This window comes from Alexandromys fortis, unplaced genomic scaffold, assembly GCF_014885135.2.
Source record: "Alexandromys fortis isolate MF-2015 unplaced genomic scaffold, M_Fortis_MF-2015_v1.1 scaffold_106, whole genome shotgun sequence".
Taxonomy (NCBI): Eukaryota; Metazoa; Chordata; class Mammalia; order Rodentia; family Cricetidae; genus Alexandromys; species Alexandromys fortis.
Genome location: NW_026067980.1, coordinates 753,607 through 825,695, shown reverse-complemented (window position 1 = coordinate 825,695; position 72,089 = coordinate 753,607). Strand labels below are relative to the sequence as shown.

General features: G+C 41.9%; 2 protein-coding genes across 2 annotated transcripts in view; one reads left to right on the top strand and one right to left on the bottom strand.

The window, feature by feature from the left end:
• Positions 1-17,694, bottom strand: part of Uhmk1 (U2AF homology motif kinase 1) — a 19,594-nt gene extending 1,900 nt beyond the window's left edge. The window contains exons 1-8 of the mRNA XM_050158198.1: positions 17,263-17,694; positions 15,450-15,742; positions 14,631-14,822; positions 12,166-12,260; positions 10,798-10,874; positions 10,566-10,664; positions 8,848-8,936; positions 1-4,786 (exon numbers count right to left, since the gene is read on the bottom strand). The exon at positions 1-4,786 is cut by the window's left edge and continues 1,900 nt beyond it. Coding sequence (XP_050014155.1) covers positions 4,640-4,786; positions 8,848-8,936; positions 10,566-10,664; positions 10,798-10,874; positions 12,166-12,260; positions 14,631-14,822; positions 15,450-15,742; positions 17,263-17,530 — 1,260 coding nt within the window. The 5' untranslated portion in view covers positions 17,531-17,694 and the 3' untranslated portion in view covers positions 1-4,639. The remainder of the gene's footprint in view (positions 4,787-8,847; positions 8,937-10,565; positions 10,665-10,797; positions 10,875-12,165; positions 12,261-14,630; positions 14,823-15,449; positions 15,743-17,262) is intronic.
• A 26,680-nt stretch (positions 17,695-44,374) lies between these two features.
• Sh2d1b (SH2 domain containing 1B) lies at positions 44,375-65,695 on the top strand. The gene is made up of 4 exons (XM_050158265.1): positions 44,375-44,646; positions 58,979-59,042; positions 61,596-61,758; positions 64,172-65,695. The coding sequence occupies exons 1-4, from the start codon at positions 44,513-44,515 to the stop codon at positions 64,207-64,209; spliced, it is 399 nt and encodes a 132-aa protein (XP_050014222.1). The 5' UTR covers positions 44,375-44,512; the 3' UTR covers positions 64,210-65,695.
• The last annotated feature ends 6,394 nt before the right edge of the window (positions 65,696-72,089 follow it).

Below are 72,089 nucleotides of genomic sequence, written 5' to 3'. Positions count from 1 at the left end.
ACCATCTTCAAAAGAGCCACCAATTTCTCTTCACACTGTTGTGACAGCTACCTAGTTTAATACTCAGGCAATTGTTTAATGAGGTTCCCAGGAATGCCAGCATTTAGAATGGTGTTAACAAACACAACTGCCTTGGTTATAACGCTCTGAAAGGCACAAATACAGCAAATTTAAAGCAATCATTCCTATAATAAGCAGCACAAGAACAGGGAAAGTGCTGAGCTACAGATAATCAATAGTTTATCAGGATAACAAAATTTGTGTAAACTTTTGTGTTTGTCTTATATCCTGAAAAATTCCCTTAATGATCATCTATAAAGTTTCCTACGAGAGTTGGGCATGATGGTGCACACTGTGACAAGCAGCACTTGGGAGGCTGAGACAGGAAGATCCTGAGCTGGAGGCCAGTCTAGGCTACACTGTGAAACCCTGTCTCCAAAAAGCTGTTTATTCTAAATGCTCCCTGGCATATATGTATTTCTTTGACAGCTCATTTCTTCTTAAAGTCATAGCAAAAATAGTCTAAATTGTTTACCTTCTTAAATATCTAGTACCTGCCAGCTGCTGGTCATGGTATGAAGCACTAGTCATCAGACAACTTTAGACATAGTGAACACCATCTTGGGGAGGACAAAAATCATGATCCATCCTGTGGTATCAGGTGAAGAAAGGATCAAAATTCATTACAAACGGGGGGGGGGGGGGCACTCTAAAAAACTAAAATATCCAAGCTTCTCCATGATTAAGAATCTAAAAATCCAAACACACCCAGATGAGCTCCACATGACAGAGACTCAAGATCAGGGTGTTCTTTGAGGAAGTTAGGACACCAGGTGGAAAGACCACAGACCCCTACTCAAAAGAAAGGCGAAAGCTGAGCACCTCAAGAAACAGGATTTCTTTTGAGCTAGCAGTGACCAAGGACTGGTCTGTATGTGACCACAATTTACAAGAAATAGAGAGAGCTGGAGCAATAAGGTTTGAGGAAAGAACCCTAACAAATGGAACGAGATCTCAGAATTCGATGTGCTGGATAACCGACCTTTCCATCCACATGCCATACTGAGATATATCAAGTAGGAATAGTTTTACACATGCATACTTTTTAAGTAAGCCAAGGAAGTTCTGGACTCACATGACTCAATCCAAGTTATTCCAAGAAAAAGTGACAGTGTAGTCATCACCTGGAGCTTTTGCTCAGATGAGGTTTAATATTCACTAGGAAACACAAGGCACTTGCTCATATGAGCCAGTTACACATCCAACAGATGGAAAGTCACGATGTGATCCTACCTGTACCCTAACCTGAAAAAAAAAAAAAAAAAAAAAAAAAAAAAGCTAGCCCGTACCCTTTGAGTGAGAGTCGGTAGACCACAGGGCTACAAGGGTCTCCCTGACTGATTGCCTCACCCACTATACTGTTCTAATTACCACCGGGTATGACGATGCTCATTTTCAAAAACTGCTGAAAAATACAATGCTATGTACAATAGGCCTAAGAAGTCAGAGTGAGAACTACCAAAAATAATAACAAACTGTCGGCCACCTGCCTTTAATCAACAAATTCAAAAGAGCCATGAAACAGCTTCTGATGAATAGTTTAATCTGCCTTTAAAGTTACTCCGCAGCTGAAGCCTGTACTTGAGGGCAAGTCCAGTGTAATAAGACACCTGCAATTCTTCTGCACTTCTCTGTGAGGCAGCATGGTTGGTGGCAGGTTAACATATCTCAACACTCTTTAGCAGCTATAGATGAAAGAGAAGGCTGTGCTTCTCTCAATGAAAACAGAGGCAGATGAGTAAAACTTTATTAGTCATATGATTCTAAAAGCAGCTGTAAACTTAGCTCAGGAGACAGCAGAAAGGGAGATTTCCCAAAGATAGCTGCTGTGCTAATGGCCACAAAGAAAGGAGGGTATCCAGTGCTAATAAACCTCTTACTGAGGTGCCCAACACTACTATTCTCTTCTAAATATAGTATTAGAGTTTTTATCATGGCTACTAGCCACCTCCTCCAAATACTTCTAAAGAATGCAAAATTCCCCAGGGGGCAATCACTTCCTATGCCTGATCTGGGCCAATGTGCCACAGTAGAGTAGTACCATGGAAGAATAAGGAAGGAAGTGGGAAGGCAAGAGGGATGGAAGCACAAATACTAAAATAGGGAAAGAAAAACTACCTGAGATAAAATTTGCCCCCAGAGAAAGGTGCTAATATGAATCCTTGCCTCTTTACCTTGCCTGGTCAAAGAATCCTAGGTTTTTAATAACTTCAAAGAATTAAGATTTCTGTGCATATATTTATTGTGAAAATTGCATCTTTTATAACATTTGGTCCTATTTAAGAAAGTCCTCATGGTATCAGAGGAGGGAGACTATGCAGCTGTCCTCTTTGGTAAATGGGTTAATAACTAGCAAACAATGGTTTAAATCATAGGAGGGTAGCCTTTGTTTTCAATTTTGTGGCTTCAATATAAAATATTTAATTCAATACATTTACTTGGGCCCACCATTTACTTCCTTAGTTTCCTCAAAATCAAGTTAGCATCGTCTGCAGTAAATCTACAGAGTCAAACACGACACACATTTATGAGTACATTTGCACTGATGAGGATTACAGAAGGCTGAGTGCAGAAATGTTAGCAGCATCCACCCGACAGAGCTTGGAAGCCTATCTGCAGTTTATTTGCAAGGATCTTTTTTGTGAGACAGGGGAACATAAGTCAACCATACTTGTTCTTCCAAAGAACTCACTTGTACCCTGTGACCACAGAAGCAGTCCCTGATGTAAATATTTATGCTCTAGGAAAGAGAAGGGCTTCACAGTACTGATTCTATGCTCTCTAATTCTGACTTGAAAACCACCCAATCAATTCTGAAAGATCTTTCTATCTAAGGAACATATCAGGGACCATGATGTAAGACTATGACGTAATCCCTTTAAAACAAATTTAACTTCATAAGAGGGAGCTCTGAATAATTTGATTTTACTAACAAATGTTGGACAATGTATTTTTCAACAGGGTAAAATAACTCATCCTTTAAAATGCAAATTGTAATGGAGCTTTCAGGAGCATACATGGCTCGGACATGAGAAGACTATATAAGCAGGCTGCTGTCAGGGAAAGAAACATGCTCTTTCCTAAGGGAAAATAAATAAATAAAACTTTCATTTAGGTAAGGAGACAGGGAAAATTCCAAACTGGTGTACAGTCTGTGGGTTATTCTGTACTTCCAGTGCTTTACTAAGTTACAGCTTTCAAAGCAACCCACTACAGAATAAGAAGAATCCATGCTCACAATCCTCAAGCCACAGTCCATCTGTGCCCACAAACTCGTGAGAACAGGCGCCCTCTAATCAAGGACACATCAGATCACTACAGAGCTTTTAGAAACTCAGTTTTGATTCCTTTCTACTTCCACCTCATAATACCCCAACCTTTCTTTACTCCGTTACAGTCAAAAGCCCTCCAGCTGCAGACAGAGGCAAAGGGGACGTGGGATGAAGGTGCAGGGCAGCAGGGAGGACACGGAGGAGGAAAGGATCCATGACTACCTTCTTTGCACTTTTCTCTTTTCCCTTCACTGTACAACAAACTTTTTTTCTGATCCACCTCAATTTCCCATTACAGCAGAAAAAAAAAGCTACATCTGAAGAAATTTTACAATTATCACAAGAGGCTCAGTACAAAACAGATGAGTTAATCTTGGGTCTAAAGTAGACCAAAGACTGGGATAATTTACATGTACAAAACCTTCTTTGTTCCAGTCACTCGGAAGAGTTTCAGTGTAACTCTGGTCTAGACTCCAGTTTGTTCTGCACTTTTTGTCATTTACATTCTATCAGCCAGACCAACTTTCGAGAAACCTGTTTGTCAAGTCTCACAAGTGTGAAACAGGCAGGAAGAAATGGTTATAGACTGTATTAGCTCACAAAACACACTATAAAGTACACTGACTCCAATTTCTCTATTCTTTCACACCTGCACACCCACCCAAGCACACATACTAGACATAAAAATTGTGCAAGATCAAGCATCAGCTTTCTATTGTAAAAGCCTTAATAGTAATTTTAAAAATGTTGATAGGCTCACTGCAGTTTCTTCAGAGGAATATTAAGTTCTACAGTACTCCCTTAAAAAATTCACAACTCATTGTTAAGAACACGGTAGGTAACTGCTGCTTGACAATGACTTAACATTATTAGAGCATCCAGTGCCAGCTAGAATAACAATGAGATACACGTGACAGTACAAACAAATAATCTGTGATGTCACCAACCCTAACAAATTTGTTAATAATATTCACTATGACAAATTACTCATCATTGCTTCATCATCACATGAAATGAATCTCTTTAGGTTACATACTAAAGAGCAGCACCTGCCCTACTGCACAAGTTAAGGGTGCCCACATGGGTGCTCTAACCCCCTCAATGTATAGCTGAGAGGTCTTGTCCTACTCAATGCCAATGTTTGCAATGCAGTCACTGTTTGGGCAATGGCTGCACATTAGTAGGATTAAATAAATGTACAAGGTACCCTTTAAAATGGGTAAAGGGGTGCTCCTGCATTCAGCTGTGGAATATAATAATCCAAGAAATGGAAGAGGAGAAACAGGAAATAGTCCTTAGGTTACTAATTAAAGCAAGGTTTGATACAGGTATCCCCTCTTGTAGGCACTCAGCGGGTAGAATGTAGCCACAACAAACTTTCCATCAAACATCCTCCCAGTCAGCAATTTCTGAGCAGCTTTGGAATCCCCAGCGTTTGCGTACTCAACAAAGACCTGCGGGAGGTTAGAGAAGACAGCATCATTTCACAGCAGTGAGTTCAGATTTCGTCAGTACTTTAATGTCTACCCAGTTACATGACATAGAAAAACATTAATTAAAGACATGTGGGACACTGGTCCTCTAAGATCATAACTGAGTTGGAAATTCATATTGCCTGGTATTTTACTGTACCTTTCTGGCATTTACACCAGTGTTTACCTGTGTATCACAGCTGCCTACAGTATTCAAGATAGTAATATCCCAGGTTTGTAGGTCAGCAACAACAGACTACAACATGCAGTCTAGGTGTTTTGTAGGCTCTATCATGCAAGCATAAGTGTGCTGTGTATCAGTTTGCACAACAAAATCACAGAAATACATTTCTCATACTCTTTCCTATTATTAAATGACACAACTGTGTATCACTTGGGGATTTTGTTAAAATACAGATTTTGCTTCTATTAGTTCAAAGTATAGCTTCAGTGTAATTTTTTTTTAGAAATTAATTCTCTCTCTGTGTGTGTAAGTCAGAGGATAACTTTCAGGAGACAGTTCTCTCCTGCCGCCTTATAGGATCCTGCAATTGAACTTAGGCCATCTAGCCTACCCACAAAAACCTCTACCCCAAGTCATCCTACCTGCCTGTGTCTGCTTCGTCACATTTCTTAACAAGCTCTGATGGCAATGCTGATAATCCACTGAGCACACTTTATAGTAGGTTAAAACACTTCCTTAGACTCAGCTCAATTCATCAAATTCTTAAGAGCTATCAAAGACAAGTTAGGTGAAAAAGCATACGAGTTTTAGTGAAACTCACAGGAGTAAGAAGTAGTAGATGACAGAGCCAGGTAAGGATGTAGAGCCCAGAGAGAAACTAACACCACAATAAAGAAATCTACACTCATAGAAGTACGTGATAGGAAAATATCTGAACAAAGCTACTAGCAACTATGCCTGTCAAAATATTTGTACAAGCTACAGACTGAAACTATAATAAAGAAGTTCAAATCTAGTGATTTCCTTTCCTGGAGCATCTGAATCCTTCCCAAAAGTAGAGATTGGAACAAGGAACCATGGACATTCTCTTTGCTGCCCTAAGCAAAAACGGCAGGGAATGGGAATGATTTGGGACGACTTGTTCTCAGTTATCTCACACATCAGAAAATGAATTGGATTCAAGAACTGCCTCTCTGCTCTCTCTGTCACTTACTCATTATGTCAAGAATTACCACCTGGTGATGGTGGAGCATGCCTTAAATTCCAGCACTCCGCTGGAATTAACTTTAACTCCAGAACTCACAGGCCTCTGTGAGTTCAAGGTCAGCTTGGTTTACAGAGTGAGTTCCAGGACAGGCTCCAAAGCTAAAGAGAAACCTTGTCTTGAAAAGAAAAAGAGAGAGAGAGAGAGAGAGAGAGAGAGAGAGAGAGAGAGAGAGAGAGAGAGAGAGAGAGAGAGAGAGAGAGAGAGAGGGGGGGAGAACCGGGGGGGGGGGGGAGGGGGGAAGGGAAGAAGGAAGGGAAGGAAAGAAAAAAGGAAGGAAAGAAGGAAAAAGAAAGAAAAGAAGGAAAGCAAGCAAGCAAGCAAACAAAAAGGAAATTCAGAGGCCTTTGAAAGCAATGTGAAAATGGATCCTCACCTTCCAGTTAGGTTCAGACAGGGTCCCAAGTCACCCAAGCTGGCCTATCATATTTTATGTAGCAAGAAACCTTTCAACTTGTTTTTCTGCTTCTGCCTCTGCTTCTAAAATGCTGGGATGATAGGCATGTGCCACCATGCCTAACTCTTCTATACACATTCTTCTGTGTTTTCAAACTAATTCACCTACAAATTCAGGCACATTCCCAGTTTTCACCTCTCCCTGCACAGGAACCCTTCTCTCATTAAAAAAAAAAAAAAAAGAAAGAAAGAAAAGAAAAAAAAGCCAAGTTCGCTTCCATGGAGTATAAAAAAAAATTTCTAATAGAGCTTCATATGCATGCATGTGTATATGTATGTGTGTCTGTCTGTCTCTGTGCATGTGCACAGGGGTGCAGGTGCAGGCCAGAGGCTGAGGACAGGTGTCTTCCTCAATTACTTTTCCATCTTTTTTTTTTTTTTTTTTGGTTTTTCGAGACAGGGTTTCTCTGTAGCTTTGGAGCCTGTCCTGGAACTAGCTCTTGTAGACCAAGCTGGCCTCGAACTCACAGAGATCCGCCTGCCTCTGCCTCCCGAGTGCTGGGGTTAAAAGCGTGGGCCACCACCACCCGGCCTTTTTTTTTTTTTTTTTTTTTATGACTTATTTCTCACTGTCTAGCTAGAATGGATGACCAAAAAACCCCAGGGATTCTCCTGTCTCTGGTTCATCAGTGCTGGAATTGTAGGTACATGACAACACACTTGGCTTTTTACATTGATATTAGTGATGTAAATGGGTCTTCATGTTTGGACGAGTCCTTTCCCCTCTGTGCCATACCCTCAGCCCCTAATACCCAATCTTTTATGGAATATTCCTAGGTGACCTATGATTAGTCATTCCATCTCATGTGAGTATTCTGTTAAGCATGATTTGTGTATGTGTGTATACATATTTGTTTTTTTGAGATAGGGTTTCTCTGTAGCTTTGGTGCCTGTCCTGGAACTAACTCTTGTAGATCAGGTTGTAGACTCAAACTCACAAAGATCCTCCTGCCTCTGCCTCCTGAGTGCTGGGATTAAAGGCGCGTGCCGCCACCACACGGCTGATGTATAAATTTATATCTAAAGAATTTGGACCTCTGATAGAATTTTCTAAGTTTATATATATTGGAAAGTGGAAAGGTGGTACTAATTTTGCCCCTTCAATATAACTATGTCTAAGATATGCACTGCTCTTGAAGACAAAGCAAAGATTAACCAATAATGAACCCATATAAAATGACAGGCAGCCATGCTGCTTTGTCTTAATTTCATCCTCAGAAGGTAGAGAGCCAGAAATCCCTGGAATAAGCCAGTCCAACAAGACTAGCCATATTCGCAAGCTCTGGGTTTAACGGAGAGACCCTGCCAAAATAAAGAGGAAAAGAAATGGGGAATGATTTCCAACATCAGACTTAGGTCTCCAAATGTACAAACACGCACGCACACAAACACACATGAAAATGAAAATAAAAAGTTAGATAAAATGATACTTGTCAGCTATTCAGAGACCTCATCTCTAAAATATGTCATTAATTGAAATAAAAGCATTTCCAAGTGGCCAATGATCAATAAGATATTATCTTCAATCAGCAGCATGGTGGTGGCATGTGCCTGTAATTCTAGCACTCAGGATGCTGGAACAGGAGGATTTAGTAGAGTACATAGTCAAGTGATGGCACCACTCCAGATGAACATGTCCAGTGGGAGACGGTCGGGAGAAGAGGGGCAACCGCTGTGCAAAGGCAAGGGCTGCTGCAGCACAGCCTACGCTCTACAGGGCAGTTCCCTCAAAGTGATATGCCTTGAATGTTAATAGCGAGTAGAAGAGAGACCTGAAATGTATTAATGTTCTGTTTCTCCAAAAGTAAAAATAACATAAACAAAGCACTTGCATGTTCTTATCCTTTTTTCCATGTTATTTATTAGAGAGAGACCTTCTAATAAAAATGATGTGATCATAGTTTTCACCCAGACATCTGACTGAGGACATATGGACCATCACAGGCTGGTCAAACTGAGACACCGCTCAGGCATGAGTGTCCACCCAGCAATGCTATTTTTCTTTAAATGATCACTAATCATTTTTATTGCAGTCAGAACCTAATCCAACTGGTTTTTCAAGTGTACTTAATATGAACAAAATTGAACCAATTAGCTCTCTCATTAAACCTAATTGAAACGAACACACAATTCAGCTTGTGTCATTGTCTACAATGGCTCAAAAATACATTTTTTAAAAACAGAGTTTAAGTGACTACAAAAGTCAAATATACTGTAAAATTTCTAGATGGGTAAAAAGCCTAAGAGAGTAATTATAATCTATACCGAAAAAAAATTCTGTACACCTTCCCACAGAACCCATCTAATACACAATTTAATAGTCTCCAAATAATTCTGCAATTATAAAAAATGGCTTACTTGTCCTCTGCCAGGATTTTCCTTTGGAACAAGCAGAGAAACCACTGGTCCATATTTCTGACACTCCTCTTTGACATCTTCTACAATATCTGGTGAGAGAACCGCATAACAGCAGGCCGGTTACCAAGTGAGAATGCAGGGACACATAGCTAAGTAGGGAAGCTATTTTCCTTACCTTAGGAAAAAAAGCTTAAAATATATAAAGTCAGAGCATTAACAATTTAATAGTCTATATTTAATGTTTTAAACTTCCCAACTGTCATTCTGTTTTTCCTGTTAAAGTCAACCAGCACCATGAAGTTACTACTGTATCTGTCAAAGTGTTATCAGCGTACACAAGCAAATATAATTTTATGTAGTTTAAGGAACAATTTCCACTTTAGTATTTCTTAAGTAGATCTTTGTAGTTTTCTAGATTTTATATTTATTTTAACTTATTACTTAATTTAATTAGTTTATTTAAGTGTTTTAACTGCAGATATACATGTGCAACATGTGACTGCAGAGCCCCTGAGGACAAAGAGGGCACTGGATCCTCTGGAACTGGAGTTATAAGACCACTGTGAGCTGCCATGTGACTGCTGATCCACCTCTCTGGACAGTTTTCCATATTATTAAATGAAATATTCTCATTTGGTTTTATGACTATGTACTTTTGGACAGTTTACTATATTCAAGAAATTACCCAATGTCTCCCAACTGATGACTACTCAAATATTTCAAAACTTCTTGATATTATAGGTAATACTATTTACAATTCATTTCACTTCATTATTTCTTGCAGCTGATATTCCAGAAATAGCATTGCTAGGTCAAAACTGACAAACTTGCAATGTTGTTACAATTATCAGGTTGTCTTTCCTAAGGGTCTAACATAAACTCTTTTAAACAGTGTAATCAAAAATTTGTTTTCCTATTCCCTATAGTTTTTGTTGTTTCGGTGCCCAGCAACAAAGACATAGCAATTTAGATTGAACTAACGTAAACTCACTCCTTTCTACCATAAATGTTTATTGGGTGCCTACTATGCATTCTTCCAAGCATGCTACAATCCAATTCTTAATCACAGTCATCAAGCCTGTTAGGTATGTGCACACTGGCTACTGTTACAATTTTAACTGTTTTCCACAAGTAAGTTAAGATACAATCATGCCAAGCTGCTGCTCCCTGAACATGGTACACTTTCTACTTGATGTTACTTCTTCCTACCACTCACCTTTTAGGTAACTAATCATTGAGCTCAGCTGTAACCACTGCTGTGAAAGCCCTCACTTATCACTCAAGCTAGGCTGAGCACCCTTTTTCTGTTGTCATTTGTATGTGTTTCTCTTGTATTACAAACAAGAAATAATCCCATGTGTCTGAATGAAAAGACTGTTAAAAGGCACAGAGAGAGAGAGAGAGAGAGAGAGAGAGAGAGAGAGAGAGAGAGAGAGAGAGAGAGAGAACAGAAATGACAGCACAGAGGAGGGACAGAAAACAGATCAGAAACAATCTTATGGGTAAATATTAATTTGGTAAAATAAAATGTCAGAGTCCAAATGACTTTATGAATCTAAAAATCACAAATATTTTAAACATCACAGAGTTCAATGGCCTGTTTAAATTTTGTGTTTAGAAAAAAACAGAAGAATCTTATGAATAAAATTCAGATTATACAGACACTGGTCATACTGTGTGTGTAAGAAACACTACTGTAAAATCTGGGAAGCACTAACCTTCATATTCATCTTCATTTTTAAGATAATCATCATCCAGCACATTGAGGAGTCTGAGCACTGGAGTTGGAAGCATCACCAGATCTTCAATATGAGGAGCTGTGAAGGTTCGTGACAGTGTGGTTAAATGTAATAAACTGAGGACCTGATCAAATAAGGAACCTGAGAATATATACAGATAATTGCCAAAAGACCAGGGAGGGGACATAATGACAGATACAACTTAACTTACCAAAAGGAATGCTAAAGAACGGGCTGCACAATGCCATCTCAGCAGGAACCCTTCTGCTTGGGTCATCATGAAGCATGCTGAAACATAACAAAGTCATTATGATTACTGCCAGATCTTCTGAAAGTAAAACTATCAGAAAAACAAAACAAACTCAGTGTTCATCTCAGCACCTCCTTTATTCTCGTGATTACTGAATCATTCCCCCATGGAGAACAGAGAGATCACCTGAGTAACAAAATCATGAGACATTTCTGACATAGTATCATGCTATGATTTAATGTTTCTGACTAAAAAATGAAACAGGAAAGCGATGCACACGCTATAGCACAGTGGGGCAGGGGCTAGACAAATGTTTAAGATAGCACAAAAAACAACAACAACAAACAAACAAACAAACAAAAAAAAACAAAAAACAAAAAACCAGGCAAACAAAAAACAAAAACAAAAACCAGAAGATAGTAGTGGGGTAATTGAATCTTGCCAAATTTTCCTAATCGTAAAACAATTTTATGTAAAAATTTATAGGCAATAATACCAGAAACAGACTATTGATAGTAGTAATATTCACACAGTATAGGCATTCATTTATAAGAAAGTAGAGAATAACAAAAGAAAATAAGACAGGAAAACAAAACAACAAGCCAAACAGATATCACTGGGAAGTGCAGGAAGCCAATTTTAAAAAAGCAGATTAAACTACAAGGGACTACTGCACTTACACCAGGTAAATATAAATGAGTCTCTGGGAAATCCTAAGAGCTACAGTAACCCAGAAACTAGGATTTCCTAAAATAAGCAGCCAAGACACTGTCATGGAAAATTCCAGTGAGAAAAAAATATTGGGAAAAGAATTCAAATGATTAAAATGGGGGAAGACAGGAAGACAGACAGAGGGTAAGTAAGATTTATTAGAACAAAACCAAGGAAGAAGAGTCAGATTGCAGGATAGGGAAAAAACACACCTTTTCCCCTCTCGTTTGTGGCTATGAGACAATGTCTCACGTGTAGTTTAAGGCAGCCTCAAACTATAGCTCTCCTGCCTCCACCTCCCAAACACTGGGATTACAGACATGCACCATCATGCCTGGCTTTTCTTTAACATTACATAAAAACAGCAGAAGAATGACACTTATATAACTAGAAAGGCTATCTTAATTGCTCTGCTTTGAGACAAGGTCTCACTAAGTAGCTCTGGCTGGCCTGGAACTCTCTTTGTAGACCAGGCTGTCCTTGAACTCACAGAGATCCTCCCTCTACTGTCCTGGAATGCAGGGATTAAATCAGTAACACAAATATAAATTTAAAAAGGAAAAAAAAAAGCTTTAACTGGTAAAGTCTGAAAAGCAAGTTATACTACGTCTAACATACCTTTTGATAAGGTCTCTGAGGTGATAGGCTGGAATTGCGGCATTCACCACTGCTTTACTGGCAAATATATGATCAATAATAGCAGAACTGTTTGCCTAAAAGAGGGATAAAAGTCTTCCTTAGGTTATTCATCTCAGCTCGCATGTATTGAGCAGTAGCCATGTGGGCACTATTCCATGAGTAACATGCGATACCTCTTCCAAGAACTTATAATCTTAATGGAGGAGACTGCATTATAGCGAATTTCTAGAGGCACTAATTAATACAATACCTGGCACTATTAACATCTTCAAAACTCAAGAATTACATTGAGATGAAATTTTATGAATGACTGTAATAGGTGGGTCGTAGTGCCTAATGATGAGTCTTTGTTAGTATTCAGGTGAAATAAACTGTCACTGAGAAAAAGGAGGAAGCATGAGAATGTTGCCTTTGTTACATTATCCACATTCCATTTGTAGAAGATAGATAGCATTTGCTCCTTGAGTACTGTGATGGTTAATCTTCAATGTCAATTTAGAATCACTGAAGACACTGGTAAGGTATACTTCTTGGGTACACCTGATAGTGTATGTCTAGAGATTAACTGAAGTGAGAAGGCCTACACAGCATGTAGGTGGCACTATCTCAGGGCTTGAGTACAGAATTAAGGAAAAAGGGAGACAGCCAACCAGGCACTAGAATGCCCCCTCTTGGCTTCCTAGCCACCAAGATGCAAACTGCCCTGCCACATTGCTACACTCTTCCTGACAGCATGGACCAATACCTCTGAAACTGTGATCCAAAATAAATATTTCCACTAGATATAAAAATGTAACTAACAATATGCAGCGAGTACTATACTAACTCAGAATGCACAACTGTGTAAATAACAAACATTCAGACATCCACAATAACTAGGATCTACTGGTTACTTTCTATGGACCACACACTATGCTGAAAAACTATGCCAACATTTCTTTTTTAGTTTTAGTACTCTTATAAGACATTATATTCATAATCTTCTTACATTACAGGAAAGCAAAAGGTTTAATGAACCCAAATAACTTAGTAAGAGGTGAAAGTAATATATAGTTGAGCTTCAGAATCTATGCTCACACAAGCTTGGCAATTTTGCCTCTGCAGAAGGTGATAAAACATATTATAACACTATACCTAGAGAGACATACATTTGAGATTCCATTAGTATATATCATGCCTCCAAATTTCACACAGATTTGAGTGTGACTTATCTCTGACGTGCTCTGGGCCAACTAGATACAGTTCAAAGGGCCTGAACACAGTCTAAGCTAATTTAAATGGCTGACCCATATTCAGATAGACACTAAAGAACACTTGGCTTGTTAGCTGTTGGGAAATATCATTAATAGAAAGAAAATAACATTGATTTTATGCCCATACATGGCATTTTTTGGGCCAATAATAAATTTAAGGTAATCCCACTAGAGAGTTAGTGTATTCTTTCCAAGAATCACTAAACCAGAAATCAGTGACTAGGGTTTAGCACAAATGAAACTATATTATAATGGTCACCTACTATTTGTTAGATGTTTGTTTGTTTATGCTTTTTCAAGACAGCATTTCTCTGTTCAGCTTTGACTGTCCTGGAACCCGGCTCTGTAGATCAGGTTGGCCATGAACTCAAAAAACTGTTTGCCTCTGCCTCCTGGGTGCTAGGATTAAAGACACGCACCACCACTGCCTGGCAGCTAGACATTTATTATTAAAATATTTAATTTCAAATACTTATTGCTTAAAACCAGATTCGATGATAATGTCAAAGTATTACATACAGAGATACTGAGAACATCATCATAATAAAACATCACAATACATCTGGAAAACTAATTAGGATGAATTCCTAACTTAGAGACATACAAAAATTCATTTCAGCTGGGCGGTGGTGGCGCACGCCTTTAATCCCAGCACTGGGAGGCAGAGGCAGGTGGATCTCTGTGAGTTCAAGGCCAGCCTGTTCTACAAGAGCTAGTTCCAGTTCCAGGACAGGAACCAAAAGCTATTGAGAAACCCTGTCTCGAAAATCCAAAAAAAGAAAAAAGAAAAAAAGAAAAAAAAAAGAAACCCTGTTTAGAGCCCTAGTTGTCCTAGAACTAGCTCTGTAGACCAGGCTAGCCTCTAACTCACAGAAATCCACCTGTCTCTGCCTCCCCAGTACTGGGACAAAAGGTGTGTGCCACCATGATCAGGGAATTTCTTTTGCCAGTTTGGGAAAATGCATTCAGACATTTCAGCAAATGCTTACTACACCCCAGGACCTAGATGAACAGCTGAGAGGCAGCAAGTCAGTGCATCTGAAGCTGTAGGAATAAGGAGAGGCACTGAAGTACATAGAGAACATGAAGGAGAGGAGGCGATCAGATTCTCTGACCAAAAACAAAGAAAACATCATAAAGCAAATTACTAAACTGATGAAGACCCCAAAGCAAAACCCTCGTGCACTTTACCTTCCATTCCTGAGATCTGACTGTATGTTTCAGTTTCATTCCTGAGAACATTTCCAGTAAAATGATTCCGAGGCTCCACAGATCAACAGCTGAGGTACATTCTGTATCACTCTGCAGGCCAGCCTGGGCCAAGCAATTTTGCAGCTCTGCTTCTGGAGCTCGATACCCGTCTGTCTGAATATACTTTACATCCTACGAAGATGAAGACACACTGCAGCAATAAGAAGGCTCTCACTTTCCATCCTTCTCTATCATTCTTCAAAGGCACAGCAGTGACCGACAAAACCAACACCATAAGCTCTAGTCCTCATCTACCACAATCCTTCAGCTTCTTTTAAGGTAGGTTAGCACAGAAAAGCTGCACGCATTCCATACAGTTGCTCAAAAAGAAGTTTTTTTTTTTTTTTAAAGACAGTCTCTTACCTATTATAATAAAGACCCTCTGCAAAACCCTGATAAATCATAGAGAAATGGGGATTTGCCTGGAATGTCACATCTGCCATCAGTCATGGATAAGAGTCCCAACACCAATGAAAGAGGAACAGCAACCCGGCAACTCACCTAATGCTGACAGACCGAAAAGCTTTCTATGTGGGCTAAGCAAGCTTATTAATTTCTTACTAACTTACTAACTCCTTCTACCTGACCCAAATTTATGTCCTTGTTTCACAGAGCATCACTGAAGTTCTTTTAATTTCTCTCAGAAGCACTGCAGTACTTTGCAAGTGCCCCTTTAGTCTCTAAACTGCCACTGTTATTAAAAACATCTGGCTTGGATCATCAGAGTTTAAACCATAATGGAGAAGAAAAGAATCTTACCTGATTGCCTTCTTTGAAGCTAAGTCCAAAGTCAATAAGCTTAAAGCACTCATTCTCTGCACTCCACAGAATGTTTCGTGGTTTGAGGTCTGCGTGGACATAGCCCTCGTGGTGAAGGAAAGCAAGGGCCTCCAGAACATCTCTGGCACAATGCTGTATCATCCACATGGAGCAACCCTGGTGACTGGAATATAAAAGCAATTCCGAAACACTGACATCCAGGAGTTCAAGCAACAGACAGCGTGATGGCACATTTGGAGGTAAGTGTATGGTAAAGACTCCATATAAAGTCACTACAAAAAGAAAAAAATTACAGTACTTTAAACGTCAAATTCATAGTAACTCACTACCAAAGTAGTTAACTCTTCTATATAAAACCTAATTAGTGTGTGTGTGTGTGTGTGTGTGTGTATGCGCACGTGCGCATGTGAGAGCTATTATAGTAAAACAATGGAATTTCCCAGGCCCAGTTTCTTGCAAAACAAACCATGCTTTTCTCAACCACTTTCTTAAAGGGACCTCCAGGCTTTGTGGTTGTGTGACCACCCAATCTCCCTACCAAACACGGCTGGCCCCCACACTGGCTCGCCACTGGCAACATGGCTTCTTCTTTTATTTTCATTTTCTCCTCCTCAGAGCAGCTGTTGAGATTTCAGCTTGCCTTCCCTGGGGTTTTTCTTTTAAACTCCCAATGAAATTGTCTTCAAGCATTTCCCCAGTGTCATGTGACCACTGAGGCAGTATGCCCCCAAATCTCCAGCAAGACTGGGAACCGACCTCGGGTCCTCTGCAAGAACAGCTGAGCTACTCTACCTCTTGCTCCCAGATAAGGATAACTATGATCAGCAAGAAACTTCCACTATTTTCCAGTGAGTAAACTCTTTGGACAGTGGGGTTATTTAAATAAAATAAAATACTGTATATGGCAGTAGTGGGTGAATATGCACTTAAGATGTCAAGAAAAAATTATTTAAAGTAAAAATGATAATATTAAGTAACCCTTAAAAACAAATTGATTGGTTGATTCATATCTTAAATAGTAAATAAATAAATCAAGACATTGCAGATAATATTTTAATGTAATCTCGCAGGGAATCAACAAGTAAAGAGTCTTGCACGAATTTTCCCTGACAAACATCAAGGTTATGGTGATACTCCACTTAGCAAGCTTAACAAAAGAAAAACACTAGTATCAGAAAATTCTTCTGCCAACAAAGATGTATTATAAAAAGGTCTTCAGTTTAAACATGGATTCTGTATACCACGATGTATAACCAATACAAGCTTGCATTCTGAGTATCTGAGTCACGAAAGTCTTACTGGAGCAAATGCAGAGCTCCTAAATTTCACTCTTCCATAACTTGTAGGTAATACTATATCCCCTCTCCCAAATCCACACTAAATATGTAGCATCTGAGTTGCTAATAAGTCATTAGCTGTCACTGATGTCACTGGATGCCACAGCCCTAGAATATTTTCCATTTTCTATTGGAAGGAAAAGATGCAAAAATTTCCACTCAAGACATGACAACCTAGCAAAGGAACGCCTTTCGCTGCCGAAGGCATTTCTCTATATGCTACTAAGTATAGGCTGAAAACCGAAGCCCTGCTATGTGATGATCACCTCCACCATACCTCAGAGCGCTGCAAAGGAAAGGCGGAGGGAAAGGGACCTGCAGCGGGCGATAACCAGTGAGGCCCCATCCTCTCCTCCCACCTAAAAGGACCAAGGGCCGGAGGGACGAGGGCGGCGCTGAGGACAGGTATGCTGGGAGCGGGACCTGGGCAAGAGACGGGAGACGGCCACAATTACCAATGTTCCTGTGACCCTGCAACTGCTCCAGCGCTGCCCTCTCTTTGCGGAAACCATACTCCGCGGCCGACGCCGCAGCCCCGGTGGTTCCCGGAGGCAGGAACTGCTTGAGGGCTCCGGGGGGCGAGCCCGGGTTGCCGCAGCAGCGCACCCGGTACACCGAAGCCGACGAGCCGCTGCCCAGGCGGCTCTGTACCTGCCACAGCCGCCCGAAGGCCTCCAGGAAGCGCGGCGGCTCGGCGCCCCAGGCGCAGCCGGACCCCGCCATGGTGCGGGCTGGGGCGAGGACACGCGAGCCGACACGACGCGCCAGGCAGGCCCGCGGCTCCCGCCGTCACATCCCCGCCCGGACCCGCCGCTCCGCAGGGAGGGGCTCGCAGAGCCCGTACCGACTCCCGGGACCTCAGGCCGCCATGACACCGGAAGCGGGAGTGCGCTCAGGCCCAACTGCCGGAAGTGGGTGAAAAGCCAATCCTAGAGGCTGAAGGAGGCGGGCCTAGGAGGGGCGGGGCCTCCACGGGGGAAAAAAGCTAATTTGTTTCGCAAAAAAATGCCTGTGAGATACTAAACTTAATTATTTGTCCTGGGTGTGTAGTGCAGTAGTTGAGTGCTTGCCTAGCATACGCAAGGAAGGCCGTAGGTCCAGTACTCAGCAACACACACGTCAATTTTTTTTTTGGTTTTATTTAATTTGTGAAGATTTATTACATTGGGATTTATAAGTTTGTGTGTTTATGCCACATGTGTGCGAGAAGGCAGAAGATATCATCTCTGGTGCTGGAGATACAGGTGTTTGTGAGCTGCCTTGTTTTGGTGATGGGAACTGAACCCCTATCCTCCGGAAGAACAGTATATGCTCTTAGTCACTGAACGGTCTGTACGGCTTTTTTTTTTTTTTTCTCCTTGAGATAGGATTTCACTGTGTAACCCTGGATGTCCTGGGTCTCACGCGTAGACCAGGATGGCCTCGAACTCACCAAGATCCACCTGCTTTGCCCTACTGAGTCCTGGGGCTAAAGGTGTGCACCACCACACCTGGCCTGTTGGCTATCTTATTTTTTAATTGCCTGTTATTGCAAGCTCAGTGCGACCTACCTGCTTGTTCGTCTGTCTGAAATCCATCATCACTATCTTCCTTGCTAGTATAACCCTGATTTTTGTTTAGGACAGTGACATGCATAAACGAAATAGAAGTACTCCCTCAGAGCCGGCTTTGACCACGCCTACAGGTCTGGTCAATGAAACCTTCCCGCGTAACTGCCAAGGAGTTGTTAGAAAGTTTTGCTTGGCTCAAGTAGACATTGTTTCCTTGTCCTGATTAAATAAATAAATAAATAAATAAATAAATAAATAAATAAATAAGTAAATAGTTAAAGACAGATTAGTCATCTTGTGTCCATGCAGCAACTGAAAGAATGAAAGTCAGATACTTACGTATTAATTGTATATAGACCTATTGTTACAAAGAAACCCAAAGTTCAGCGTCTTAAATATGGAAACATCTAAAGTAGGGTTCTGCCATTTTCCATGGGGCTTCTATCTTTGGGACCTATGTGTTTATTTTGCTTTTCAGCGATTCATAGTTTTGAGAATGGGGAAAGAAAAAAAAAAGAATGGGGAAAGAAACCAGAGAAGCACAAACCTTAACCTATGAGCTAGTGCTTAGCTAGTCATATGACCTCAGCTAGCCAGCAGACAGGCTGGAAAACCCAAGCATAACTCGATTACTAATGGAAGAAGAGGAGAATGGATGTTTAGGGGAAAAGCAAGTCTACCTCACTCATGCCCCAGCAGAAATACAGAAGGCTTCTGCGTCCTTGACAGTCTTGTAGAAATCCATTCTGCTTCCCACAACCATCCTCCGGACATCTTGTTATGTGTGTGTGCATATAGGAGAGACTTGGGGGGAGGGGGGAGGGAGTCTATTGATTTAAGCTTCTTACTGTTTTAGCAATTTGACAGGTTTTTTAATGCAGGTAAATATTCACAGCAAAGCATTTAGCATATTAATCATTTTTAACTGTATAGGTGAGCAATATTAAGTACATTCACATTGTGCAAACATTACCAACTACCATCCACAGAATGTGTTTCATCCTGTAGAACTTAATAAACAAGTCTCTAATCCTACTTTCTCCAGCCCCTGACAAACCACCATTTTCTTTTGATTCTCATCCATAGGCCTCCCTGTAGTCTATCTCTTAAATTGGCTCATATGACTCACCATCCAGCATACCACTCAGACTAACATGGACAACCAACCTCTTGATGACTGAATACAAATACCAGCCCACAAGTCAAGAATTACTAACTGGTGTGTGGTGGCACACACCTTTAATCCCAGCACTCAAGAGACAGAGGCAGGCAAGATCTCTGTGAGTTCAAGGCCAGCCTGGTCTACAAAGCAAGTTCCAGGACAGTCTGGGCTGTTGAACAGAGAAAACTTGTCTTAAAAACAAAACAAAACAAACAAACAAAAAAAAAAACACTAGCTGACCAAATGGCATGAGAGAAGAGGGAGGGAACTTCACTTTAGCTTCTACCACGCTCCAGTTTCAGCAGGAAGTAGCCAGAACTGAAACTGATACCTATAAATCCCTGGGCCCCATCTCTCACGACTCCCTCTTCTAGAAAGTCTTTCTTTTTATATATGCAAAACGTGGGAATATCAGATTACAGAAGCACCTCAGTGGAAGAATCAGCCATGCCTTATATTTTCTGTCTAGCATGCCCACACACCAAGCTGCTAAATTCTTAGCATGATGCAAGCCCAAGATGGAGTGAGAAAATAGAACTAACTTCCTAAATTATGGATTTTATTCTTTATTACTCAGAAAACCCCTTCCTTCTAAGCTCATAGACCCTTTCTTCTAAAGTCTATAAATGTAAGATAACTAATTCCTTTCTACTCTGTGTTGCTATTAGATTTCTTATCCCACTATCCACAACTGTGAGTGGCTGGCCTTACTAAAAGATATTCTACCTCAAAGAAAACACAAATGAAGAAACCCTCACTGGGCCCGGTGGCACAGACTTGTAATCCAGTTTCTTGAAGGAGGATGTAGGAGAATCTCAAATTCAAGATAGGTCTGGACTATTAGAATAGGCTCCAGGCCAGGCTGTGATATTTATCAAGACCCCATTTCATAATATATATTTTTTAAAACTCTTAAAAGTTCTTGAGATACATTGTAACTCAGATTGTAGAATATTTGTAGATTATAAAGAGACTCTAGATTAACTCTCCAGTACCACCAATGTCAAATATCTAATACTATAAGCAGTTTTGAAATAAAAAATTAAATGCATAGTAATTTGTCTTACTTAACAGTGTCTGTTTCAAAACCAGCAGTTTTTTTCTGATTCTGTTTACTCAGTGAAGTAATTCAACATGGCCTGCTTTAGAATATTGTCACTAAGTTTAGGCTGGAGAGATGGCTCAGCAGTTAAGAGATGCCTGCTCACAGAGGTCTTGAGTTCAATTCCCAGCAACCAAGTGATTTCCCAACTATTCTATAATGGGATCTGATGCCCTCTTCTGGCATGCAGGCATACATGCAGTCAGAGCACGAATAAACATAAAATACATAAATAAATAAACATTTAAAATTGTTGATGGGACTAGGGGGGTGGGTCATTGTGCAATAGCACTTTCTGCACTAATACACGGATCTGAGATCAAGTCTAGAGTACTTATGTAAAAAGCAGACATGGGAGGTATGCCTGTAACCTCAGTGCTAGGGACCCTAGGAGACAGGAGGACAGTTAGGGCTCGCTAGATGCCAACCTGACACCCTCCTTTGACTTCTGCAACGTACACCACATACCATAGAAAGAATATACAATTTTACTGAAAGTTTTAGTAGTAAGAGTTAGTAGTAAGAGTTCTAAATTTAAAATTAAATTTAAATAAAAAAATCTAAAAGGTTTTTAAAATCAGAAACAAACAAACAAACCGGGAATAGAATATGGCAGTGTTTGTTACAAACAGCTAGTGACCACCTGAACATTTCAGGATCCGGAAAGAAGCACTGAGGAATGTTTGAGCCTTTATGATTAAACCAATCTCACAGGTTAAAAGCGTAGTGGTGAGCCGGGCAGTGGTGGCACATGCCTTTAATCCCAGCTCAGGAGGCAGAGACAGGCAGATCTCTGTGAGTTCAAGGCCAGCCTGGTCTACAAAGTAAGTTCCAGGACAGCCAGGGCTGTTACAGAGAAACCCTGCCTCAAACACAACAACAACCGCATAGTGACGGTGTTAAAATCAAGATGAACTTGGGAGGAACACTTCAGCTTCATTATCTCTTGAAGGGAAGGAAGAAAATCAAGTCTACCCCAATGCTTCATGCACACTAGCTTGCAAAATGGCCCAAGATAGGGCTCAGAAATACAAGACAAAAAGGTTTTTCTCAGTTCTCCAGATTGGTTTCTTGTCACGATATAACCTACCCCTTGGCTCTGGTCCTTCCTGACTGAGCCCCTCCCAGGGGCACCTGGCACCTACTCAGCATCTTCCTCCAAGATGGAATAGAAGAGATGGCACATCATCACAGGTCCCGACAAGGATGACCTCTGTAGGCGTCTGAGGGTGGACTGTCAGCGTCACCAGTAATTCAAACTTCAGAAGTGCTTAGTCTGTGACAAGAAGATGGCACTTCTTTCAGTCTCCATAACAACACAGTAGTTTTTTAATACTAGGAGAAATACTATACTGATATATATATGATATTGAGCCAGAAGTCATTTGCCTAAGGTCACATGCATCATGAAAAAGTCACAAACTTAGGGTTGAAAGCTGGGCAGTCCAACTGCAGAGCCTACGTTCTCTCCTGTGCTTTTGGATAGAAATCACATTCTGTTTTCCATAGACCATATAGTAGTTCGCCAGTTACCAAGAAATGCTGTTACCTGTCAGTTCTGCTGAGTTCTGCTGAAGCTTACAGCTATCTTAGATTAATATTTTAGGCACTAGAATGACCACTAAATATATCAGTGATACTTTTTTCTTCAGACTATATTTCCTAATTTATGTGTTTTTCTCTTTAAGAATCCACTAGCCCCACCACTCCCTAGCCTTCCATATACAACTAGGAGAGGCTAGTGGTTTTAGCTAAGGCTTTCTGGCTTCTTGGAGCAGTTCTAAAACTACTAAAGACGTTTTTCTGATTATTAGCAGAAGTTGGAGAAGAAAGCAGGGAGACTGAAAAGTCATTTTCCCCATCACCACGTAGACAGATGGTTGAAAGGTTTGAACGGAGAGGATTAAGTCCCACATTTACTTTCTCCACTCTGCTTTGCCACATTTTTAAAAAAATATTTATTTATTTATTACGTATACGTTATTTATTCTGTCTGCATGTATGTCTGCAGGCCAGAAGAGGGTATCAGGCCTCATTACAGATGGTTGTGAGCCACCATGTGGTTGCTGGGAATTGAACTCAGGACCTCTGGAAGAGCAGGCAATGCTCTTAACCACTGAGCCATCCCTCCAACCCCTTTGCCACATTTTAAAGGGGTGAAAATCACAGTTCTGCTCTTCTTCATTGGTGTGTGCTGTGAGTGGAATACAAATCTTTTCTTCACTGCACATCAAATTAGTGCCCTTAACAAATTTAGCCATTGCTTTCTGTATTATGATACAGCTCTGACACAGCCACAAAAGGAAAAGACTTCCCACCTTCTCTCTGCACCCATCCCTTCCCCATGGAATAAACACATCAGAAGGTAAGATATTAAAGTATGCTCAGTACTGCAGGCCATGGCAGGGCACAGCTCTAATTTACCCAGCGCTGGGGTTTTCCTGATCATCTTTTCAGTGTTTATTAACAGTCCCACCAGAAGGTGGAGACAAGAGCAGGGAGATTAAGAAGTCTACATTGCTCAAACAGTACCCTGGGGGAAGTGGCTTTCCTAAGTCTGAGGGAGAGACTGTAAGCAAAGAAAGCCGCCAAAGTGAACCACTTGCTGTGTTTTCCCAGCCCCTTTCCATTGCTGCTTCCTCTCCCTACTTTGCTTCTCCAAACCCTTCCTATCTTGCATCTGGTATTGTCTTAGTTAGGGTTCCTGTTGCTGTGATGAAACCAAGCAACTTGGGGAGTATGCTAGACAGTTTTATGTCAACTCCACACAAGGTAGTCATCTAAGAGGAGGAAACTCCAATTAAGAAAATGCCTCCATAAGCCCAGGCTGTAGGCAAGCTTGTCGGACATTTTCCTAATTAGTGCTTGATGAGGGAGGGCCCAGTCCATTGTGGGTAGTACCGTCCCTGGGTTAGTACATCCCTGAGTTCTATCAGATGGCAGTCTGAGCAAGCCATGTGGAGCAAGCCAGTAAGCAGCACTCCTTCATGGCTTCTGCCTTAGCTCCTGCCTCCAGGTTACTGATCTGCTTGAGTTCCAGTCCTGATTTCCTTTGATGAAGAACGGTGATGTGGAAATGTAAGTCAAATAAACTTTTCCTCCCCAACTGACCTTTGGTTATAGTGTTCCATCACACAATAATAATTCTAAAAAAGAAGAAAAAGACAGGGAGGAAAGAGTTTATTTGGCTTACACTTCCATATTACTGTTCATCCATCAAAAGCGACGAAGGCAGGAACTCAATCAGGGCGGAACCTGGAGGCAGGAGCTGATGTGGTAACTATGGAGGAGTGCTGCTTACTGACTTGCTCCTCGTGGCTTGCTCGGCTTGTTTTCTTACAGAAACCAGACCCAAGCATGAGCCCACACCAAATGGGCCAGGCCCTGCCACATCAATCACTCATTAAGGAAGTGCCCATCAGCCTTGCCTACAGCCCAATCTTTTGGAGACATTTTTCTCAACTGGGACTCCCTCCTCTGATGACTCCAGCTGTGTTAAGTTGCTATAAAACTAGCCGGTACAAGTAATGCCTTTAAAAAAGTACAATAAATCTGTAAGAATTCCCCTCTGTCTGTAAGAGATAATGTTTCTACATCAAAGGAAGGAATTGAAGTTATTTTTTTTTTTTTGGTTCTTTTTAAAGTCCTTTTAATCCTACATAAAACAATCAGGGTCCAAGATTGAGGATCAGAAAAAAGCAAACAAACAGCTAGCCAAAGATCCCCCTGCTTCGGTGAGAACTGTGGTCTCAGGCTCCTGAAGAGGGCCTGGGTTATTCCTTTAGAAGTTACAGAAGAAGCGGTGGCTGGTCAGCTCAGTTGGTTAGAGCCTGGGGCTAATAGAAGTTACAGATGATTCTGCTTGGTCTGGGGAAAAGAAATATAGAAAACTAGACGTGGAGTTATTTTAAAAAGCAAGAATGGATCCCGTAGGAAGCAAATACTAAACAACAATCCAACAGGCTGTGGGGGTAGCTCAGTCGGTGAAGTGCATGCAGGAGAAACACAGGAACTCGGCTTCAACCTCCAGAGCCCACACAAAAAAGCCAGGTAGGGTGGTACACACTTGTAATGTTAGCCCTGGCTGCTGAAGACGCCAGTATCCTTCAGGCTTGCTGACCAGCCAGCCTAAACTAATTGATCAGTCTCAGGCTATTGAGAGATTCTCTCTTGAAAAACAAGGTAGCTCCTGAGGGACAACATCTGAAGCTGACCTCTGGTGTCTGCACCCACGCATACACAGTGTACCACACACCCACTCATGCAACCGCATGCACACATGCACGTACAGCCCACTCTGCCTTACCAAGCAATAGTCTTGTACCTGAAACTTCCCTTAAATTTAAACTTTTTTTTCCTCGATTATTTACATAGAGCGAGCTGCTCTCGAACCCAGGATTTCGGGAACAGCAGTTGGCGCTCTTAGCCTCTGAGCCACCTCAGATGGCTATTGCTTCCCTTAAATTTAGGAGAGGATCTGAGAGACTGCTGTTTCCAAGGAGCACAGAGGGTTTCTCTAGAAACTAAGATTCCCTGTGGACAATGCCATGCCCCTGGTACCCAACCATCCTGCTACATTGTCTGTTGTGTGTAGCTTTTACTTGTCTAGGAAATCCTCCTCTGTAGGAAGAAACGGTTGGACTAGCTTTGGATCCCCAGCCCACAAATAACGACACAGAGATTTTTGATTCATTTTTTTTCTTTTCTTTTTGAGACAGGGTTTCTCCATAGCTTTGACATTCTTATAGACTAGTTCTTATAATACTAGTTCTTGTAGAGCAGGCTGGTCTCAAAATCACAGAGATCCGCCTGCCTCTGCAGGATCTTGCTGTCGTGCTTGCCTGAGACAAACCCCTTCTTTGTTGTGCTAGAATAGTAACACATCGTCTTCTGAACTTGGCAGAGCCTATGAGGATGGCATGAAGAGTTTGAAATAAGAGAGAGAAGCTACAGAGAAAGATAGCCTAGCAGAAGACAGCCCGACCAGCGAGCTGTGGCAAGAGCAAACAGGAAACCATAGCTGATCCCTCAACACACGGGAGCTAGAAAAGCTTGTAATAAATGTCATCTGTTTAGTGTGACTTCGTGAGTACGAGAAAACTGAAACTGGGTCTGCCTTTGTAACATGTGGAGTCCAATGAGAGAGATATTGAGGGGTAAGAAGGATTGGCTGGTGTAGGCAGAAGTTTGCTGTACTGCAGTCGCTTGCAAACACCCTGAGGCTTAGATTAATTATAAATGCTTGGTTGTTGTGGGAATTCATTCAGTCAATAGCTTTTGGGGGTACTGGACTCAGGGCCATGGTCTTGTCTTTGTGGATATGATCATTTTTAAAAGGAGGGACTTGTTTGCTTTCTTAGGTGGTGGTGGTTGGAGATCTGATCACGGCTCCCAGCATCCACAGAGCAGAGGACCGAGGCAGCTTGTTGTTCGTGAGTGTTCCCCAGTAAATATTTGATAACCCCTTTATCTTGGGCTCTCGTGGATTCATTTACCCACACCTGTATTTGGCCAATAGCTCAAGCTTATTACTAACTAGCTCTTACATTTAAAATTAACTTATATTCCTTATTTATGCTCTGCCATGTGGCATACTTTTATTAGCACAACACATCCATTTCCTGCTCCCTCTGTGTCTGACTGGCAACCCCAGCATCTACCCTTCTTCCTCCTTCCTGCATTCTTAGTCTGGCTCTCCTGCCGAGCAATAAATTTGTGATTTGAAACCCTGGTTCCTGGTCCTCTGTCCTGGAGCTACAGGAAGCTGATACAAGGAGGAAATAAGAAGTTTATCTAGAAAACATTCTAAACCCTTCCAGTCATGTCAGTCAAACAGAGGGGCCACCTTAAAGAAGAGCTATCCATTCCCCAAGACCCTGAAGGAGCCTTCCTAATGCAAAGAGGGGAAGGGAAAGGTGTTCTAGAAGCCATTGACATGATCTGGGCCCTTTAATAGGACTATACAGCATGGAGCTTCCGGAGGTAGAACCGGGGCAGGTCCTGCAATCTTTCCATAGGCATGTGCTTTGGCTTTTTTTTTTTTTTTTTTGATATAATGGGGCGAGAAATATAAAACCAAGAAATTAGGTGAGAAGTGGGATTAATGTTCTTATCTGTACAGATGCTGGAAGAAGAGACACCAACTCCTTCAGACTCTTGTCAGCTGAAATTTATTATGAGAAATTAGATTTCCTGTACCCCAGAAGGGAATTTTCTACGAGAGTTTCTCTATGGGAACTTTCTACCTCCTTTGGCAGGAGGTCAGAGGACTGTCAACAGAGGAGAGATAGGGACATAGATTTACATTGCCATCCTCAGCATCTAAGGAGCATCCCCTTTGCTTTTAGGGATCCCAGCTCAGATCAAACCTGGATTGCTGGCTTCAGAGATGGAAGAAATTTCTCAAACTAGCTGGTATTGTAAAGCAGAGTTGAAAATTTTATTAACCACATACCCAATAAATTTATATAATCTTTTTTTTGAGACAGAGTTTCTCTGTGTAACAGCCCTAGCTGTCCCGGAATGAGTTCTGCAGCTCAGACTGGCCTTGAACTCACAAAGATCTGTCTGCCTTTGCCTCCTGAGTGCTTGGATTAAAGGCATGTACCACCACCAACTGTGTTAATTTATATAAATTAAACATATATATATTTGTTTTTTCAAGACACGGTTAAACATGAGGGTTAGGAGTAAAAAGGAAAAAGAGGGGATCTGAAAAAGTAAGACACACCCACACCCAAAAGTATGAATGTGGGCTTCTCGAAGAAGTCAAGGAAAGTAAGATGAGCCCAAATGTGGGTATGGGCTTCTCCAAGAGAAAATAAGCAATTCGTTGCCCTAGTGTTAGCCATGGGTACCAGTTAGTGGCTTGGAGGTAGTGGTTCTCAACTTGTGGGTTGCAACCCCTGGGTCACGTATCAGGTATTTACATTACAATTCTTTTTTTTAAAATATTTATTTATTATGTATACAATATTCTGTCTGTGTGCATGTCTGCAGGCCGGAAGAGGACACCAGACCTCTTTACAGATGGTTGTGAGTCACCATGTGGTTGCTGGGAATTGAACTCAGGACCTTTGGAAGAGCAGGCAATGCTCTTAACCACTGAGCCATCTCTCCAGCCCCTACATTACAATTCTTAACAGTAGTAAAACGACAGTTATGAAGTTGCAATGAAATAATGTTATGGTTGTGGGGGTCAGCATAACATGAGGAGCTGTATAAAAGGGTCACAGCACTAGGAAGGTTGAGAACCACTGCATCTCAAAATGTTGCTGAGAAAACTTCTGTCGGCACCCTCTTGATGAGAGAGATGTAAGGTGGTTTGAGAGGCCTTACATGGAAGTATAATATGATGAAATGAAGCCAGGAACCACTAGGTTGCACAAGGAGTTTAGCATGTTTGTACTTCCCCTATAAATGGAGATTCTGGTGCGATTCCTAGAAAACAGCATGTTTAGGGCTGGGATGGAAGAAGACCTTGAGCAATTGTTACTGTGCCGGATAGTCCCTTTTCTGCTGGTGAGAAGCATCAGCCAGTTTCCCAAGTGAGGAAATCTTTTTCTTTCTCATGTCTCTCCAACTATTCTCTGCCCTTCCGTCCTGCCTCTGATCCTCATAGTGGAGCCATCAGAAATGCTGGCCATCCACAAATATTTGTGCTTATGCTATAACTGAAGGTAGCCAATAACTGTAAACTCTGAAGATTCCAGCTCCCATGAAAGCCCAGAAAACATATTTAAAAGTGACAGAGCCAGGAGTGGTGCAGGCTGGTAATCTCAGCATGTGGAAAGTGGAGACAGGAGGATTAGAAATTCAAAACCATCTTTGGCAATAGAGTGAATTTGAAGCAAGCAGGCACTGCAGGAGATCCGGTCTCAAAATAGCAACAGTAAACACCATATTAGAGAAGATAAGATCTGATATGAGGTTTAGGAAGTGGAGACCTGTGTGGTTTCCTCATGCTGACCAGGTGGCCCCTTCCTTGATGTTCTTTAGCATATGAGTACTAACCAGGCCCAGCAATGTTTAGCTTTTGAGATGGGATGAGACGAGACTGGGCACACACAGGGTGCCATGGCCATACATCCCTATTATTTCTCCTTCTGCTTAACCTTGACATTTGCTTCTGCATCCTCTTTTGGTTCTGTTTCTTCCCTCTGTCAGGTACCAAGTCTGATAAGCTAACTAATGGTCCTCTACGCTCTGAGCCATGTGGATATGTTCAGTTACTTGAACAAAGAAGAAAATGCCTTCTACTAGGAAGGGAACCACAAGACAGGGAGAGCCAAGAGGTGTGGAGGAAGTGGGTCTGGCAAAAGCACATGACGTGGCAGCAGAAAGGAAGCTACTGGGACAGGGTGCAAAGGGCAACAGGTGAATGGGAGAAAATCAAAGTCAAATTTTGCTTGACAGTTCCAAGAGTAAACCTAATACTTTGTATAGTGATCTTAAAACTAGTTTTTAATCTAAAACTTAGATAAAAATAAGAAAAAGATGCTTTTCAGGTAGAATTGAGGTTTCTAATCAGCCTGTTTAAAATAAGGAGATTATTCCAAATTATCTCAGATATATCCAGGGTGTAAACAGGGATGTTCTTAAAACTGGAGGAAGACAACTTGGTGGTCATGGATATTCAGTTAAGGGGAAAGCAGAGCAAGCATTTGAGTGGGGGTCAAAGGGTCAAAGAAGCTAATTAATTATTGTTATTTGCTCTGAGGATAGAAGAAGGTGAAGAGCCAGGAAATTTTGGAAGTGTCAGGTGGTGTGGGAGGTCCTTCTGTCTATATGTTGCTTTTATTCGTTAATGAATAAAGAAACTGGCTTAGCTTGATAGGGTAGAACTTAGGCAGGTAGGGAAAACTAAACTGAATGCTGAGAGAAAGGAGGCAGAGTCAGGGAGAAGCCATGGAGCCCCCTCTGGAGACAGATGCTAGGAAGTTTACTCGGTAAGCCACAGCCTTGTGGCGATACACAGATTACTAGACATGGGTTAAATTAAGATGTACGAGTTAGTCAATAAGAAGCTAGAGCTAATGGGCCAAACAGTGATTTAAACAATATAATTTCTGTGTGATTATTTTGGTGCTGAGCAGCTGGGAACCAATAAGTAGCCTCATTCAACAGTCCGGAAATTGATAATGGTGTGACTGACAGCTAACAATAAAAACCCGACCATTAGAGACTTCCAACTGCAACTGCATGAAATGTGAGTCCACTAAAGACCCCAGTGCACAGAAGATGGATTTTTTTTACATAGAACCTCAAAAAAGAACAGTTCTCTGTGAATATCACGATATTTTAAAGAATTATACTATTTTTAATAATGTGTATGCATGGGAGCAGTACATACACATGAATATATGTGCATGTCCATGAATGCATGTACATAAGGAAGCCAGAGAGGTGTTTTATCCCATGGAGCTGCAGTTATAGGCATTGTGAGCTGTGTTTCAAACTATACTACAGATGAATACTAAAAAACAGCATTGTACTGGCATAAAAACAGACACATAGATCAATCACATAGGATTGAGAACCCACACAGAAGTCCACACTCCTATAAGTGAACTGATTTTTTGACAGAGGCCAACGATACACACTGGAGAAAATAATACATCTTCAACAAATATTGCTGATAAACATATAGGTAGTTATATGTAGGAGAAAAAAATCTATCTTTATCTCTTATCTCTCACTTTGCACAAAGCTCAAGTCCAAATAAATCAAGGACCTCAATATAAGACCTGATATCCTGAATCTGATAGAGGAGAAAGTTGGAAATGTGCTTGAACTATTATTGGCACAGGAAAGGACTCGTGAACAGGACTCTGAGAAGCCACCAAGAACAGCTAATAAATGGGACCCAGTGAAGTTTCTCAAAAGCTTCTGTATAACAAAGTACACTACAGAGGGAGGGACCAGCCTTCTACAGGTCAGGGAGACTGGGAAAGAGATGCAGAGGAGGAAAGTAAAACCACACAGGTTTCTTTTCTGAGGGATGAAAGTTTCTTCTTATTCTTTCCTTGTTCTAGTCTACTCTTTTTCAGTTCTGCCCTTTTACCCTGGTGTTTCCCTTCCTTTTCTCTCCTGATGCTTCTTCTCATGACTTCCCCATGTCTTCCTTTTCTCTCTTATTTTTTCCCTTGTAGCCAAAAACCCCAACCGAATCTTTCAAACATTATAAAAATTACAGTGAGTAAAAAGTAACATGTTTCCCATCTCCCTTTCATGGATAAACACTTTACATATTGCAGGTAAAAAAACCAAATTATCCTCAAGAACCCACATGTAGTTAAACATTTATCTTTTAGACTTCTCATAGATCAGGAGCCTTTCAGCCATAATTGTTTACATACGCAACAGATTTTATAATTGACAGAAGAACAGGTTACTAGTTTCACTTTTCATATTTTAGAGCCCTGTCCAATTATCTTTACCTTTTAATTGATTTTTATTGAGCTCTACATTTTTCTCTGCTCCCCTCCATGCCTCTCCCCTCCCCTTCAACCCTCTCCCAAGGTCCCCGTGCTCCCAATTTCCTCAGGAGATCTTGTCTTTTTCTACTACCCATGTAGATTAGATCTATGTATGTCTCTCTTAGGGTCCTCATTGTTGCTTTGGTTCTCTGAGATTATAATTTGTGGGCTGGTTTTCTTTGCTTTATGTTTATAAACCACTTATGAGTGAGTACATATGAAAACTGTCTTTCTGTATCTGGGTTACCTCACTCAAAATGATGTTTTCTAGCTCCATCCATTTGCCTGCAAATTTCAAGATGTCATTTTTTTTTCTGCTCTGTAGTACTCCATTGTGTAAATGTACCACATCATCCATTCTTTGATGGATTTAGGTTGTTTCCTGGTTCTGGCTATGGCAAACAAAGCTGCTATGAACATAGTTGAGCACATGTCCTTGTGGCAAGATTGAGCATCCTTTGGATATATACCCCAAAGTGGTATTACTGGGTCTTGAGGAAGGTTGTTTCCTAATTTTCAGAGAAATCGCCACACTGACATCCAAAGAGGCTGTACCAGCTTGCATTCCCACCAGCAATGCAGAAGTGTTCCCTTTTCCCCACAACCTCTCCAGCATAAGTTGTCATCAGTGTTTTTGATCTTGGCCATTCTTTCAGGTGTAAGATGGAATCTCAGATTTGTTTTGATTTGTATTTCTCTGATGACTAAGGATGTTGAAAATTTTCGTAAGTGCCACCAGAATCCAGTCAAGTCCAGGAAGCAAAAGCAAGGCCTATTTCTTATGCCAGCTAGCTGGGAGCTCTCCCCAAATGCGATGCAGAGCAGTAGGGAGAGCTCCCCCTCCTTTTTTGGGATTGACATATATAGGCAAAAACCACAAGCCAGGGTTATTTATGGTCAAAAGAGTTAGTCTTTGCTAAATGCAGGGTATGAACCATTTCTGCATACCCCTTTCTCCTCTAAGCAGTTACTTCTGCTTTTGCGCATGCCCCCCACCCACTCCTCAAGCAGTTATTTCTGCCTCTGTCTGGACCGCAAAGCTAGGTGGCTAGCTGCTTCGGCACTTTTGCAAAGGTTCCTGTTTTCAGTTGATTCTTAATGCTGCAAAGAGTTGTTACTGTCTTGACCCGCTCTTGACCAAACAAAGCTTTTTAAAAATTTTTTTTAAAATATAATTTTTTATTGAAAAAAAATTGCCGCCTCCTCCCCGCCTCCCATTTTCCTCCCCGTCCCCCTTTTCCCCCCTCCTCCCTCTCCTCTCCCCCTCCCCCCACTCCTCTCCCCCTCCCTCTCCAGTCTGAGGGGCAGNAGGATCAAAACCCAGTGGCATTGTCCTTGGCTTCTCAGCAGCCCTCATTGTCCGCCATATTCAGAGAGTCCGGTTTTATCCCATGCTTTTTCAGTCGCAGTCCAGCTGGCCTTGGTGAGCTCACAATAGATCAGCCCCACTGTCTCCGTGGGTGGGTGCACCCCTCGTGCTAAAAATCTCTTAATCATCAAAATTCTATTTAAACAAATACTATTATTGCATAGAATCATTACTTCAGTTAAACAGTATGGCTTAAGAGGAAATTATCTTCATATAATCCACAGATAAAAATGCTCAGTAGAACGGGACAATTCCATGAGATCACCACACTACATTAACGGCACTGGGAATCTCCCGATACCCAATTACACCATGCCAGATACCAGAGAAAATTACAGCGGCAAACATGTAAAGGCAGAGCAGTAGCAAGAGACAATCCAGTGCCAAAGCCTATGGGGCCTTGCCTATCCGAGATTCATCCAGCAGTGTCTTGCATTCTGATTGGCTGAATTCCTGAGGTCAATTGCCACTGGCTGCTCTTTTGACATGGCCACCAGCAGGACACCATCATTGGAGTGAAAAGGCAGCCCATAGAATGGGGAAAAACTTTACCATCTATATATTTGACAAAAAATTGGTATCTAGAATGCACAAAGAACTAAAAGAAATTAAAAAAAAAACAAAAAAACTAAATATCAAGAAAAAACAACCTTTTTAAAGAGTAAAGTGTAATAGTATTTTCTTGTTGGGACTTCCAGCTCACAAATAACAGACTTCTTATTAGTTATGAAGGCTTGGACTTAGCTAAGGTTTCTCCCTACTAGCTCTTACAACTTAAATTAATCTGTTTCTATTCGTCTATATCATGGCACGTGTTTCAATTCCCTGTACTGTATGTCTGACGTCTTCAGTGTTTCCCTGGTGTCTCTACCTCTCTTCTTCCCAAAGTCCTCTCTTCCCATGGAAGTCCCACTTAACCCCTTCTGCCTAGCTATTGGTCATTCAGCTCTGTATTAAACCAATCAGAAGGAGCCTTGGCAAAGACACATCTTCAAAATGTACAAAAAGATTATTCCACAACATTTACCCCCTTTTGTCTAAAAAAAAAGGAAAGGTTTTAGCTGTAACACAGTAAAATTGTATACAGTAAGAACAATTATTAATTAAGAATAATTTAATTCACAATGTCCAGTCCATTTGTATTTGTTATTTTAGAGAAAATATTCTTATTATGAATCCAAAGTTTTATACCTAAACCACTTGTTGTCATAACTTATATTGCCAACCTAAAAATATCTTTTTAGACCTTAAGACATTTTTTAGATAAAAAGCTTAAACATTTATGTCTCTCAACATTATAACATTATACCTCTTTTGTGAGTTTCTTTTTTGAATTTGGTAAGAAAGAAAATGCTATAACTATTTAGACTTTAACCCCCATCAGAGACCCAAGAAAGATATAATATTACCCGAGTAAATAGGAAGTACAGAACAAACAACTTCCAAAGCTACAGAAATGACAAAGACAGCTGGCTGCCTGGATAGTTACCCAAGGTTCCTCTGCAATGTTGAGTATCCATCTACCACCCACAGGCCTACAGTATCTGACATGTGGAGGCCCCAAAAATGTAAGCCTATTTCCACCTTGTCTGATGGTCACAGAGTTTGAAGGTTGCTTAAAATTGTTAACAACAACCAGAGTTACACATCTTGACCCAGGATGTGGTTGTTTGGTTCTTTTGACATTAAGATCGTGCATATAGGTAGATCCACTCCTGACAGATGGTCAGGATATGCAAACATACTTCTGCTCCTTCTTTTGTAACAGGAATTTTGATCTAGGGAATGGCTACCTTCAGGATATTTGATCTAGGGTGGCTTCACTGCCTAAACAACAGAATGCTAATAACTTGCTGTATCAAAGTATTGAAGCAATTAACTGTTCGAGTTGTCCTTTGTATCATGTTAAGGAAGTCACTTGTTGTCTACTTTCCCCTTTCGTATTATATGTATGAAAAATGAAATGAGGTGTATGAAAACTTAAATGAGGGTGATTTCATTATTCACTGGGACTCCCTCCCAATACTATCCTATGTTTCTGTTTTATTATTTTTACTTGTGTCTTCATCCCCTTTACTATTTTCTGATCCCCATGCCTCCACCCTGGCAAGTGTTATTTTTGTTGAAGCTAGTCTCTAACACTGACAAGCTTTTCTGTGAAGCAGGAATTTTGAAGGACTGTCCAACCTTGTCTTTGAAAAAATTGGCAGTTGCCTTCTTTTGTGTCCTGTTTTTCCAATTTGAACAACATATTGTCAGCAGTAGAGGCAGGGGCAGGTTAAGTTTGTCACAATAAAAGCAAACATCATATGGAGGTTCTTCAATGCTCAACATCTTTTTTTTTTTTTTTTTTGAAGTATATTGATGCTGCCAGGGGCAGACATATTTCACTGTCATGAAAAGCCTAGTATTATTAAAGCATCTTTTTTTATGATTTTTTTTTCCAAGACAGGGCTTCTCTGTAGCTTTGGTGTCTGCCTTGAACTAGCTCTTGTAGACCAGGCTGGCCTCGAACTAACAGAGATCCACCTGCTTCTGCCTCTGAATGCTGGAATTAAAGGCATGTGCCATCACCACCCAGCAAAAAGTCTTATATTATTAAAGCATCTTAAATGCAATATTCTGTAGGCCTTTAAAATGTTTGAAGACTACCTATGTGTCTAAAATACATCTCTGTTTGACCTTGAAAACATATATAACATGGTCACAAATTTGATTGTTAGATTAGGGCTAATCTGTAATTATCCCAAATAGTTTGTTATAATAACTTTTGAGGACAAAAAATTTACATTACATTCTTTTTTTTTAATTATTTATTTATTATGTATACAACATTCTGCCTCCATGTATGCCCGCACACCAGAAGAGGGCACCAGATCTCATTACAGATGGTTGTGAGCCACCATGTGGTTGCTGGGAATTGAACTTGGGACCTCTGGAAGAACAGTCTGTGCTCTTAACCACTGAGCCATCTCTCCAGCCCTACATTACATTCTTAAATAAGGTGTATAGTTGTAACACCTTAAGCAAGAGTAGAAACATATATACAGTATAACAAAAATAACCTTAAATTTGTATCAATATACAAAAATCCATAGCAATGTAAAATATTTCAGATTAATAGCTAGGTTTTAGTTTAAAAGTAGATTTAATAATCTACTCTTTTATCCTAGCATTTCTATGTCTCCACTTTTTATCTTTTTAGAAAAAGATCTCTGAATCTAACCTCTGTTTAGTTTCCTCCCTGACCATGATCAATAATAACTTGTAATTAACCCCTCTAAACAATTACCAATATTCACCAAATGACCAGAAACCATCTACCCTACCTTGGGAATGAGGGTATCATGTTGTCTATATTGCTTCCTGTTATCTAGGGTGAAGGCATCTTTAGGAGGCCCTGAGAAAATTGGGAAAATGGTCAAGTTCTTGGAGAACTAACTGTATTATTTTTTGTTTAGTCTTTGTGTGGTGGGAAAGGATAGAGATTGTCTGAAGTTTTAGCTCGAGTAGTCTGTGAGGCTTGACCATCTCAGCTAGTAGCTTTGAAGTTGTTCTAAATGTAGAATTTTGAGAAAACTTCAACAGAGACATTTTGAAAGGCTGGATCCCCCTGGCTACTTCTCTTTATTGGTATTTGGGCCTTTTCTCAATAAATACACAAACTTTTAAAGGAAATATACATATCTGCATTAGAACAAGTATGGAATGTGCAATATGCACAAATCAACCAAAGATAATTTTTTGTTCTATGTTTGAGAAGGTAAAGGACATCTGTCAACTTTATAACTCCATTAGGACTACATAACCAAACTGCAATACAAATTTCCAGCGACACCATATGAAAGGATTCTATGCAATAACAAGTCATGAGTACCCTGTAGCCAACAAGATTTATCTTGTTTTATCTAGTCTCAAAGTTGTTCCCATGTAGAGAGATCCACATGCACATCACCTGTTTTTCTTGGTTTGTTCCTTCATGACTGCAGCCAACATTTTCAGGAGGTCTCCTCCAGTCAATTTGATCTTTATTAATTTTAAATAAATTTATAGCTCTTTGTTTTCTGTGGAAATAAAAGCATAACCTCTCTCCCAATGCAACACAGTTTTTGACTTCCATTCTAAAGTTAAGACATCCTTATGAGATGCCATGTAGCTGCCAAAGGAGTCAGATGTCAGAACCTTACCGGTAGGCCATAGCCTCATGGTGATACATAGATTTATAGAAATAGGTCAATTTAAGATGTAAGAGTTAGCAAGAAATAAGCCCGAGTCATTGGCCAAACAGTGTTGTAATTAATATAGTTTCTGGGTGATTACTCAAGTCTGGGCAGTCAGGAAACCAAGGCTCCTTTTACATAATGATGCCCAATATTTGACAGTGTACATCCACATAAAGCCTAAGAAGCCTTTAAAAACGTACTTCTAAACCCACAAAAACGGAAGTCAGTTGGAGTTTCTTCATAGCCACATATTTTCAGATAGGCTTTGTTTGCTGGCAGTGAGCAGAGGCATGGTTCCTTTTAAGAGAAGTCTTCCTGATTCAGCATGAGCAGCAAAGACTGCATGGCTACTTTAAGAGCTGGCTTCCTGGTTGGTGCTCGCAGCATGACTAGATCTGGTTCTTTAGGGAGGTTCTGTTACAGAGCACTTAAATGGGGTTTGTGAGCAGAGTTCTACAAGTTGCTTAATGGTGACATAGATCAACCGCATCCCTGGAGCTGGAGTTGTAAACATGGCTCACAGAGGTGGTGACCATTCCTCTGTCATGTTGGACTGGGCAGGGCCAACAGACAAAGCCACAGTGTTAATCCTAGCCATGCCCACTTAGCATTTCAAAAACAAAAACAACACAACCAAAAAAAAAAAAAAACAAAAACAAAAACAAAAACAAAACAAAAAAATCTCTCCTGGTTAGAAAATGATCACAAATATACAATAAGACAAATTCAGATGAAAAAGACCTCTGAATGGGTTATAGTTATATATCTATAGTTAGATAAATATATATGGGCTTAAGATAAAGAGAAGAAAGAGGAGTACAGATAGTCATAGATTAAAGAAATAAAAAATAACAAATATTAAGAAGTAATAGAGTAAAACAAATAAGACATAAAGATCAAATATATACAGTTAGTCTGATTATGCATATTACTGTGTTTTCTTGACAGCAGAGAGACATTTTATTCGGGAACCTGCTAAGCTAAACCAGTATAAAGGTATCTTGACTTCAAAATTTGAGTCTAAGAATACTTTACTTTGGAAAAGAGCCTCTGCTTTTGTTTCCACAGAAGATGAGAACCTGTCCTTCTAGGTTATTGTGCTTTGATGGAACAAGACACTGAAAGGTTTCTGTGAACCCTAAGAATACTTGCCCAACAAACATCAGGAAGCAGTTTGGAGAAAACAATGCTGAAATTCCCAAAATAATTGTTTATAAAAGTTTGTTTAAAGGGGGGAAATGGTATAGAAATGAATACTTTGCATTGATATGGATCTTGGTCTATTGATACAAAGCTTAAGGTTGATTTTTGTTACACTATGTATATGAATATTTCTATTCTTGTTTAAGGTATAATGCTTATACAACTCATTTTAATATGTAATGTATAATTTAAAATTATAGATTAATAGGTAGCCATTTATAATAGTCAAAATTATAGTCATGTTAGTTAGGTTTTTAGATATACAGATATATATTTCATTTAGCTAAATAATCTTCAACACTTCAAATACCTACGGAATATGACATTTAAAATGTTTTAAGAACTTGGGAATTTTTTCAACAGTGAGACTTGTCTGTTTCTGGCAGCACCAATTGCTTCAGAAGGGTTGATGGGCATTGAAGAAACTTGTTATGGAATTTTCTTTCAATGTGTCAAGGTTAGCCATTTAGGCAAGAAACTTCTCTTGCCTGGACTGCTTGATGGTATGCTGCATGAACTGAACAGTCAGGACCCACAGAAAAGTGACTGCTAAACTCTCCAAAAGATGGGATTGTTCTTTAGGATTCCTACTTCACAGAGGAAACTTCCAGACATTCTACAGAACCCAGAAGAAAGTGCTTGACAAACTGGCAATATAGGCAAAACAATCTTTCAAATTTCATGTTTCATTAAAAAGTCTGCCAAATACTATGGGTCTGTAAGCTGAACATGAATGCCCCAAGATTATAGAAGAACTTTGTGTGACTGTCCAGACAGTGAGATGTCTCTGTCAATTCGAGAATGTTGGAAGTTCCTTGTAATGCACTTTCTATTTACTTAGGTAATATTATATCCTTCTGGGGTCTTTGATGGAGTTAAAGACAGATAGTTATAGTTATTATAAAAGATAAATTGGATATAAATATTGTAAGTGTAATTCTTGCTTGATACCTGTTTTGTTATATATAATTTTACTATGTTAAAGTTAAAACCTTCCTTTTTATTTAGACAGAAAAGGGGAGATGATGTGGGGTTCCTTTCTGTATGCTATGAATGTGTTTTATTATTACTGGTTAATAATGAAGCTACTTTGGCCTATGGCAGGGTAGAATATAGCTGACTGGAAAGCTAAACTGAATGTAAGAAGAAAGAAGTTAGTGTCAGGAAGACATCATGTAGCCGCCAAAGGAAAAAGATGCTAGAATCTTAAAGTAAGCTACAGCCTCCTAATGATACACAGATTTATAGAAATGGGTTAATTTAGAATTTAAGGGCTATCTAGGAAAATGCCTGAGCCATTGATCAAGCAGTGTTGTAATAAAAAAACCCACACATCTTTAAAATATGTAAGCTGGTTCAGTTTAGAAGTTCTTTTCACAATCAGATGTCTCTCAGTAATGGTTGCTTTTTATTCATTGATATTTAAAAAATTTAAAGTCCACAAAACAACATACAGGATCCAGATGCCCTGTGTATCTTCCATCTTTTCACAACTTATTCTTTTTACATTACTTTGCTCTCTCATTAAAGACTTTCCTTTATTATTTTCAAACTATTTATTTTTTCTGTGTCTGTCTATACCCATTTTCTTTTTTTCTTTAGCACCTAACTACATTTTAAAACATATTGTACCTGTTTAGAGGTATTTGTCAGTCTGGACCTGATTGTTTGTATGTCTGTAGCTGTGTACTTTGAGAAGACAAATCTTTTTTTTTTTTTTCTGAAGACAGGGTTTCTCTGTAGCTTTGGACCTAGCTTTTGTTGACCAGGTTGGCCTTAAACTCACAGAGATCTGCTTGCCTCTGCCTCCCAAGTGCTGGGATTAAAGGCATGCATCATCACCACCCAGCCTGAGGACATAAATCTTAAACTGCAGGGCTATACACCAGTCTCTGCCTCCATCCCCTTCAGTTGATGAGAGCAGAGCCTCATGCCTATGGGGACCAACCTGGAGCTGGTCTATCCTCCCCAGCTCTGGGAAATTTCTGGGTCCACTGTGTGGTAGACATTTTGACCTAGTCTCCCACCATCAAGTAGCCCTACTCACTGCTCATAAATCCCATTCAAGTGCCTGGTTGCAGAGGCTCTTAAAAGATATGTGCCTCTGTACACAATGACACATCTTCACGGTGTCCAAAAAGATTATTCCAAAACAGTGGGGATGGAATTATACATAGAGCTCTCAAGCGATGAAATATGAATGGTGGGGAAACATTTTAAATCATTTAACGTCTCTAGTTATAGAGAAATGCAAACTAAAAGAACATTTTAGTTTATTCCAGTCAGGGTAGTTATGATTAAAAACCAATGATGGCAGATGATATCATGAACATGGGGAAAGAGAAACACTCATTTATCATGAACATGGGGAAAGAGAAACACTCATTTATTGCTGGTGGGAGCACAAACTAGTGTCACCACTATAAAAATCAGTGTGAAGGTTCTCAAAAAGTTAAAAATAGATCTACCACATGACCAAACAATATAACTATTGGGTATATACCCAAAGGCCCCTTCTGTAGATACTTTCTCATCCATGTTCATTGTTGCTCTGGGAAATTGAAACATACTAGATGCCCATAGACTGCAAAACAGATAACGAAAATGTGTCATGTTTGCTCAACGGATTATTTAGTTGTTAAAAAGTACAAATTATGAAATTCTCAGGTAAATGAATGGACTTGGAAACAATAATTTTTTTCCTTTTGTTTTTTTTTTTTTGAGATAGGGTTTCTGTCACGAGCTATTTCCCCCCTAAAAATCATTACAGGAACCATCACCCTGGGGAGTCTGCAGAGAACCCCACACCCATAATTATGTTCTATTGAGAGAACCTGCCCCACACCCAATTAACTTATCTGTTAGCAGAACGTGCCTCACATTCCAGCTAGCTATCCAGGGAACCAGGTGTGGCAACTTGTGACTTCTTGGCCTACCTGTCCGAATGTAACCTCCTGGCCTACGTGACGAACCTGGCCTACATGACCGGGACCACGCGGCGAGATCCTGTGCCCTGCCCACAAAGTCCTCATCCAGGGCCTATATAAGCAGCAACCATGATCCTAATAAACGGGGGCTTTGACAAATCTGCTTAGCCTCATTCTTCTGTCCTAGCTCATGCCCTTCCAGGTAGCGCCCCTCCGAGACCCTGGAATAACTGATTGCAGGGTGGGTTACAAACCCCTAGACTGAGTAACCCACCCAACGCAATCCACAGGTTTCTCTATATAACATCCCTTGCTAACCTGGTACTTGCTTTGTAGACCAGGCTGGCCTTGAACTCACAGAGATTCACCTTCCTCTGCCTCTGGAGTGCTGGTATTAAAGGAGGAAATAATCATTCTTAATGACATAACCCAGACCCAGAAATACTGAAGTCGTATATTTTCTCTATTTGTGGGTGTTAGCTTTGAAGCTTTAAATATGTATGTTCTATTTGGAGTATCTATAGTGATGAGGAAATTAATAAGGGCCCATGGGTGATATTTTAAGAGAGAGGAACTAGGATGCAGTGATACAAGAAAGGGCTAAAAGAAAATAATGGTACAGGAAGGGTTAAGTGAGGAACCGGATAGGAGGGTAGGCTAAAAGAGGGAACACTACGAGGAACAACTAACACTAAAGGCGTTTTGAAAAAGTTCTTTCTACTGTAGAAGTTTTGTGTGTGTGTGTGTGTGTGTGTGTATGTATGTATGCATGTATACATATATTAAACACTGTGGTGGCATTTCATTTGTGTTTTAATAAATAAAGCTTGCTTGAGGATCAGAAAAGTAAAACAGCCACACTGCTCAGCCTTACAGACCAGGTAGCAAGGACACACACCTTTAATCCCAGCAGCCATACTAGTTTGCCACAGAAACCAGGCGGTAGTGGTGCACACCTTTATTCCCGGAACTAGAGAGGATTATAAAATGGGAGGAGACAACTATCAGGCTCATTCTCAGATTCCTGGAAGCAGGATCTCCATTTCAGACTGAGGTAGAGGTAAGAGCCAGTGGCTGGCTGTTTTGCTTTTCTGGCCTTCAAGTTGAACTCCAGTTTCTGTCTCTGTTTTTATTAGCCGTGCTTCAATACACACAAAGAATTAAAATGGCGTTACCTGTAATGGTGCACAAGGCCCCATTAGACAGCACAAGCTAACAACTAAGAACCCTAGTGCCAGGAACGGCTTACTTATTTTGGAGTTGTTGTCTAATGAGACCCTATCTTAATTAGGGTTTCTATTGCTTTGAAGAGACACCATGACCATGGCAACTTTTATTAAGGAAAACATTTAATCGGGTGGCTTACAGTTTTAGAGGGTTAGTCCACTATCATCACGGTGTGACATGGTGGCCTGAAGGCATAGTGCTAGAGCGGGGCATGAGAGTCTTCACACCTTGAACGGAGGCGACAAGAAGTATTCTGAGACACTGGGTAGTATCTTTAGCATAGAAGACCTCAAAATCCACCCACACAGGAACACACTTCCTCTAACAAGGCCATACCTACTCCAACAAAGTCATACTTCCTAATAGTGCCACTTCCTCTGGGGGCCATTTTTTTTCAAACCACCACAGGTCCCATAGACTTCAAATATTATAGGTTATTGTCATTGTTCTTGGTTACTCTCCAGAACTCTATGGTGAGTCCCTGACACTGAAGACATCATATACTTGAGTCATAAAACACAGAGAAGATAAACTGCCTCTCATCTGGAAGCCTCCTTCTTGGCTAGCTTTCCCAGCGCTGTGCATGCTACTAAAGAAGAAAAGTCATTGTTATTTTTACGCAGTTGCGAACTCTATGAGTTAAAATAATGACCAACTGTTAAGATATGCGCACTGGTGCAGTAGCAGCACAAATGCCATAGAAATAACCCACCCAATTTCTGATTGGATTTAAAGTCCACTGCACTAACTGAAGTTATAACACGTACCCGGATACTAGTAGGCCACTCGAGCTTAGCGTACTGATGTCATGATGAACATACCATTGAGGTCATAAACCTCAGTATACGGACACTGCCACCTGTCAAAACAGTAGTTCTCAACCTTCCTAATGCTGTGATTTTTTAATATAGTTCCTCATATTGTGGTGACTCACAACTGTAAAGTTATTTGGTTGCTACTTCATAACTGTAATTTTGCTACTTTTAAGAATCATAATGTAAATATTTGATATGCAGGACATCTGATATGCAACCCCTGTGAGGGTTACAATCCATAGGTTGGGAACCTCTGTGCCCCAACGAAAACAAAGACCTAATCCATCAAAGTCCGCAGATCTGGGAAAGTCTCTAAAGGTACTAAGCTTGCATTTTAGTCTCTGTAGTCCTGCTCTGGCTGTCCTGGAACTCACTCTGTAGGTCAGGCTGGCCTCAAACTCACAGAGATCCCTCTGCCTCTGCCTCCCCAGTGCTGAGATTAACGGTGTGTCCCACAACACTCAGTTTAGGCTAACTCTTCGTGATAAGGTGGATGTGGTTTTGTGTTTTAAAATTCACCCCGAGAAAGGCTTGGGGTGGCACAGGGATCCTGAGCACCCAGTGTAGTTACTGCTCAGTTAATAAAGACTTTCTATGGGGACCTGTGTCCAAGTAGTCTTCTCTGATGGATGCTCCCAAACAGAAACTTGTGCTTAACACTGTTACTGAGGTCAAGAACCTGTGGCTAGAGGGTTCTTGTACCGGAAGAGACTATGACTTTGTGAAATGGACGTGGTGTTAAACCAACATCAAATGACTTATTGTATCCGCAGGTCAGTGCAATTCTCAACCTTCATCAGAGCTTACTTTTACAGATGTTGATGAACACAGAGTATGATCAGAGAAAGCCCAAGAAGAATATGGGTATCCAGTACTGTTGGACACAGTGAAGTTGCGCTATGTAACAGGGCTCACATAGGAAGTTAATGTAAGAGGAGAGAAAAGGGGAAGTGAAGGGGGCAGAGAGGGAGGCAGAGGCCAGTTCCTGGGGATAAGAGTGGTGGACGAGAGAGAGAGAGAGAGAGAGAGAGAGAGAGGGGGGGGGGGAGAGGGAGGGGGGGGGGGGGAGGGGGGGGGGGGAGAGAGAGAGAGAGAGAGAGAGAGAGAGAGAGAGAGAGAGAGAGAGAGAGAGAGAAGGGAATGTAGCAAATGTGCCCAGGGGATGCTCTCAGTGACTGCAGCTGAGGATATCCTGTCAGGACCCAAGGGCAGGCCAGTACAGATGCCTGAATACTAGCAAGTCCAGCAGGCTCAGTAGTATGCTTGTTAGAGAGCACAATGCTAGCCAGAAGGGATGAAAACCAGTGGGAGATATGCTGGACCAGGGAGCTTGACTCTAGTGTTGCTGCTGCGGCCAGGAACAGCTTTGCCTGTGAGCTGGAGGGCACTCACCACCTTCTGTGAGTCATATTTGAGACACCCACCCCTAGGCTGAAATGCCTTGGTCACTTTATCACCCCTCCCTTCTCATTTCCTGTGTCTGCTAAAGCTGACTGAACCCACAGAGCAATTTCATCTTGTTTGGACAACACTTGAAGAAGGGACATTTCCCTTCCACCACTCTCTCCACTTCCCTCTTCAAAGTCACTACTTGGCCTGGAGCTGGATCTCAGGTTGCCAGGACAGTTAAAGCATTAACTTAGCCCTCCATGGAGCTGCCTTACTACCACGGCCCGCTAACCAAGCAAGAGTGTGAAACCCTGCTCCTCAAAGGCGGGGAGGATGGCAACTTTCTGTTAAGAGACAGCGAGTCTGTGCCAGGAGTCCTGTGTCTCTGCGTCTCGTGAGTAGCCTTGTCTTCATGAGTTGAACCCTGATGGCAGCCATATACTCAAGGAGTTGAGTCTAATTCTACTTTGCAGTGCTAAGGTGTCAGACATGGCTAGAAGGCTGTGCCTACCCAGCTCTTCGGCTTTCCTTTCCCTCCCGGTTGTGGATGCTATACGAGCAGACCCTGAGATAGCAGAAGTAGGGATGGTGGAGAAGGAAAATAAGAGGGTGATGGGCAGAAGGAAGAACTGTCAGAACACCGTCTCCTCTCCGTATCTCTTTATTTGATACGGAGAAGTCAAGGGACCCTTTAGAATGCTTCAGGCTGAAAGGCTCTCTGGCTACAATTCTCATGCAGTATCTAAAGTGCTAGTATTTCATGCTTTATCTGGTTGGTAAAAGACTTTATAAGCAGCATTTCTTTGTTTCTTTTTATCCTTTTTGTGACCTTTTTGAGGCAAGCAAACATGACCGTCATTTTTATAGATGAAGAAATAGAGAAACAGCGAGTCCTTGATCATGCCTGTTCGAGACATGGAGGAGGACTTTATGGAGGGCCTCCTGAGAGGCGTAGTGATGGATGCAATGGTGATGTCAGTGGGAGAGGGAGAGTGGGCTTAACTCTGAATCTAGAGTGAACAAGAATTCATAGCGACGAGCAGGATGGGAGGTCAGTCCACGGAAAAGTACTAAGAGGAAACTTCAGAGAGAAGAGAAGCGCTGGCTGAAAGGCACCCTGGGTTTTAGCTGAGTGAAGGCCACCATGATTAGATATCATCTGGCAGATGGTGGCAGACGAAAGAAGCTGATGAGATACTGAGGATGCTCAGATAGTACCAGGATCCTCTGATGAAGCTGAATTTTGTAACCAAAATGCACAGGTGGGCTGGGGAGGTTTAGGAGCTCGGCTGAAGTCTGGGCAGACAAAGGGTTGTTGTCCCTGTAGGAGAGCTCTCTTGTGCGTCTCAGAGAAAGTTTCTTGGAGAAAGCTGAGAGGGCAAAAGTGACTGTCATTGCTAACTGTTATGGGGGGACCTTTGTTTCTTTAAATGGTGCCCGGAGAAACGGGGGTGTGAGAAAGTCAGCATTCATTCCTTCCCAGCTTCTGAAGCTAAACGTGATTGTCAGGTTGTTTGTGTGTTTATCTGTGGTTCCATGTGTTAGAGTCCTGGTCCCCAGGTAGTAATATTAAGAGATGGAACAAGGGGAGACCATAAGTATTGGAAGGATCTTAGGAGATGCTGGGTTAGTTCTTCCTAAGTGGGCAGTTATAAAAATAGTAAGACTGGCCCTTCCCCTGACCCTTGTCTGGTTTACTGTCTCTCCATGTGATCCTTCCCTCTGCATGATGCCATCTGCCGCTACGTCATACAGCCAAGTGGGCTTTCGCCAGAACTGGGCCCTACTGAGCAGATGAGTGGCGAGCGCTGGGATCTGGAACTTCAGACTGATGACGTGGAGAATAAGACCACTACCACAGCTTGAGCCAAATGTAAAGCAAGCTTAATTTTTTTAATGGGGTGCATCGAAGAGCTGGCTAGTGACTGCCTCCTAAATTGAGTTAAAGAGAACAGTCCTGAATCCATTTCTTGGGCACCTTTTGAGAAGTAAAATCATGAGTAGTTTTACAGAAGAGAGACAAGAGGTCAATAAGGAAATTTTAAAAAATCTCAAAAAAGAAAAATGAACATCATATGGTTGCCATGATGATTGTGGTTACCTGATTAGGGAAGGTTTAGAGAAGTTTCAGGGAGGGTCAGGGAGGGCCAGAGAGGGTCAGGGAGGGTCAGAGAGGGTCAGGGAGGGTCAGGGAGGGTCAGGGTGGGTCAGAGAAGGTCAGGGTATTCTTAAAAACAAGTCAGAGTCATGGGTTGGGGAATGCCAGGTTCCTGGAAACAGAGAGCATCTCAGCTTTTACAGTAAATAGAAACTCATGTTTAACAATATTGCACAATGACTCCTGCCTTCAAAATAGAGCCAGGAATATTCCTCATTAGTCCTCAAACTAGTGCTACACCATTGCACCTCTGAAGGAAGAGATCAGAACTACTTAAGGTGGGGTACATGGCAATAGGAAAAAGTGAGACTGGACCCATCTCGGCCAGGATCCCAGAGCACATGGTCTGCACTGAGATTCTCTTTCAACTCTTTGCTTCCCTGAGGTATGTCAGCCCAGATCATATATTCATGGAGAGCAAAGGCAACTTAGACTTGTTTAAAAACAACAACAACAAAAGTCAAATGAGAAAAGGAATAAATGAATAAATATTTGCTGAGCACCTTCAGAGGATCAAGCTTCACCCTCCTCGCTGCCCAGGTCACGGAAGAAGAGGTCATGTCCTCACCCATGTCAGAGAAGAGCCAATGTCATGTGGGCTCAGACATCAGGCGTAGGTCAAATGACCCTAGTGACCTCATCATGGACTATGATCACCATTATCTAAAGTTTCTCACAGGCCAAGCCCTGTGCTATGTTCTGAGCTGATACCTTCACTACAGGCCTGAGCCTGTATTAGAGGAAATTAAGAAGGCAGTGGATGCTGTGGGGCATGCAATTGGTATGATGATTAGAGAGAGTATCGTGGTGCACTGTGGGAGCCGACAGCGAAGAATGACAAATCCCTTGAGGAGCGGAGAGCCTCACGTTGGTGCTGAGTCTTGGAGGATAAACAAAACCCTTCTTTTATTCATTCAGCAAGTGTACGCCGAAATTCTTTAGGTTCCAGGCATAGGTGTAAGCACTGGAATCCAACAAGTAGTGGAGGAAACGCCCCTTTGCGGAGATCCTTGTAGTAACTAATGTTACCCTATTTTATGAGGGGTAGCAAAACCTTGTTCTTGTTTGTTATTTGCTTTTTGGGATGTGTGTGTGTGTGTGTGTGTGTGTGTGTGTGTGTGTATTTGAGACAGGGTCTCACAAAGTCCAGGTATTCATCACTATGTAGCTCAAACTTATTTCAAAATCACAGAACTCTGCCTGTCTCCACCTCCTAAATGTGATTATAAGTATCCATCATCCAACTGTTTATATAGTATCCTATGTCTCGACTTTACTAATGCCCCCAGAGTCACTGAAATACATTCAAGGTGGTTATCTCAGAACTAGGCTATAAAGTGCCCAGGGAACTCTGCTATAAAGTGCCCAAGCAGGGGACCTGAGCCCTGACTGTGCCCTCATATCCAGAATCTTGCCATCCTGCTTGCCAGAGACAAACCCCTTCTTTGCTGCACTATATGGACTTCTGGGCTGTTACCAAGCCAAACGAGGAAAGCAAGAAAAGTCAGAGATAAAGGAGGGAGGAGAGCAGTGGTGGCTCATGCTTATGGACCTAGCAATTTGGATTGCTAACCTGGCTTATAGAATGAGGCCCTGTCTCAAAATTCCAAAAAGAGAAAGGAAAGAAGGAAGGAAAGCCGGAGGGAGGGAAGGAAGGAACAAAAGAGGAAAAGAAGGAAGGGAATGGAGGGAAGAAAGGGAAGGGAGGGAAGGAAGGAAAGAAGGAAGGGAAGGAAGGAAAGAAAGAGGAAAGGAAGGAAAGGAAGGGAAGATGGAAGGAAGTAAGGAAAAACCATTTAGCCAGGCATGACAATGTATGCCTGGAATCAATTCCAGCCCTTGAGAGGGAGAGGCAAGAAGATCTGGAGTTCGAGGCCAGATTTGGCTACGTAATAAGTTGAGGCTAGCCTGAACTATACAACATCCTGTTAAAAAATAAATAAAAGGAGGAAGAAGATGAGGCGGATAGGAAGAGGAACTAATGAAAGGCGTGGGAAGCCTCAGAGAACGTCAATCTTGCAGAGAGCTACAGTACATATGGACAGGAAACCGCACCTGGTCACCCAAAGTCATGAAAGCTAGAAAACCTCAATGTGTGAAATGTCTGTGCAGTGCGACTTCATGAACATGAGGAAACTGAAACTGGCTCTGCCTGTGCACCTGTAGATTCCAGGCGGGATACACATTAGAGGGTGAAAAGGATTCATCCAGGAAAGGCTCCATCAAGGGAAGGGCAGACTTCCTGTAGCCAGAGAGGCTGCAGGTGTTGTCTGCATTGAGGGGATTGGGGCAATGACTCTCTGTCATCAGAGTTGCAGCTTCCAGATCTTTAAAAAGGGTTCAGAAAGAAAAGCAGTAATCTGAACAGCTATATTGTCCTTAAGACATATGCAAACGCCTTCAAGAAAAACCAAAGGGCTGGTTGAAGTTCACTGGTAAAGAATTAGTCTATCATACACAAGGCTCTGAGTTCAATCATAGTACCAAAATACAATTACTACTACTAATGTAATTCTCAAAATAAAATTTAAAAGAGGGCATGGTGGTTCTTGCCTGGGTTCCCAGTATGTAGGAGGTTGGGGTAAAAAAGATGGTTACGAGTTTCAGGCCAGTCTGAGCTACATAGTGAGTTTCAGATCAGTCTGGAATATGGTGTGAAACCTTGTCATAAGGGCAAGAAGAAAGAAAAAAAAAGAAAGTGGGAGGGAAGATAGGATGAAAGAAAGAAAAGAGGAAAAAAAGAAAGTAGAAAAATAGCCATTAACACTTATAAAAAGGGAAAGAAAAGCAGAAATTATTTCCCTCCAAATTCAGAAATCATTTACATTTCAATACACATCAGCAAACTTTTTGTCATACATACATTGCAATTGTATATGTAATAAAGGGCTCTCTACACAAAATAGTTTTTAACCCGTTTTTCTCTGGACATGATGTGCATGTGTGTGTGTGTGTGTGTGTGTGTGTGTGTGTGGTGTAGGAGTTCTTTCTGTTTATGTGTTACTTTCATTGGTTAATGAATAAAGAAACTGCCTTGGCCTAGTTGATAGGGCAGAACTTAGGTAGGCAGAGAAAACAGAACTGAATGCTGGGAGGAAGAAGGGCAGAGTCAGAGAAGCCATGAATCCTCTACCGGAGATGGACGCTGGTTAGAATCTTCCCTAAGCCACTGTCACGTGGTGATACACAGATTAATGGAGATGGGTTAAATTAATATGTAAGAGTTAGCCAATAAGAAGTTAGAGCAGTGTTTTAATTAATACAGTTTCTGTGTGGTTATTTTGGGTGTAAGCTAGCCTGGTGGCCAGGACAAACAAGCTGCCCTCTCCCTTGTAATGTGTGTGTGAGTGTATGTGTGTGTGTGTGTGTATGTGTGTGTGTAGGCCAGGTCAATGTCAAGCATCTTCCTTAATTGCTCTTCACCTTATTTTTTTGCGGTAGGATCTCTCATTGATCCTGGAGCTTACTGATTTGGCCAGACTAGCTTGCCAGCCATCCTCAGTGATCCTCCTGTCTTCTCTTCCTCGGTGCTAGGAATACAGGCACACAATGCCATGCCCAGCTTTCACACAGGTGCTGGGGATCCGAACTCGCTTCCTTATGTTTGCATGGAAGCGCTTTACTGACTGAGCCATCTCCCCAGTTCACCAAAGCTGGCACTACCATCCTCATGACTGAGCAGCATTTTGCTGGCTGCAATTATTATAACTGATATATCATCAAACATCTAGGTTATTTCCAATTTTTATTTTGCATTTGATCTGGCGGATTAAATACAATTTGGAACAATTGACAGCTTCGTACTGACATCTTTGAAAATTTGCCTTTCACGGAAGTCTAAACACTTGAATTTTGCCATGCACATCAACAAATTGATACAGCACCAGCTTGCACTTACATATGTTCTAATCAAGGGCAGGAAGATGATGGGCAGTCAACAGACTCAAAACATGACTTATAACCTTGGGTTCTCCAGAGTTCCCAGACATGGCGTGGAAGAATGTAGTCCACAATTGTTTGACACCATGGGGTCCAGTAGGTTCTATTTCCTTCCACTAATATTTCAAAGTCTGGTTAAAATGAAACTAAAAGGCTGACCACGAACATGCCTTTCCATAATACTGGCCACAACTTGGGACAAAATACTTATGAATGAACTGTTCATGAATCAGTTGAGATTTACATGTACTGTTTCATGCTTCAGCACCAAACGACCATTCCCAAGGCTAGCCCATGCTGCAGTGAAACAGTTCAAAATAAATGAAGCTAAGTGAGCCTAGCCTTTTCCAAATGTTTTTCTCTTTGATTTTCTTTGTACTAAAGTTTCTTTTCTTCTGTGACACTTGTTCTGCTGCTAAACCCATCTGGTATACTCTTCCTTTCGGACCCAGTGGCCTTTTACTTAAGGAAGCTTCATCCCACAGATTTTTTTTTTGCATCACCATTATCCACACTTTAACTTTCCCTCTTCCCTCCAGATTCTTAAATATCTGGAATAAAATTGTGTTCTAATCTTTTTCTGCTTCTCCTAATATCTGTGTCATTCCTGAGTCTATTTCTATTGATTATCTTATTATGGGTTTACTTCTTCTCATTGTTGGTTTTATTTTCTGTCTTTATTTGTGCCTGGCAAATTTGGATTAGGTGCCAGATACAGTGAATTTTACCTTTATGAGTGTCAAAATTTAGTGTTTCCATGAATGTTCTTGAACTTTGCACTAAGAGGCACTACGTTACTTGAAATGGTCTCATCTTTTGAGGGTTTACTAGATCCAAGAATAGCTTTGGTTCTAGAGCAACTTCTGTTCCTCTATGGGGTAGAGGTAGGCTATCTTTCTGCATACCCCACTGATGGATGTATAAGATGGTCTCCCTGTTCCATGAGAAAGAGAACCATTTTCAGACCACAACCTTGGGCTTCTCTTAGCTCTAGTTCCTCTTCACTTTAGGGGAACTGTTCGATGTCCCTGCACTAAGTCACTTCTGTCCTTGCCAGGCCATGGGGGGAAAATGTCTTTCGGCCAAAACTAATGTAGCAAGGCTGCATTTCCCCCTTCTCTCTGGGAATTAGTGTCCAGTGTTCAAAGGCTGCAATTTTGTATATCTTTCCCCAGTCTCTCAGGGTTTTTGAGGAGAAGGGATAATAAGTATGGTCCCATTATTCCATCTTGGCTGGAAGCAGAAGCTATAATTGATGTACTTTTAGTACTTACCATATATATCACTTTAAAGTTAGAAAAAGCAGCCATCACGTATGGAGCATTTACTATGCACCAAGCAACAGGTTCACCACTTAACACAACTATTTTAATAATCAGCTCAATAATATGACTTAGCAGAAAAAATGGAGAATTGAAGGCAGGGGGTCATGATGTTTTGATTTATAATAAAAATGAAATATATCCATAATAATTTCCATACCTATTTATGTACACAATTGGTGTTCATCCCTTTTTCTAGTATGGATTTCTAAAACTCGTTGGGTCTCTAGGGTAACGAGTGGCGTTTATATGTTAACAAAACAACGCCAAAGATAGCCTTGGGATGGGGACTGGCGGCCAGAAAGACCTAGGGTGGAGAAACTATTCAAACTTCTCAAGGCATGTGGAGAGAAACAAAGGATGATATTGTTGGGTGTGGTGGTGAACACCTTTTATCCTGGGATTTGGGAGACAGAGACAGGCAGATTTCTATGAGTTTGAAGTCACCCTATTCTATGTAGTAAGTTACAGGTCAACCAGAGCTACATAGTAAGACACAGTATCAAATAAACAAATAACGGTTGTACTAATGTATAATATTGTTGAAAGTGTTACGAAGTACAAAAGGGAGGAAAAGGAAGAAAATACAGAGAGTGCGGAGAGCCACTAGTGGTTTGGGTACCTCTATGAACAACTGAAATCAGACACATTGAGGAAGGGTGAAAGAAGTCAGCCAATAGAAAGGGAGCAGAAAGGAGCAGAAAGTGAGGTTGAATTTGTGGATTCTGTAGGTCATTGGCTGGTGTGGGAAGTCCTTCTGTCTATGTGTTGCTTTCACCGGTTAATGAATAAATTTGTTTTGGCCAGTGGCTTAGCAGAATAGGGCAAGATGGGAGTTCAAAGCAGATAGAGGAGGAGTGAGTAGGTGGAGTCACAAGAAGCCATGGAACTGCCAGAGGAGAAAGAAGCAAGCCGCCAGCCTGAATCTTGCCAGTAGCCTACAAGCCTCATGGTGAAATATAAAATAACAGAAATGGGTTTGTGTTATGGTCTTGGCAAGTGAAATTGGTGCTTTTAGATGGGGTTCAGTCAAAAGGAGACATGTATACACACAGTATATATATAGAAATAGAATAAGGGTATTTGATCAAGAAGGATGAACTAAATAATAGCTGGAGGTTGTAGACATCAGAACACAGAGCAGCGTGAAGAAGGTTGGGAAGGGGATGTGGGACACAGAGCATCCGACACAGGGGTCATGTTGGGGCATTCATCACATCAAGTCTAAGAAAACTCATAGGTATATAAGAGGAGACATGAAATAGACAGAGGGATAAATGAATCTGGGATTCAGGGGCAAGTTGGAGCTAGAAACACGAACACAAATTAAAATACAATTCAATAAAAAATATTTTACCGGTGGTCCTTCTGTTTAAAAACACTACATCTTTCTTTTCTTTTATGAACTGTTCTTTCAAAACCTTCTGGTAGCGTTTCTTCATATAGATTCAGCACATTCAGTGTAAGTCAAGAACTGTGTGCTGGGTCTGTATTTAGAGCCAGGCATTGTGCTAGAATGGATAGGTCACACAGAGTGACTTTAGACTTGAGGAACTTTTACACCTGAGTGTAAACTGTACATGGATGAATGGCTAATTAAAGTTCAGTATGTTAAGTATATGGATGGTAGCAGGTGATCTTCCCCCGACCCCGCCAGAAGTCTGTCTCCTTTGCTCTATCTCAGCTCCCAGAATCATCAACTCAGCTACATTGTATCACCAGCTGTCTGCACAGAGCTCTGGGTAGAAAGATGGTTTGTAGACTGGTGTTATTATGGCATGTTGATTGGTAGCGCCATGATATCTTTACTGGGATAATAATCATAGTGTGATGGTTGGTCTTAATTGTCAATAAGACACAATTTAGAGTCACCTTGGAAGGGAGTCTTAAGGAAGGATTCTCTAGACCAGGTTGGCCTGTGGGCACGTCTGTGGGAAATTATGCTGATGGAGTATGAAGGGTCACCCCCTGTGGAGTCCTGAACTGTGTGAGAGTGGAGAACCGGAACTGAGAACAAGCCAGTGTGCACTGAGTTTTTGCTCTTTTCTTCTTGACTGTGGATGTCATTGTGACTTCCTACAATGATAACTAGAGCCCTGAATTAAGATAAACCCTTTCTCCCTATGCCATTTTATTATGGTACTTTATACCCGCAACAGAAATGAAAGACATAGTTTTATAAGAAGACACCATGCACCTATCAGCTCCTCTTCTTTCCCCCCACAGGAACTACCTCTGACTATCTCGTCCCTGCCCCCACCCCCACCCCCAAACACACTGGGGAAGAAAATCAGGGATACTAAATCTCTTAGATTGACATTTTAGGTCCAGTTTTTAAAGGATATAAAGATTTTTTCCCCTGAATGTTGAATAAAATCCCCCCACCCCACCCCACCCCCAAAGAACTGTTAAATAATGAAAGCATAGCCTGACTCATGCCTTTAGTCCCAGCATTCAGGAGGCTGGAAATCTACACAAAGGCAAATCTTCAGCAGACACCGAAGCCACTGATGAACTCCCCCTTCCCCCTTCTTCCTCTCCACATTCCTGCCTGCCTTGACTTTCCAGCCCTTCATCCCCCCCCCCTTTCTGTCCTCCCTAGTGTTTATCTTAAAAATCTGCATTTGAATAAAGCCATTTTCTTTCATTTGCTCCATAGTGAATAGCAACTTATTAATGATAAGTATTGAATCCCCAGTTATTGGGTTCCTCTGTCAATGCAATACGCCAAATCAGATCAAATCAATAAATCTGGATTCCATAAACAGAGCAAAGCAACTCCTGGGTGACTCTCAGAAAGGCAGGAGAGAAAATCCCATGGCAGCTCTACCCTCTAGGCAGTCTTGTGCAGTTCCAGGGGAGGAACCACCACACTTGGGTTTTCTGAGGGGTGGGGTCTGGATTGGGAGGCGGGGAGGGGAGGCATTGGAATGGGGAGTGGGAGGCTGGAGTGGAGATAGCCAACAGTTAGGTTTATGGTGTTTTAATCTTTTTTTTTGTGTGTGTGTGTGTGTGTGTCGGGTGGGGGGATAGGTACACAATTGTGAAGCACAAGGGAGCCTGAGGTTAAAGTAGGGAATCATCTGTTCATCTATAATTGTTTTCACCTTATTCGTTGAGGCGGTTCTCTCAGAGCTGACAGATGTAGCTAGTCTTAATGAAGGGAGCATGGCACTGTTAGGTGCAGACCACACCCCGACACAGTTTCCAACAAAAAGAGATCCCTGATAAAGAGATAGACGGTGGTGGTTGAATCTGAATCAGGCAGAAACAAGTGACTCAGCAGAAGACAAAAGGGAAACCCCTGCTAGGGCAAGCGACTGGAAACGTTGGTCAGTGTAGGCAAATAGGGATGTTGATAACTGGACATTGGTGGTCGGCCCTGGGAATGAGGAAGTGGCCAAAGAAGGAAGAAGATGGCAAGAGCAGCCTGCCAGCACCATGTTTGGGTTGGTTAGGGCCATTAGCTTACCAGCCAGTTTGCTCTGGGGATCCCTTCAGAGGCTGGGATTACAGGAAGTCACCCCCTCATACTTCCATTGTTAGTGTTTTAACCATGGAGCCATCTTCCTAACCCCTACTGTGGAGTTACTTTAATAATTTAATTTAAATAGCAATCAGGGTTCCCTGCCCTGTGGGGGACTTGATTGGGTGAGGGGGAAGGAAATAGGAGGCGGTGGCAGGAAAGAGACAGAAATCTCAAATAAATAAATAAATAAATAAATAAACAAACCACATTAGAGAGAATTATGTAATTTATTCTTTAGGTATTTACTTGGTTTTTATATTCATGAATTTTTAATATTTTATTTTATCTTAAAGATGCACTTATTTTTAGCATTTGGGTTTTTGCACCAGGAGTGTGCATAGTCCCCATAGAAGACAGAGAGGTCAAATTCCCTGAACACCACATGGCTGTGAACTATGTGTGTGCTGGAAACTGAGCCTGGGTCCTTTGTCGGAGCAGTAACTGTTAAGTCATTTCTCCTTTTTAAAGCCCCTTTTCCTTTATTTCTTTTTTCAAGACAGATTTTCTCTGTGTAACAGTCCTAGTTGTCCTGGAACTCATTTTGTAGACCAGGCTGACCTCGAACTCACAGAGTTTTGCCTGCCTCTGCCTCTTGAGTGAGCCACCATGCCTGGCCCTTTTAAGTATTTTAAATAAATTAAATATATTTAATCTTTATGCTTTTTCTTTTGTTTGGTTTGGTTTTTCAAGACAGGGTTTGTCTAATCTTTATTTTTTAATAATTGATAAAATTTTTTAAATGGCATTATCTACAATGTTGCTAGCTCATAAAATACACATTTTCTAATTTTACTAAATTTTATCAAATTGTTCTCAAAGGCATTATGCCCGTGGCATATTAATTTTTCTCTAAGGTGTCATTAGACCTTTATTTGGCATTAATGAGTTCCTCCAGCTCTGCCCCGCTGGTATGAGATGGGTGTGACAGCGATGGGTGTGACAGTGATGGGTGTGACAGTGATGGGTGTGACAGTGATGGGTGTGACAGTGACGGGTGTGACAGTGATGGGTGTGACAGCGATGGGCGTGACAGCGATGGGTGTGACAGTGACGGGTGTGACACTGATAGGTGTGGCAGCGATGGGTGTGACAGTGACGGGTATGACAGAGATGGGCGTGACAGCGATGGGTGTGACACTGATAGGTGTGACAGTGATGGGTGTGAGTGACGGATGTGACAGTGATGGGTGTGAGTGACGGATGTGACAGCGATGGGTGTGGCAATATCTGAGAAGCGGTAAGAGTGAGCACGTGGTAGAAGTCTGGGATTCTCTCCTGATTGCTTCCATCCTCTCAGTTCCCATTTCTCACAGAGAAGATAAGAGCAATCAGCTGAGAGTAAGGCTCTCTAAAGAAACAGAATGTTGTTCCGCAAGGAAGCAGAAATCATGGCACATTATCTAGCTAGGCTGAAACAGTATTTATAATGTCATCATAATGTTAACATTTAATATTAACTTACTTAAAAATTATGTGATTGCTGAGAAGAGAAAGCAGAGACGGGAGGAGGCAGAAGTACACAAAAGAGAAACCCTCTAAGAGATAACATTTTCAAAGAAGGCAGCTAACAGAAGTCTGTGTACAAGATTTTGAAATAAGGCAAGTTCAAAAAGTTACTAAGAGAGACAGGAAGGACTGGGCAAGGAGCAGCGCCTGGTGCTGAGAATGGAAAAATAGGCAGGAAACTGCAAAATTTGGTTATAAATTTGATAGTTGACATTTAAACTGCATGCATATATTACTCTGGCAAAAATACATAAACCAAAGAAATCATAAAGTTGAAGATTGTAAGCCAAACCATTGTATTAGGCTACACTTCCTTATAAAGTCACATAAATCATTATATATGTATGTACACATATACACACACATATATGTGTACACACACACACATATATATATCACCTGAGTATTAAAGGAAGTAGTGATAATGTTAAGCAAATAATCTAAGAAGGATAAATATATTAGCTTGGCTTCTGCTGCAGTGATAAATACCATGACCAAAAGCAACCTTCGGAGAAAATAGTTTATTTGGCTTATAAGTCCAGATCTCAGTCCATCACTGAGGGAATTCAGGGCAGGAACTCAAGCAGGAGCGGAGGCAGGAACCATGGAAGGATGCTGCTTACTGATTTGCTCTTTAGTCTCATGCTCAACTACTTTAAAAAAAATCTGGCATATTCATATGTAAAGCAGTGAGTTCACATGAGATATGGAAGAACATGGTTATTATTAGTGATGAGTGGGGTAGGGTGGTAATTTGTGGCTAGAAAAACAACTTGCTTCAGACTATCAAGACTCAGAATATTTCATACTGACTTGGTAATGATGCGTGCACTACTCTAAATAGCCCACCTTTCCCTACTAGGGAACCACAGTGAAACGATGTTCTCCTACAGTGGTAAATATTCAAAGAAGCTATTTTGTAGTGCTATTTTTTTTTTTTTTGAGACAGTATTTCTCTGTGTAGCTTTGGAGCCTGTCCTGGAACTCACTCTGTAGATCAGGCTGGCCTCAAACTCACAGAGATCCACCGCCTCTGCCTCCCATGTGCTGGGATAAAAGGTGTGTGCCACCACCTCCTTTCTTTGTAATGTTATTTTAAATATTGTGAGACAAAAATTATTCTTGCAACAAAAGAATATGCCCTTGGAAATTTAAAGAGTTTTCATAAAAATATATATCAACATAAGTCAGGGAAATAAACGTATTACGGAGTTCAAGACTCCTGGAAAAAGACCACAGAATCAATCTGGATAATAATGAGGTAAATTTGTGAAAACTGCTAGCAAGAGAACAGTCTCTGAGTTAGCCTTGAGATTGCCATGAGAAGGGAGTGGGGGATGATTTTTAAAGTGAAATGACAAGAAAAAGCAGAAGCAGGTTCTAGAAGCCAAATAAGGCAGTTAGACACATCATAACAAGTAGATGGCCACTGAGCCTGAACATTTTGGGGTAGGGGGTCACTGAGCTAGGGTTCCTGGGAACTATCTTCCAGGGACAAGCATCAGAGACCAGCTAGCCAGGACCAAGATTGATGACCATCATAAATGGAGCTAGTCAGGACCACAATAGATGGCCAACATAAATGGAGTTTCTTTTGTCATCACAGAAGGAATCATCCTGTTTTTCCTCTGTGTGTTTAAACCAACTGCAGCTATCTTTTTTATATGTAACAGGACCTGCCCAGGGAAGGCACAGCTCATAATGGGTCTGCCCCCCCTACATCCATCTTTAATCAAGAAGAGGCCCTACAACTTTCAAACAGGCCAATCTGATAAAAGCATTTTCTCAGTTAAGGTTTCCATTTTTCAGAGGACCCTTGCTTTGCCAAGGTGACCAAAAAATTAACCAGAACAAGCAAGGAAGGAGTTGAGGGCACATAGGTGAGAACAGAGAAGAGAGGGGAAATGGTGGATTGGAAAATTCATGGGTCAAGAAACTGTGGAATCAGTGAGCTAGAGAAAGAGAGGAGAAACAATAGAAGAGCAGGATTCTCATTATGAAGTAGTTGCACTTCCTGATAAAGATCAAGATGTAAGCAAGGACCTTCAATTCGTCCTCCTCATCCTCTTTGCTAGAGTTCGCGCTCTGTTATCTCTAAGAGGCTGTTTCCAAGCCCTTCTTTCCTTCAAATTCAAATGAGAGAGTGTGGGAATGGTCAGTTTCTTTCTTAGGATCTAAGATGGAAAAACACATTGGGTCTGAACTACGTAGATAGCCATCACGGAGTTTTGAATATAAGAACATCAGTATTTACGAACTCATCTTTCCATAGGTTTAGAAAGTTTGTCTACACCTACCGAATCTTCAGAGAGAAACATGGATATTACAAGATACAGGTAAGAATGCATAAGGACTGTCACACAACAGTGTGGGAATTAGGGGAAAGCCGGAGTCATCTCCTGAATCTTTGATGTGACCACACGGAGGTTTTTACAAGCAGGAGTACCACACCAAGTTCAATAAGCAGCGAGTGTCACCTGTCTCTGAGAGAAACAGGCCAGTGCTGGAGTGGAGTTCCACACTTTAGTAATCCTAGCTGTTGCTCCAGACTGTAGAGACAGTCAAGCCCACTCCCATCAAGGTCAATCACGCCGAACCTGGACACCATTGACAGCTGCTGTATAAAACAAACCATATCCCAGGACGGGAGTGGGAAGGCAGGTGGGCGGAAGCTCAGACGTTCCAAAGTCAAGCATATCCACAGCTGTCTGAAAACAGAGCAGGAGCCATTAAGTAGCTGGAAGTTTTAGGGACTCCTTTAGTTTCTCTGGTTCCCTGTGAACTCAACAGGGAAATCTCTTTGCTTCTTTTGAATTTAGTTATGCGCTTTAAGAAATTTAAGTATAACAAATGTAATGGAATTCTTAATTACCACCATAAGATCCTAAAATACATTCTGAGAAATATCTTCAATATGCTCACGTAACTGTGAATATCTGAAAGAGATTAAAACATACAGCAATCCCTAAAATACCTAAGCATCTTTTTTTTTCTTTTTCTTTTTTCTTTTTGCTGTGGAAGACATCCTCTAGGCAATTGGTAAAATCTGAATTAGTTTCAAAATTCAAACAAGATTAGTAAGTAGTACTTCATGAAAGTTAATTTTCTGATTTTAATCATTATAATATGGTTATGCAGTGTCTTTGCCTTTTGGACTACTGAAGTACTTAGAATTAGTTAAAGAAATATACCTTTAACTTTTCAAATGCTTTTGAATATTTTTTTTGAGATCATACTTTAATTGCATCATGGTCCCTGCCCTTTCCTCCCTCCAGACCCTTTTTCTCTTTCAGGGCCTCTTTTTACATTGTCGTTTTACACACACACACACACACACACCACCTAAGCACATAAGTATAACCTACTCAGACTGCATTATGTCACTTGTATCCATAAGTTTTCACTAACATGACTTGAACATGGATGACACCGATAGACGTACTAATGTGGATGGCAGAAAGTTCACGAGGCCTCAACTGTACATAAAGAAGTACAGGAACTGAAGGATGCGGAGAGCGGGAGAAATGGTCTTCTGAGGAGAATAGTCATACCAGACTGGTTATTGCACACCAAATGGCCAGCCCTGAAAACTATTTTTAAAAAAGAATGTTCATATGTAGCCTGGCTGTGGTGGCTCATGTCTGTAATCCTAACACTTAAGAGGTAGAGGCAGGAGGTTCACAAGTTCAAAGTCATCATCAGTTGAGGTCAGCTTGGGCTACATGAAACCTTTTTTTTTTTTTTTTTCAAAAATAAAGCAATATATATATATCCATTTATTTTAGAGAGAATAAAAAGGCAAACAAATAGAATATTATTATATAGTATATGAATGGAGAATTTATGGGAATTTTACTTCTACTATTTTTCCAATTTGCCCATGTCTGTCTGCAATTACCTCAAAATAAAATGCCTTCTATTAAGTAAACCATTTTGAAAGCCATTTTTCTTTTTTTCTTGTATACATTTGGGGATTCTGGATATTCCCTCAGAACCTGCTTTGTCCCTCTTGTTTATATTTCTGAACAAACTGGAGAGCTCTCCACGCGGTTCATAACTCGGATCCAGAGAAGCATTTGGCTGAGGGAAGGTTGTACCCTCACAGGCCTGCAGCAGGCAATGCTTCGAGCTGCAGCGATGCTCACACAGGAACGCACGCCAAAGTGTTCTCATCTCTACGATGGAGGTCAAGCATGTGCTTCAGAAAACCTTCCAGCCCTATCTGTTAGCCAATGCTTGGGCCATAGATCACCACAGTGACGACCAAGGAAACCACACACAAAAGGGCAGGAGACAAAAACTCTTCTTGTTTTTAAGGTCCTATCAGAAAGGTTGATTTTTTTTTTCTTTCTGGTTGCTAACCGGAAAACGGGCCTGCGATTTCACTAAGTCATGTTGACACCCTACTCTCAGTATAAACTGGGACTTGTTTTTCTTTATCTGCGCCCTGTGGAGAGCCCACATGCATCTTAGAGCCCAAATGCAATTATTTGGCATTTTCTTCCAGGAGTCCCCTCCCTCAGCGAAGGTCAGGAGCACGGCACAGTCTGGTAGGGGACTCCAGTGGGGCTACGATAAGAACCACCCCGGACGAATTGCCAAGGAGGGGGCTCACTCAACACAGTGGCCGAGGATCTTTTAAGTAGAACTCCCCTTTATACGGAGTTGCTCGGTCACGAGCTTCCTTTCCAGAATGAGGAACCTCTCTGTGGAAGTCCGTTAGTGAGATCACCGGGCCTGACCTGCTAGCCTCTTGCTTTCGGCTTGTCAACTCAACTTTCAAAAGCAACCCTAAAAAAAAAAAAAAAAAAAAAAACCACTGTTGCAAGAAGTGTCATGTTTCACCCAGAGCTGCACAGTGACCAGGTACCTTTCTTATGTATTTGCAGACTGTGGAAGGGGCACCAAAACAGATCTTTCCAAACCTAGAGGAACTAATCTCCAAATATGAAAAGCCAGGTCAAGGACTGGTGGTTCACCTTTCAAACCCAATAACGAGAAAGAGCTCCTGCCCAAGAGGAAGAAGGATGACGTTAGAGCTGAATGTCTATGGTAAGAACCCTGACAAAGGGTCAGAACGGACCCCGAGCCCCACGTCCTCTCGTATCTACTCTGTAGACTCAGTGGAAATTGATACCTTGCTCTAGGACATTCCTCTAAAGAGCTTCATCTTGCTAAGTGCAAATTTCCACTATCCTGAGAAACAGCATCTTTCGCCCTGCATGTGGCCAAGACATGGAGTTGTCTGTGCTAGGACAACCAGCAACGAGAGGGAAGGCCCTGAGCGAAAAGCTAACGTGGACTTCGTTCTGGGGCCATGTGCAGTCCACGCATGAGAATAAATGTACAGATGGGCAGGTTTTCACTGAAAAAAAAAATCATATCAAATCACCCACCAAGACTTCTCCTGTTACATTTTGCTCCATTTTTGCTAAGCTTTCATTTGTAAGATGATCAGGAACAAATTATTTCATATATATCCCGAAAAGAATGAAGCCGTTGTGATGCATGGGGTGGGGGCTTCAGCACCTGTGAGTAAAGTCTACTCACAGGACTCGCAGATCCTATTCCAAGCTTACCCTCACCTTCGTCATCTGCCCATTGCAGCGCATTTGGGGAGAATTTAGCATCTGCCCGTTCCTGGGAATTTTGAATTAAACACAGACACCCAGAGACATTTCTGGTCCCACCCAGTTCCCCATGACCAAGTGTGTGGCTTCATTCTGTGCCAGAGGGATTGCAGTTGTCTGTGGGTGGCAATGGTGATGACAGCAGGTCTGCTAACTAGGGAAGGGTGAGAGGGTATGAGTTCTCAGGGATCCTGGAAGCATCCCTATCCATGCTATTCCGTGTGAGCATCCCTAACCATGCTATTCCATGGGACATCCCTATCCATAATATTCTGTGTGAGCATCCCTAACCATGCTATTCCATGGGACATCCCTATCCATAATATTCTGTGTGAGCATCCCTATCCTTGCTATTCTGTGTGAGCATCCCTATCCATGCTATTCTGTGTGAGCATCCCTATCCTTGCCATTCTGTGTGAGCATCCCTATCCTTGCCCTTCCGTGTGAGCATCCCTATCCTTGCCCTTCCGTGTGAGCATCCTTATCCATGCTATTCTGTCTGAACAAAGTCACTCTTTAGGCTGCTGTGATAAGCTTCTCAAGTCTCTAAAATGATGAAGCATGGGATTTTAATGATGAAAAGAAAATCTGTCCCATACAATTGTTCCCATACATCCACCTTCATTCGGGGGATTGTGTGGTCGATACAATCTGGTCATTTCCTACAGGCCCAGCCACAGACACAGCCCTACTTTTCTTTTCCACAAAAATTTACAGAATTAGGAAGTATAAAAGGTCTTGAGAAATAGCCTAGTTGATAAAGTGCTTGCCTTGATTGTGTGAGGCCCTGAGTTGGATCCCTAGAAATGATGGTTTTGAAAATCTGGACATGGTGGCACAAGCTTGCCACCCAAAGGCTGAAGAGGCAGACACAGGTAGATCTGTGGAGTACCCTGACCATCAAACCGGTGAGCTCCACGCCAGGTAGATCTGTGGAGTGCCCTGACCATCAAACCGGTGAGCTCCAAGCCAGGGGAAGGCCCTGTTTCAAGAGAGAAGGTAGATGGAACCCGAAGAACAACATGTTCTGGCCACACACACAGGCACTCATGTGTATACACACCTGCATCCATGCATACACACCTGCATACACACCTGCATCCATGAATACACACCTGCGTCCATGCATACACACCTGCATCCCTGCATACACACCTGCATCCATGCATACACACCTGCATACACACCTGCGTCCATGCATACACACTTACATACAAAAGTGTTAAGGGGAAGAAGAGGAAAGCATAAATCTGTCAAGGTCAGATGCTTGTGCAAATCAAGATGAGTTGCTGGGGATGGCTGGGGTGGTAACAGTACTGCCTAAGCTGTAATAAAATGCTACCAAATCCCTGGAAATTGGTAGAGAATGGGCTTGGGATAGGTCTTTCCCAAGAACTGTTCCCAAGAATTTTCCAAGCGTGATCAGACCTGGTGGAATATGCTCCAGGTACTTAGCTACCAAAGGGGAAATGCCTTCTCATGGCTGGAATTCTTCCTTCCCTTCCTCTTGTCTCCTTAGAATAAGCTCCATGCAGAGCTACATGGGATTTTCACTGGTGAAGGCAGACATTGAGTACTAGAAGCTAAGGCTCCACTTATCAAACAAAACAAAACAAAATCAAAACCAAACCAAAACAAACAAACAAACAAAAAAACAGAAAGACACAAAACCCCTATTTGGCCAGCCGAGTTCCTAGTGCCACTGCAGCCTTTGACCATGTCTCTGTGATGTGGAATCGGCACTGCTCTGTGCATGGTGCTCTTTCCCTCGAGTAGGGCTGCCTAGTGGGACTTCTGGGTGTGACATCTCATGGCTGTCCTTTGCTTATCCCCAGAGAACACTAGCGAGGACTACGTGGATGTCTTGCCTTGAAAACAAGAACATAGGAGAAAACAAGCTGACAGAAAGGTGGTAGAGCTCTCTGCTGCCACCACCTCTGCAAGTGTTAATCCGAAGCGCCAGTTTCTAGCGGGCCTTTGAGACTCCTCTCGTCTGGGTAGCAGGATCTTCTCTACTGAAGCCTTGGAGAAGTCCCTCCCCATATCCCGGCCTTCAGGCACACTCATAAGAGGCTCCAAAGCCACGGCTTACCTGTCACTCTCCTATCTTGGGATTGGACTGGCTGGTCAGAGGCACCGCCACTGATCCTGGCTGGCAACCTCTAACAGGACACTGGGAAGGGCTGCTTCATAGAGAGGGAAGAATGCTCTACGATGACTCCAAAGTCCCCGTCTCATGGTTGTGTGACTTTGGACAAACCACCCTTTCTGGTGTGGTTGAGTGGTTGATACACACTAACCTGGACCCTCTGTTGAGCCTGGTTGTCCCGCGTGGAGCAGGGGTCTGAGCAGAGGAATCGAGATCTAAGGATACTGAAGAAGCAAACATGTCCCCCGCCTGTCTTGGTCTTGATGAGGGCTGTGACTCACCCGTGGTTCCTTTCCCTTCAGTTTGGGCTAGGTTGACTTCCTGCCAGACATTCCTCTGGCCACAGTTTCTCCTGAGTTTTCCCAATTCTATATATGCAGCAATCACTTTGCCAAGTCTGCCTTCTGATAAACAGGATAAAAATATTTATTTTTTAATAATTTTGTTGGTTAGCAAACAGAGAAATGGGTTTCAGTCTGACCTTTTTATACCTTAAATCATCATTTTTCTTTCTTTGCTTTTCTTTCTTTCTTTTTTTTTGAGACAGAATCTCAGTCTAGCCCAAACTAGCTTCAAACTCAAACTCCCTGTCTCAGCCTCCCAAGTGCTTGGATTACAGGCACACATGGTCACATGTGGCCAATACTTTCTTCATTCTTGACTTTCCATTGTACTGCCCCACTTTCTCCAGCTCGCTGGGAACCCCCCATCGCCACAGAGACTCCCTTCTGCATATATTCCTTTGCCTTCTCAGTTCGTGCTTCCATTTTTAGACCTCTTCCTCCCGTCTCATAATCTGATTTCTGAACTTTCATGTCCTTCATATGTATGTATGTATTTATTCATATAAATTTAAATCTAGATTTTGCATAGGAGAAAAATGTGGTTTGTACTTCTGAATCAGATAAATTTCACTTAACGTAATGATCTTCAGGACTGTCCGTTTCTTGGTGTGTGCGTGAATGCTATAAATTCATTGTTCTAATTCCATTGCGTGTGTGTACCAATGCGTGTGTGCACCAATGCGTGTGTGCACCAATGCGTGGTTATTTTACAGATGTTCTCACATGGGTGGTCCTGTTCCTGCTTGTGTTCTAAGTGCCATGCAAGTATGGCTGTGCCCCCTTTGTGGGGAACATGATGCACAGAGACACGCCTTCCCTGCACACAGGAATTATGGAATGGACACATTTTTTTTCTGAAGGGTTGGATGTGCCTCTTGAATTTTTCTGCTGGTTTAAAATGTTAAGCAACAGCTGGACATGTAGCTCAATGGTGGAACACTTGCTTAGCCTGGGCAAGGCCTCGGTTCAATCACCAGAACCTATGAAATAAGCAAGCAAACAAGCAAGCAAGCAAGCAAACAAATAAATATTAATTAAGGCCTTGTTAGAAGCCAAGTGTGGGTGCATTCATCTGAAGTCTTAGCCACTGAAGGGGACTGAAAATTTGAGGTCAGCCTGGGCTGCACGGTGAATGAAAATGAGGCCATGACTACTCCAAGGTAATGATGAAAGAGAAGGTTTTATTGTAGATATGAGGAAGAGAACAGCTACAGTCATCTGGAAGGGTCAGGCTGAACCGGGCCAGCAGACTGAAAGGGCCATGGGAGGCGGCAAGCACATGACACAGGGTGGATGGGACAGAACAACCCAAGAGAGGAAGTTTCACTCAGTACTTGTGGTACTTTCCAGCACTTCTCACCCTGCCCCCTACCCTAAACCTCTCCAGTCCAGGGTCTGGGCTTCCTCTCTCCCAGCTTCTCTTTCCTTTGTAAACTTAGCCTTGTGGCTATGGCTCTGGGGTCTCGGTTCCTGGTTTCTCCTTAGTCTTGGTTACCGTGTGCTCTATTTTTGTTTCCTCTCTCTTCTTTTCTTCCTCTCTTGTGTTGTCCTGTACCATCCACCCTGTGATGTGCGCCAATGAAATAAAATGAACCTTGGGACAGGAGGCTGAGTTAGCAACTAGTTAGTAGAAAGTAATCAGAGGGCATCAGAGGATATCTGTGAGAGAGAAAAAGATATACAGGAAGCAGTAGGGAGGCCTTTTGAGTGGTGCAGCCTTTTCTGTTTTGGTAGAGCAGAAGGATGTGCTTTTGGGGAGATACCAGTAATGAGAGAAGGTTAGCTAGTTGCTACTCAACCTCCCTGAGCTAGCAGGTTTTCACCCCAGCCTTTGAGTCTGGGGTTTTATTTATAAATACAACAATAGGGATTCAGTTAAAGCTACCTTTATCGGCAGCAGCAAAACCAGGGCATGTGGGAAAAGAATTCGCACCGAGCCACTGCCAGAGAGGCCAGCCAGTACCTGCAGAGTCACAGTGGCTGAAATAGCAGTGGATTAAGGTGCAGCCACTGTGCCAAAGAAGAAACTACAAGTAACAAATTTTACCATGTATGGTTTTGTATATTTTATTAATAACTAATCCTCCCCCCCCTCTCTCTTTCTTTCTTTCTTTCTTTCTTTCTTTCTTTCTTTCTTTCTTTCTTTCTTTCTTTCTTTCTTTCTTTTCTTCTTTCTGGCATTTTCAGACAGGGTTTCTCTGTGTGGCCTTGGCTGTCCTGGAAATTTGCTTTGTAAACCTTGAACTCACAGAGATTCACCTGCCTCTGCCTCCCAAGTGCTGGGGTTAAAAACATGCACCACCACCACCTGGCCAAGAATTAATTCTTAACTAATGTATTAATCATTTTCAATTGCCATAAATTGCAACTTATATTGTATTACTTTTCTACTAGTTTACAATAGTACCAGGATACTTTCTTAGTAGACCTACTAGTTTACCTGTTGGCTCTGGGATTGCCCTGTGTAAACTTCTTTCCTCCCCTTTTTTCTTTTCTTTTCTTTTTCTTTTTGGATTTTTGAGACAGGGTTTCTCTGTGTAACAACCCTAGCTGTCCTGTGATGTGGGAGTCTCCTCTGTGTGCTGTGATTACCATTAACGAATAAAGAAACTGCCTTGGCTTGTTGATAGGGCAGCACTTAGGTAGGCGGGGAGGACTGGACTGAATGCTGGGAAAAAGAAGGGTGGAGTCTGGAGCCACTATGGAGCCGCCAGAGACAGGCATGCTGAAACTTTGCTGGTAGGCCATGACCTTGTGGTAATATACAGATTAATAGAAATGGATCAAATTAAGATGTAAGAGTTAGCCAATAAGAAGTTAGAGCTAACGGGCCAAGCAGTGATTTAATGAATACAGTTCCTGTGTGGTTATTTCTATTCTGGGCCATGGGGACAAACAAGCAACTCCTCCTACGATAGACCTGGCACTACCTTTGTAGATCAGACTTACCTCGAACTCAGAGATCCACCTGCCTCTGCTTCCCGAGTACTGGGATTAAAGACCTGCACACCACTGCCCAGCCTATGTAATTTTTTTTCTGAGGGTGTATTTAATAACATTTTGTTCTCTTTCTTTTCAAAACTGATTTGTCCTCTTTTTGAGTTTATTTTATTGGCTAAGGTTCCTACTATACATTAAGCCCTAGACCAGACTGGCCTTGAAGTCACTGAGAACCACCTGTCTCTGCCTCCTGAGTGCTGAAATTAAAGGTGTGTATCACCATCGTCCAGTGACATTTCATTTTTATTGACCCGATACCCTTTTTATTATGTTAATGCTCCTTTTGCAGCTACAGCTGTAACTTCTTCATTACTCTGTATATTAGTTCTGTCTTTCTCTTTTATATTAACCAGTTCGATCTTAGTCCTTTCAAAGCCAGATTTTTGTATTCTTTTTGCTTTTGTTACTGCTTTTAGATTTTTTTTATTGATAGGTTTCCCAACCATTGGGGCACCAAAACTGTCTTCATTATTTGCCGTTTCCTGATTTACTTATTTATGAATTTGTTTTATTTATCTATCCATTCATTTATATTTATTTTGAGTCAGAGTCTTCCTATGTAGCTCTGGTTGATCTAACATTCACTGTGTAGCCCAGGCTAGCCTCAGATTAAGCTTTTACCTCGCCTCCTTTTCTCCTATCTACTGAGAAGATCAAGTTTATTTCTATTAATAAGAAAGCACTATTAGAGTGTTTTGGTTTACCCATAGCTCATTGTGACTTATATTTCTGTTTTTCTCCGTAATACTGTAGCATTTTCCTTTTGACCATCACCAATCTTGCCTGGTTTCTTAATATTATCTAAAATGTAGCCAATGTATTTTGTATCCTTTATCACTTAAATGACAGTAAACCTCGAAGCCAATTACCCGTTCTTTTCTCTTATGGGATCTCAAAGCACACAATGCCCTTCTAACTTTAATATTTTGCTAATGTGTTTACTGCAAGGGGACTTTTGCATCCTGGCAAATTTCCAGTGTTCTCATTAAAGCAGATCTTCGAGTGGTGAACCTTCTTTGGTCCTGAACGCTTTCTAATGTCTTTTAGACATTACACTTTTCGACATTGTGATAGTTGAACCAAGAAGCAAATAGCAGATTAAAAGCTCACAAGGTAAAGGCAAAGCCACTGTCATCAGCCTCTTAACCTTGGTGCACAGCCATCTTACTGAGAACACATGTCAACTGCATTCTCCGTCACAGCTGAGTTTCCTCCTGGAAATTTAAAGGATGGTTTGTCTTATGATCTGAAATTTCCACGTAATGTGCCCAATTGTAACATGCTTTAAAAATATTCTCTCCCCCTCTCTGTTTTGTTTTGGTTTTGTTAACTCTACATTGTTGATTCTCAGGATCTCAGTGTTTTGGAGACTCTAGTCTCTGTCAACAGGTCATCACTATGTGGCTGAGGCTGCCCTGGAACTTGCTAGGTAGCCCAAGCTGGCCTCAAACTCCAGATTGCCTTTTGCAGGCATTAGAGGACAGCATGGCCATTCCAGGCCCTACACTTCCCTATTATTCTCTCTCTCCATCTAGAATGTCTAGTTAGGGAGTGTCATCGCCTTTATTTTTCTCCACAGACTACTTATGTGATGACAAATGAGCTTAGTTAGCATAAATGCAAGCAACTCCAGGCAGAGGGCAGCATTTATTAATGCCATTTTTGTCATGAAAAAGCTTCCTTTTGTGGACGGGATGAGAAGCTGCAGTCCTAAATCGATCCACAAGGGGTCAGCCGACCATCGCGAAAATGAGTGCCACGAGGATTTTTTTGTTTTGCTTTATTTTGTTTTGTGTCGAGCACTGTTGAGTAACCATGGGAGCTGCAAAACCTGAACGATTTCTTTAGCAGGTATTTGCCAAGCGGGACTCAGCGCCCGGTTGAATAACTCCAGGGTCGATAACCAGATACGTGGGTAAGTCAACCCTAACAGTAGCACCCCTGCCTCTCCATTCCCGCCACTCTTCGGCAATTGGAAACGCTTGCATTTCAAAGTGGATTCTTACTAACGCCCTTAAGAAGGGATGTTTTGGGAGAGACGACTCAGTAGTTGAGAGCACTGGCTACTCTTCCAGAGGATAGGGTTCAATTCCCAACACGCACAAGGCAGCTCTGAGATACCTAGAAAACAAGGATAAGGACTCTTACTGCTAAGGGTTACTGTGGGGATTGTTTTTGTTTACTTTGGTTCCTTTCCTTCCTTCCTTCCTTCCTTTCCTTCCTTCCTTCCTTCCTTCCTTCCTTCCTTCCTTCCTTCCTTCCTTCCTTCCTTCCTTTTTTCCTTCCTTCCTTCCTTCCTTCCTTCCTTCCTTCTTTTTCTTTCTCTCTCTTTTTTTTTTGGGGGGGAGGGGGTGTTTCAAGGCAGGGTTCCTCTGTGTAACAGCCCTAGCTGTCCTGGAACTCACTCTATAGTCCAGGCTGGCCTCGACTTCACAGAGATCTGCCTGCTTCTGCCTCCCAGTACAGGGATAAAGGCGTGCGCCACCACTGCGATTCTATGAGACTTCCTTGCCCTGGTTTCAAAATGCAGTCTGCTGATTCCTCTTCTGGAAAACAAGGGGCAGAGGAGAGGGTCTCTAAATTCCCATACTAAATAGAATATTTAGTGTTCAGGGAAACTGCATTCATCCCTAGAAAAGGTCAAACTAAAACAGATTATTTCTGGGCCGTGACTAGTTCCCGGACTTCTTATTCGCTGGTGTGATGGAAGCACACAGCGCTGTGAGTCAGGGAAGGGGAGCAATCCCCCAGTCTGAAAACCTCGGCCTTCGGGACCCATTCTGCTTTTCGTCAGTTGTAAGGTTCATTCCCCCATCCCTCAGTGCTGCTGAAATACCCCTCTCAAGATAGGAGAATTAACGCTCATGTGTGGATTTTTCTGAACACTGTTAAAGAGTACGTGTCTGAAAACGGGGCTTCCTCACATTGCCTGTGCAGTGTTCCTGAGAAAAGCATATGAGATGGTGTGTACAGATTGATCAGAACGATTGCTGGACTCCTTAGAAGCTTTGGAGAATACAATGAATCTCCCACGGGGGCCTAGGATGGCAAAGGGGAGGACTAAGAACTGGAGCTCAGGGGGCAAGCATCTATCTGGCACCAATAGTGCTAGCATTCCTGCCTTAGCCTGAGTATCAGCATGTTTCTGGGCACCCTGTGGCAAGGTGGCACCCGTCCACCCAGGGAGCAGAGTTAGTAAAGGCTCTGGATGGACATACATGAGCTACTCACTGGCCTATTGGTTAGTTTCCATTTTTGAGAATGGCCTCCCATAGTCCACTGCACAGTGACCAACCAGGCCCAGAAAGGCTGCTCTAGACAGAGACACTGAGGAAGAAAGCCAGCCCTGCAAACCACACGGGAGACACATGATCAAAAATGTGGGGTGCTGTTGGGGGTGGGGAGAGGGCATGGGGTGTGTTGTGAATGTAATATTCCCCACATTTAAATATTTGGATATGTGGGTCTCCAGCTATTGGCCCTCTTTGGGAAGATAAAGCTCAGCCTGGCTTGGAACACATCATTTCACATTCAAAGCTCAGCAGGGTGTTGTCAGGGCGGGAAGCCTAGCGGAAGGGAAAAGCCCCAGTAGAGATGTGAAGGATGAATTACCACAGCCTGACCAGATCAGAGGAAAGGAAGGTGGGTGCTTAGATGTGGCAGCCGTGGTGGCAAATGCCTATAAGCGCAGCACTTGGGAGGCCAAGGCAGAGTGATGGCAAGTTCAAGTCTAGCCTAGGCTATGCAGTCACACCCCATCTCAAAAACCAAAACTAAAACAAAGGCAGAGAGGCAATTCTGGGCAATTTGGGGTGCTGGGGTTCTGGGGCAGAGATGGAATGATGGTATAGGAACCTGGACGGGGAGCTAGGTTGGGGCCTGGCAGAGAACCATCTGACAGCTCCCTGCAGGCTTCACAACAGGGCCCCAGGCCTGGTCGCAGCATTTGCTACCCACAGTCACGGGTTGATAAAGGCCTGGCCGAGGCCCCTGAGCCCCCTCTTCCCGTTAAGCTGTAATGCACATGGTCACTCCCCACAGACTAATACCACATCTCTAAAAGATACAGCTCCCAGACAAACCTCAATGACTACAGAGCATTCTCCAGCTCTGCTGACTTCCAGACAGAGGACCAAAGACTGAGCTGGGCCAGAAAGACTGACTGGAACAGAGTTTACCCAGAACCATGAGCTGATTGGGTCTGCCCATTGTAGGTATAGGGAACTCATCAATGGTGCTTGAGTCTCGAGCCCTTCACAG

Excerpts from the sequence above, each read along its gene's own strand:
- Sh2d1b (XM_050158265.1), top strand. The coding sequence starts at position 44,513 with ATGGAGCTGCCTTACTACCACGGCCCGCTAACCAAGCAAGAGTGTGAA. Across the intron at positions 59,043-61,595 it reads ATGGATATTACAAGATACAG|ACTGTGGAAGGGGCACCAAA; the intron begins GTAAGAATGCAT and ends ATGTATTTGCAG. Across the intron at positions 61,759-64,171 it reads GTTAGAGCTGAATGTCTATG|AGAACACTAGCGAGGACTAC; the intron begins GTAAGAACCCTG and ends GCTTATCCCCAG.